This window comes from Jaculus jaculus, chromosome 3, assembly GCF_020740685.1.
Source record: "Jaculus jaculus isolate mJacJac1 chromosome 3, mJacJac1.mat.Y.cur, whole genome shotgun sequence".
NCBI classification, from domain to species: domain Eukaryota; kingdom Metazoa; phylum Chordata; class Mammalia; order Rodentia; family Dipodidae; genus Jaculus; species Jaculus jaculus.
In genome coordinates this window covers 92,063,956-92,136,044 of record NC_059104.1, presented here as the reverse complement: position 1 = coordinate 92,136,044, position 72,089 = coordinate 92,063,956, and positions in this window count along the sequence as shown.

Here is a 72,089-nt window from a genome sequence, read left to right as displayed (position 1 = left end):
TTTTATTCTTTCATGTCACATATACTGTATCATCCTCCCCCTCCCTAAAGATCACTCACATGATCCCCTTTCTGTACTCGTGACCCATGACCTACACACACACACACACACACACACACACACACACACACACACACAATTTAAAAGTCAATACTTCATATGAGAGAAAATCTGCCATATTTATTTTTCTGAGTCTAGTTTATTTCACTTACCATAGTGATCTCTAGCTCTGCCCATGCACTTTACTGAAAATTTTTCATTGTATTTTCTTTATGGCTTAAGAACATTCCACTGTTTATATAGCCTCATTTACTTTATCCAGTCATCTGTTTAGGGACTGGTTCCATTTATTACCTATTGTGAATAACACAGCAATAAACATGGATATGAAAATATCTCTGTTTTTTATTGATTTTAGGTATACAGTGGTATAGTCAGAGTAGTGCAATTTTAGTTTATTTGATGAATTACCACATTGAATTCCACAGTGGTTATAGCAATTTTACATTCTCATCAGCAGTAAAAAAAAAAAAAAAAAAAAAAAGGCTTTCTCTTTCCCCACATCTTCATCAGCATTTATTATTTCTTGTGTTTTGTTTTTTCTTGTTATTTACTTATTTATTTATTTAAACGAGACAGAGGGAGAGATAGAGAGAGAGAGAGGGTTGGTGTGCCAGGGCTTCCTAACTAGTGCAAATGAACTGCAAATTCATGTGCTACTTTGTACATCTTGCTTTACATAGGTACTGGGGAATTGAACCCCAGTCCTTTGACTTTGCAGGTAAGCACCTAAACTACTGATTCAGCCCATTTTTTTATTTTCTTAATAATGGCCATTAAAAATAATGGATTTTTTTTTTTTACTTGGTTGAGGTGGAATCTCAAAGGAGTTTTAATTGGCACTTTACTGATAGCTGAGGATTTTGAACACCTTTGCAAATGTTTAGTCATTATTTGGTGTTCTTCTTTTGAGAACTGCCTGTTCAGTTTGTTAGTTCATTTATTGATTACATAATTTGAGGGTTTGATGTTTAGGCTTTGGAGTTCTTTATACATTCGAGATATGAACTTCCTGCATATCACCTTATTTACAAATTCCTGGGATTATTCCTTGTGCAATTGGAATTATTTAGAGAAAATCCTTGCCAATATCTTTGTTTTTCCTCTAGTAGTTTAATGTTTCAGGTCTTACATTCAGATCTTTGATCAATTTTGAAGTGAGTTTTATAGAGTAAAAGTTATTGATCCAGTTTTATTATTCACATGTTGATATCCAGTTTTCCTAGGAAAACCTAGGACATGTCACTATTTGTCAAGAAAAGGTAATGTAATCCTAAGAAAGATATATATATTATATAATATATATATTTATTTATTTAAGTAACATAAAGTCGAAGTATATTAATATTTCTGTCAATTTAGCCAAGAATGTTATGGCGTATGTGTTGCTTGGGATGACAGAAGCTATTACTGAAATGAGATAAGATTCATTTTGAAATATCAACAGAATCATTAAAGCTGGTAACAGTTTCATCCAAAATAGATGCTGCACCATTCACATAGCTGGGAGAAGAACATGCAGAGTTATACACTGAGTACTTTATCTTGATATTTTTCATCCCTGAGTTTTGTTTGAATTGATGGCGAAAATAAATTGAGGACTTTAATCATGCAAAGCATCTATTTACCACCAAGTTGTGGTCAACCTTCGCTCTAGAGTTTATGATGAGCTATCAAATCAACCAGTGTTCCTGAACCCCAACACAGCACCAAATTTCTCTCTTGAAGAGAAGTGGGATACACCTGGGCTCTCTTCTACTCACTGTGACCACTCTGTTATAAAACAGTGAGCCAAACAAAGCAGACAAAAGAGCTGTCAATCATGACAGGAGTTTTCATAAGGGTATTTTTCCCATAGGCTGGATCAGTATTGCAAAATCTTACAAGCTCTTTAAGAAGCAAGGCACCTCTCCCACTCTCCATTGATTGTATCAGCATCAACGACTTGCTATAGGTGAAGGATGTAGCTTTGTGGCATACTTAGCATGTATGAGGTTATGGGTTCAATCTTCAGCATAAAAAATATTACTAGGGCTATTAGCAAAACGTTAAATTTCTCACTTTGGGACTCATGTCAATTTGGGGCAATTTAAAACTAAGAAAATAATCTTAAAACACCATGTATTTTATTCCAAGAACCAACTACTTGAAATAGAATAAGAACTTTTTCACTTCCTGACTTTGAATGCAGAAGTGCCAAGGCCTAGAAGATTCAAAACATAGCAGAGCAAGAACAGATGGAGAATGTGAGCAGAGCTGGAAGCTTTGAGAGAAGAAGCAAAAGGAAATGCTAGAAATCAGATACTGCAACCAAAATGAAGAATGCCTTTGATGGGCTCATCGGTAGACTGGATACAGCCAAGGAAAGAACCAGTGAGCAGAAGAAATGCCACAATAAATTTTAGGGTTGTAAGACAAAGGGAAAAATTTTGTAAAGGGGTGGAATAGAATATCCAGGAATTGGCAATTATGGAAGATACAACCTATATGTAATGGGAATATCAAAGGAGAAGATACAGAGAAAAGTATAGAAAAATAAATGTTTAACATAATACCATGAGAATTTTCTAAAATTAATGCCAGATGCCATTGATCTAGTAAAATTAAGTAACAACATGATAAACAGACCTCCCCCAATCCTGGGCATCAGCATAAAATATTTAAACTTAAGAAAAATGCAAGCTGGGTGTGGTGGCACACACCTTTAATCCCAGCAATCAGAAGGCAGGGGAAGGAAGATCGCTGTGAGTTCGAGGGCACTCTAAGACTACATAGTGAATTCCAGATCAGCCTGAGCTAGAGTGAGACCCTACCTCCAAAAAAAAAAAAAAAAAAAAAAAAAAAGGTAAACAAAGAAAAAGATCCTCAAAGAAGCTGGGGATTGAAAGAGTAAGAGGACGCCATCTTTGCCCATAGAGAAGTAGACCAGGAACGACAGTAGATTTCTCATATGACATCAAGCTCAAATAAAATGAAATAATATAAACAGTTAAAACACAACAATATCGGGAGCTGGAGAGCTGGCTTAATTTGCCTGTGAAGCCTAAGGACCTTGGTTCGAGGCTTGATTCCCAGGACCCACGTTAGCCAGATGCACAAAGGGGCACACGCATCTGGAGTACGTTTGCAGTGGCTGGAGGTCCTGATGTGCCCATTCTCTCTATCTACCTCTCTCTCTCTCTCTCTGTCACTCTTAAATAAATAAATAAAAATGAACAAAAAATTAAAAAAAAAACACAACAACATCAAAAAACAAAACCAAGAATTGCAATTTTGTATCCAGTAAAAGCATCCTTCCAAAGCAGAGTGAGGGCTAGAGACACAGCTCAATTGGCAAACTCTTTGCCTCAAAAGAATGAGAAACTAAGTTTGATCCCCCAAACCCACATAATACTGCCAGGAATGGTGGTACATGTTTGTAATCCTAGTGCCATGGAGGCAGAGAAAACTAGAACCAAGGCTCTCTAACCAGCCAGCCTAGCCTACTTGGTGAGCTCCAGGCCAATGAGAGACCTTGTCTCAAAAAAAAAAAGATTGCTTTCTTAAAGACCAACATTCCAGCCTCAATCACATGTACATACACATGCATACCCACTCTCACATATATGAATATGCACACACACACAGTCACACACACTTTTTTTAAGTTGAGCAAAAGATTTTCTTTAACAAAACTAAGGGAATTATTTTCTAAATAAATCTGTCTATATGAAATGTTAAAGGAAGTATTTCCAGAGAAGGAAAATGGCAGAGGTCAGAAATGCAACTACATAGAGAAGGTAAAATCCCATCTGCCATATTTGTTATTCTTAATTGCTCTAAGACATAGTCTGTTCAAACTTGTCAGAATAGTAATATGTTCAAACATAGCTTATTTAGTATTTTTTAAATTTTGGTGTGTGTGTACATGTGGTTCATGCATGTGTGTATGCAAATGAACAAGCCCTGTGTGCACAGTACAGAAGCCAGAGGAAAACAGTGTCTTCCTCTATTGTTCACCCACCTTATTTTTCCTGAGATAAAGTCTCTCAGTGAACCTGTGCCCCTAGGTGGTGGAGTTACAGGCATGTGCAGTATACCAGGCTTTTTTTAAAAAAATTCAATTAAATAGTTTTGTATTCAGTAAATACAGTCAGTTTGGTACCATTATTAGGCTCATTTGTGACCTACCCTCTCTCCTTGGTCCCTCCTTGTTGAGGTGTATGGGTCATACATTGTGGAGTTAGCCCACATTTATGGGTAGGATAAATGTCTCTGCATATCATGACCCAACATATGGCTCTGACATTCTTTCCGCCCCCTCTTCCGCAAAATTTCCCTGATCCACATTGGGTTCATTTTTGGTCTGCTTCAGTGATGAGGTGTTGGGGGCCTCTGGGGCTCTGGCTCTCTGATTTGGAAGGAGTTGATTTTTCTCTGTGTTGGTCTCCTTCCCCCTTGTGCTGGTATCCGGTTTATCAGGAAAACAGCACTCTTGCTTGTTTCACCAATTTTTCTTAGTTTCAGCCAGGGCCCTTTTGAGGTATGATGGGGTGGCTCTGTCCTTAGGATCCACATCTATCTGAAAAAGAGAAGCAGATTCTCTGATGGAGAGTAGGTTAGCACCAGGACAAATGAGATGACAATTACATTTTTTATAGAGAATTAATAGGTGTAGACTCTCTTGTAGCCCATGATTGTTGGTAGTTTGATACTAAAGAGTGGGTTTATGTTTGGATATGGTTCTGACTTGTTTCCCAGCTCCAGCTATGGGTCACATTCCACTGAGGGGATTAGTTGGCCAAATTGAGAACAGTTGGTTCCCCACCATGGCTGTGTGCCACTATTGCACTTGTGTGGGCATTACAACAGGTTATTTGCTGCTAAGTAGGTTAGATCATGAGTTGCTTGGACAGATGTTGGTCATTTTCCCCCAGCCGCCCATGTAGCCCCTTCTTGCACTAGACACGCTGACTGTCTAGGGACTGACTCTCTCCTGGCTTCCAGCCATGCCGTTCCATTTTATGTGTCAGCTGCATATGGTGTCTTCAGCAATAGGGTCTTACCACCACACTCTGGTGGGCCATCAAGTACTCTGACAGAAATCTGTCATTCTTTTAGGAAACCTTGTAGGTCTCTCTGATCAAAAGCTCATTGTGGATGATAGCTCCATGCTGGTACTGGGAGTTACAGGTCAGTGCCCACTACGAGAAGGAGGAAAAAGATTAATGCATTTGCTGGAAGCAAACCCATCCTTAGGCAGCAAGTGCTCTTACTAGCTGAGCCATTTCCAAACCAACCAATATAACTTTTAAAATAACAATGTTTATCAGGCATAGGATAGTGCTTTGGGGCTCCTCTCCTATAGGACCCTACCTGTGCTATAATGTAATGTTACTTAAGTACAGACTAGGATTAGTCATTAATTCATATTGTATCTATTAAAAAGCAAACAAAACCCCTGTCCATATCATACACACAAGGGAGGAAGGAAGACCATGTAATAGTGCAAGAATTCAGTAAAAGAGAAAAAAAATTCACAAGTAAAAGTGAAAAAAGTGATTCTGAGGGTGCTTTTGAATGTCTAAGAAGTAGCCAGACCTTGAAGTGGATATGGATAAGAGGGAGAACAGACATCCTGGTAGAAATGCCAGATAAGCTTGGGGCATTTCAAAGCATAATGTACCATTTTCAACTTTTCTCTATATAAATTCTAAGTCCAGGATTGACTTTGGGTGGTAGATTATCAATCATCGGATGGTTGTAAGGGCAGGCACCTTTGGTTGTAAAGTAAGGTCTAGTGGAAGGAAGTTGGATCTATGGCAATGTGCCCTTGAATGACATTTTGGGATGAAGGTCTCCTCTCCTCTTCTTCTCCCTCTCAAGCCACCATGGGATGAACATCTTTATTTGGCCATCCATTTCCTGCCATGATGCTCAGTCATGCATTCCCTGCCATGAAGCTCAGCTTCACCACAGGTCCATCAACAAAAGTGGCAGTGAACTATGGGCTGAAACCTTTAAAACCATAAGCCATGTGTGGTGGTTTGATTCAGGTGCCCCCATAAACTTAGGTGTTCTGAATGCTAGGTTCTCAGCTGTTGGATATTTGGGGATTAATACCTCCTGGAGGGTGTGTATTGTTGGGGCCAGGCTTATGGGTATTATTGCCAGTTTACCCTTGCCAGTATGTGACACACTCCCCTGTTGCTATTGTCTACCTTATGTTGGCCAGATGGTGATGTCCACCCTCTGTTCATGCCATCGTTTTTCCTGCCATCATGGAGCTTCCCCCTCAAGCCTGTAAACCAAAATAAACCTTTTTTTTTTTTTCCCACAAGCTGCTCTTAGTTGGTTGATTACTACTATTGCAAACCTGACTGCAACACCAAGCAAATATTTTCTCCTTTTGCATTGTTTGTCTGGGTATTTTGTCACAAAGAGAGAATTCCAACTAGCCAAGCTAGTTATCTGCCCAGTTCTTAAAGTTAGAATTAAGAGGATTTTATCACCCTAGTTTATTTCAAACATCCCAGAGATTAGAGATTTCTAAGACTGTAGGCTAGCCAAAATGAGGTTAGCCTTAAGTCAGCTCCTCAGCTGTATCCTGATTTGGTTATGGTAGAAGCAGGTCTTCTAGGCTGACAGTGGACAAGTGAGGGGTCTTTCCTTACTTCTTTGTCTACAGCAGGGTGCAGTGTGGCTTTTATGAGAGAAGGTTGTAGTCATGAAAGGATTAATAGTTGACTTTTATTTGACTGATTTGATTGTTTGATCAATGAATATCAAAGAAAAGCTACCCCACATTCAGTAATTTATGATGAGAAGATAGATAATAAATCTAAAAATAATAAAAAAAGGGCAGAGACAATGGTTGTTTTCTTCTTTGTAGTATTCAATAGACATATCATGCCAGTATGAACAACAGTCACTGCTAATGTTTGCTAAAGACCTAATATATGTTATGCATTTTGCTAGATGAAATTAAGTAAGTTAAGGTACTGATATTTATGGTGATATTGATATTTCATACTACTAATAAGGAAATCTGGACTCTGAAAGTTAAGTAACTCATATATATTATTCTTCTGTTAATTAGAAATGACACTGACATACAGAGCTTTCCTTATAAAGTATCCTTGGTTGTGCTTGGGAACAAATTCATTTTTACAGGGCAAAGATAAAATGGTAATTTAAAGATAAGAAGAGAGGAAGAGACTAAGATAAGAGCAGGAAAAGCCTATCACAAAATCCTTCTAGATGTAGCATTCTTATAAAATCAATTAAAATTTGATTGGTTTTGCAGAACAATTAATGAATACTAGGAATTTAATGAAACTTGGACCTGTGTGAGAATTTTATATTCTTAGTTTATAAGAGGAAACAGAAGCTGAGCTTTTGTTTTGTTGCATAGCTTTTTTACTATCTAACTTTCACCAAGTCCTACACATTCCTAACATCACTGTCACCTCCACCAAACACCTCATCTAGTGTTTTTATAACCATGAGTGTAAGATAGCTAGGGACTTGGGGATGCTTTGAATGATCAAGTGAGGTCCTTGAACTAAAGAGTAACCACTGTGCATGTCACATGATAAGGTCACAAAAGTGAGGAATGGTCCCAATGAGTCCTCAAGGAGACCACTGATAGCATAATGGAGATATGAGTAAATGAATGACATGCTGGATAGAATGTCTCAAAAATGCATTACAGAGCAAGACTCATTTCCCTCTCCCGCCTAGCACATTGGTTGATTCTTGCCTAGCATGTACAAAGCCCTAGCACCTGTGTGTGTTTAATGACTAGCACCTGTGTGATAATTTGTCTACTGTTGATAGCCAAGAGCCTAGTGTGGAAACACTTGGACGTTGTTCATATCAAACAGTTAAAAGACCTGTGAGTTATTAAGACTACATGATGACATAAAAATAAGACACTAATTAAAAGGGGAGGGGATTTGATGGAGGGTGCATTTGAGAGAGGGAGAGTGAGGGTGGGGAGGGAATTATCATGGTTTGTCATCTATAATTATAGAAGCTGTCAATAAAATGTTCAAAAAGAATACATCACATGAATGGAAGAGAAAATGGGCAAACATGAGTGTGGTAGAATCCTTGAAACTCAAAAACCCCTTGAAGTCACCAAATAATTGGAAGATTTGCTTTGTCAGTTAAGCATGTAACCATGGAATGTACAACCTCATCCTTTTACTGTACATACCAAATTCTAAGCATATTTTGGGCTGTTATAGGTATGCCCTTAGTAAAGGTCCTTATCTCAGTGCTGGAAAATTGTTATTCAATATAGTTACACATTACATAATGATCTTACATTCAACAATGACCAGATATACGATGATGGTACCATTGGATATGGTCTAATTACACCACATTCATCTTGTCTTGTATAACTGTGCTATGATTGCAAAATGAGGGTCTAACAGTCACATATACGTGAGGACTTTAGATGCCTCTGATGCTTGAAGACATAACCTCAGTCCTTACATTAAATTTTCACAATTTCCTTTGCTGCATCACACTTTAGGTTTATATATTTTTGTAACATTTTCCTCTACTTCTCCTTCCCACAAGTTTCTTCCTCTACTTGGATTTCTCACAGGAGTAACTGGCACCAACCTTCACTCATGCACTCACAAAACCTAGAGATCAAGGATGCCTTCCTAGCTGCCATGTTGATTAAAGAGGATTCTGAGTAGGAAGTTATGAAGGAAAAGTTGCCATGACAAATCACAACTGGAAATGCATTCTGTTCTCTGGATTGGTAGCCCCAGTGATTGAGATAGTTGCACATCTCAGGAGACTGTCTAAGTCTCTAAAGGCCTTAGGATACCCACTTTACAGTTTAGTTTCATTTTGTGACCAATTGAATGGAAATGATCAAAGGATTCTTTCCCTTCATTTGTATATGGGTTGGCCTAGGTCTACTGGCCTCCCCATGCCCTTTGCTGTAGGCACAAAGAGAAACTGCCTCCCAGCCCTGACCTGCATGGGGGTTCCCTGACTAAGGACACCTGAGATCAAGGAATCCTACAGCTGACAGCTCACAGGTACTGTTTGAAGGGAAGAGATGCTCAAGTCCTGGGTTTCAGAATCCCACACCATCAGCCATCTCTTCAGTATTTCAGCCAAACAATTATCACAATTGATATAAGAAAGAACAAAGCAACTTCTCAAACATTCTCTCTCTCTCTCTCTCTCTCTCTCTCTCTCTCTCTCTCTCTCTTTCTCTCCGTCTCTCTCAGTATGCAATACTTCCTGTTTCCCTAGTAATGAAAATGTGTTCATCTGTCAAGTGGAAAGCTGCCCCACTCTCTTAGGTGCAGAGGACTTCAATCACACAATCACAGCAGCTGCTGTGAGCAGACCGAGAGCCAGGCTCCCGTTTGTTTTGGCTAACGCTAAGGAATCGGTTTAGGCATCCCCTAGAACAAAATGGTGCACAGGAACCGAGCCAAGTGAAAGAAGGGAAGCAGCAAAGTTGCAACAGATTATTTGTCTGCTGAAACAGAAGGAGAGAGATAGCAAAACCTGGATCCATTTGAGTCCAGCCTCCCTAACATATTCTCTATTTGCAACACAGACGATTTCCTCTAATATCATTCAACAGGTGCTAAACTGGAGCTTCCCTGAAGGTTCATCATTGCAACCTTGGAAACAGAGAATTAAAAAAGAACAAAGCAGCTCCCAGAATTTAATTTTTTTTAAATGCCAAGAACTAAGCAGAGTAAAATATGTATAAATATATATCATATATTTATGAATATATAACCTATGCATATATGAATATAATATACATTTATGCCATATATATGCATATTGCATATATGTATAATATACCATATATATATATATATATTTTAATGATAATAGTAAGGGAAATATTATTAACACCATATATATATAATATATATATTAACAAATATATACATATTTGTTAATGATAATACTAAGGGAACTATCATTGCTTCTGTGTCTACAAAGCACCCAAACTGACACATAGTAGACACTTGATAAATTGATTAAATGACTTATTTTTGCTAAGCCAAACTGCATAGATGCGTGTCAATTCTTTAAGAAGGCTTAGGTACATATTTTGACAATTTACCAGTATATTTATCAACTTAATATATATATATTAAAAACTTCAATATCTGCTTTCATGCATTTCAAAGAAAACTAAGAATACACAGATAAAAATTATTGAAACAATTTCTTAAGCCAAAAAAGTTTGTGTTGTGATTCATCTGGCCCAACTAGCTGAGAAAAAAGTAGAGCTTGGGACTAAGATATGGCTTAACTTTTTGCCAAATTTTTCAGAGAAAAATGGCTAACCTGAACATCTATTTCAATATTGTAGGTTTGATTAAAGAGACACTAAGGCCAAATTCTAAGCAGGACAGAAACAGGATTCAGTAGATACCTTAGGATCCTTGAGAAACTCAAAAAAATTTGAGGGTATACCTGAAATTTGACTAGATTTTATAGTATTGTCATCTTATTTGCCAATTTATTCCGTGTACATCTATGTATACACATCTGAATTAAGTGTTTCTAAGACAACATAAACCAGTATTCACTAGAAGCAGACATTAGATATTGTGGTCCACTGCCTGGGTTTTCAGGTCTTAAGTCAAGGTTGTGAACTATGATAAATGGATGAGCAACACCACTGGGAGAAGAATCCAAACTGAGCTGAACTACCAGTCTGAGAATTAGAGAGGAAAACCTCTGGGCTGCACCCTTGTGAGTAGGGTCTTCTACTTTGGATAACTCCCTTTCAGAACCATATGGCTTGCCTGCCTGGAGCTACTGCAGAAGCAGGCTCTTCCGGTGAAGCAATATAGGCTGGTGCTTTTGCATGTGACTGGGGACAGCCAGCTCTTCCCAGACCTGCCACAAAACAAGAAGAGAGAACCCTTTTATCTCGACCTTGCTACATATATCTCATGCTTATTTCCTCAGGTCTGGTCTTTCTTCTACATTATTTCAAAAGTAAAATAGTCTATTTTGTTTGGTACATTGTGTTCTATACACAAATTGATCTGATCTCCCATTTGGTTGAGATTAATAACATTAGTAAAATCATTGGAGGAGGATTGCCTAGCTCTGTGGTACTGTGTAACCTGATCAAAATGAGGGCTGGAGGGATGATTTTCATTTCATGTTGTTTATTTCTGGCTTCCTATAATGCCATGGCATCTAGAATAGTATACATGAAAATACTTAAATATCCAGGTAACTTAACACCATCTTCTTAAGTATCAGATTTGGTAATAAGATATTTAAACAACGTTTTGTTATTCCAAGATGAATATTTGGCACAGGATAGTCATAGCCTATCTGGGGTAGCATTTCAAGGATTAACATTATTGGAGCAGAAATAGAAGAATGATAGAGTTATTCAGCATGAATGTGACATTTATGTCAAACAAGCAAGGATTGAAATAAACTAATTTAATTTCCAAAAGCCCATTGCATTTAGCAGAAAATTCTGCATAATGCATGCAAACCTGTGCCATTGCCCCATAAGCCAAACTCTAAATCATTACTGACACTTTCAACCTAACTCACCCAAATGCATTATATATGCATGTGTGCAAAAATATGAAGCCTCTCAGACAAAGGTCTTAAATAACATAGCAGGTGTCAATGTTGCACCAAAATAATTGTGGGAACTCGAAATCAGAATGTTGCATACTTAAAACCAATTTGTTCCAGTGATATACTCAAGTAACAAATGCATGCTCAAAGAGAGACCATATACATCTTGTTTTGCAAAACTGTGCCTATTTATTTTTGTTGGTTTAACTATGTCCTTGTATTGCAAAGAAGTTCTTTAAGGCTGAAGCTTAACATTCTGTGGTGGGGCTAAGAGGGACAGGACTGGGACTTCTGAAAACATATTTAATGTGGCTATGTGGCTATTAAATGGGTGAGAATTCTTGCTTAACATTTGAGATTGAAAGCCTCTGATGGGATCAATTTAATCTTTGAAACCAGAACTTAAAGAGTTTGAACATTAGCGCCTTTTCTTGATCACTAGGCAACACTGAATATGAACTTGGCATTGCAATGATGGACCACTTAGTATAGGACTTAATATGTTAGAAATCATCTATTACATGATTTGAAAAGCATGTTAAGAGGGTGGTCTTGCTAAGAACACATTTTGGAACAGTGCCCTCTAATCATTCTAAATTGTTATGTGAGGGCTGGAGAGATGGCTTAGTGGTTAAGGCCCTTACCTGCAAAGCCAAAGGACCCAGGTTCAATTCCGCAGGACCCATGTAAGCCATATGGTGGCTCATAAATCTGGAGTTTGTATCAGTGTATCAGTGGCTGGATTCCCTGGCACACCCATTCTCTCTCTTTCTGTCTACCTGCTTCTCTCTCTTTCTAATAAATAATAAAATTATTTTTTAAATAATTTTAAAAATATTTTTAATAAAATATTAAAATTGGTACATGGTTGTTGACTTGAAAGCTACAGGGACCACTGGTGCCTTCTCCATGTGAGATGTGCCATGGCTCTTGGGGTAGGTTATAAGAGTACAGTGACCACTAGGCTTCAGGTTCAGGAAGCTTCGGTTGGAACCATGACACTGTCCACATTTGAGTCTCAGCAAATGACCTTGAGGATGTCAACAACTCTGATGTGTAAGTGCAAACATTAGTTTCTGAACTTTCCTGCCTGAGGACCCATGGGTTCATGGGTCCCAGAGCACTTCCTATGTGGATGGTCTCTGATGCATCTACCACATCTGCAATTAAAACTGTTAAAAAGTTGCTTTACAAGGGCTGGAGAGATGGCTTAGTGGGAAAGGTGCTTTCCTGCAAAGCCAAAGAACCCAGAACCCACAGAAGACAGATGCACAAGGGGACACACGAGTGTGGAGTTTCTTTACAGCAGCTGGAGGTCCTGGAGTAACCATTTGCTTGGTCTCTCTCCCTGCCTATTTTTCTCTCTTAAATAAATAAATTAAAATTAAACATTAAAAATATTCCTCAATAAGCCTATTATAAACACACACACACACACACACACAGATAGATAGATAGATAGATAGATAGATAGATAGATAGATAGATAGCTATTTACAGATATATTTAGGTCTTTGAGACAGCAAATTATGTAGACCAGACTAACATCCAACTTTCTATGTGGCTAAGTTGGCTTTGAACTATTCCTGCTGCCTCCAACCCCAAGTGTTGGGACTACAGGTGTGTGCCACCATGCCTGGGTTATATAGTGTATATTTTCATGAAAATAATTCTATTTTGCAAAAAAATATATGGAAGTACATTGTTCCACATTTTAAATCTGTTTAGTATTTAAGAGTTGAGAGCTGAAGAGAGGCAGCACTTGATCTGCAGATACTTTATTTTTCACGATCCTCTGGAAAACTCCCTTGAGCCAGCAAGAGAAGAGAAGAGGCAAGGGCACCCAGCATTGCAGAGTGACTATGAAAATAGTTCTAACCCATGGACTACCTGAGAAAGGGACCACCAGGTGTCCCCACACTACACTTTGAGAACTATGAGACCTGCTTTCCTCAGTCATGAAACAGAGGATAAAAACATCAATTTGATCACAAAGGAGTGCTAGATGTTTGAGGTGATTGATAAGCTATACACCCTCATGTGACTCTGTACACATGTACAAAAACATCACGTTACACCCTGTCAACATGTGACTATGTCACAGTGCACACATGTACTACACATCATATTACACTACACCCCATCAACATTTGACCATGTCCCAGAAGACACATATATGAAAATATTATGCTGCACTCCATAAACATTTGACCATATCACAGTGCACACATATATGAAAACATCATACTACACCCCATAAACATGTAAATGATAAGAATAATTATAGCTAGTATTATGTGAATATTTACTCAGCTTGTCCCTGTTTTAAGTGTACTTTATTATCTCATTAAGATAGGTAGAAGATAGATAGATAGATAGATAGATAGATAGATAGATAGATAGATAGATAGACATGATATCATATGTCATACTTTCTTTTCCAGATGAGAAAACTAGCACAGAAAGAAGTTAAATGACATTCCTAAACTCCTGAAAATGATAAATGGTAGAGGCAGGCTTGGACGCCACATACTGCTCATCAATAGTGTAGACTATGAAAGGCAGTGGTGTGAGCAGAGGTAATGTTGGTGACCATGGTAGCAGGAATGGTATTGAACACTCAGGAGAGCATGGGTCTTATAAAATGCTGGATGTTCTATATACTTAGTCTGATCTTGTCCTTATAATAGTTCTATGATATACTCAATGTCATTATCACCACAAACATCATCACCATCATCATCATTTGACAGACAAGGAATATTACATAAACTCCCAACTATAATTAAATGTGACATTATGTGAACACTAGGTGAGGTGGTCTGATGCTTCATTTACATGCCATTATGCTGAGGTGAATTCTCCAAGGTGGTTCACTTTTACTTCTTTGTGACTCAAGTGTTTAAAGTCTAACTGCACTGAAGGGCAGGAAAACTATGTAGCCTTCCTGCTCTGGGGATGCCCTGGAGGCAGTGGAAGGGAGTAGGCTGTTTCCTCATTAAATAATCCAATGATACTCTGTGAGTCATGAAATTTCTTTTCAGGGTTAGTATATCTTTCCCTTCATATGTTTTTCTCTTCTCCTTCCAAAATTAATAGTTTTTTTATCCTCTCTTTTGGAAGGATCTTTGTACTCTTAGAACATATTTTTCAAATGCTGTCTTCTTCAAGGGTCAAAAAAACACATTCCCATATATTGTGTGTGAAAAAAACAGCAAAACTTAATCTGTTTTGTAAATGGACCCCATCTATATTTCTTGTTCCACACTGATTTCTCTGCTCACTCCACCTGACTGGCCTTGCATGCGTAAGTAAAGTTGCATAAGAACTGATCCTACAAGGAAGACATGACCAAGAGGTCAAAACTTTTGGTTGATGGCTTTAATGCCATTGACTAGGGAGACAACTTGGTTGCAACTTCTTCCACCCCCCCATCTACCCCTATCCACCTCCAGTCTTTTACATTTCATAGTTATGCTCTCTGCTAAGTATACTTTGAAACTCCTTCAGTGGAAACCAAATATGCCTTGTTTCAATTCTTAGAAGATTGCTTTGAATGTGTTGAACTATAGTCATGGTTGGGATGAGCTAATTTAAAACACACTTGAAGCACAACAGAGCTTAAGCAATGTAGGTAGCATCCATGTTTTCTTGAATGAGTTCACTTCCCCATTGTACTTTTTGTCTAAATTCATGCCTACTGTTTATGATTGTTTGTGTCTGAGATAGGGCTTCAAAAACATAGGGAAGCTGCCAAAGTTGTACTTGAAAGAGACCAGATGGTGCTCCATGAACAAGTGGGGGAAAATTACCAACATCTGTCCAAGCAACTCATGGTCTAAGCCACTCAGCAGCAAACAACCTCACATAACGCTCACCCAAGTGCAATAGCGGCACACAGCCATGGGAGGTAACCAACTGCTCTTGAATTGGCTAATCGGGCTGCTCAGTGGAATGGAACCCATAGCTGGAACTTGGAAACAAGTCAGAACTGTATCCAAATCTCAAGTCTGCTCTCCAATATCAAGCTTTCACCATTCTTGGGCTATAAGAGGGCCTACACCTATTAAATTCACTCTAAAGTAATAATGGTTATCCCATTTATCTGGTTCTGACTTCATTCTCCACTGGAGAATCTGCTTTTCTTTTTCAGATGGACATAGAACCTGAGGAAAGAATCAGCCCATCTCACCTCACCAGGGCCCCAGCTGAAACCATAGAGTAATTGGGGAAATGAGCAAGAGTTCTGCTTTCTTGGTGAACCTGGTATATGCACAAAAGTGAAGGAGATAGACATAGAGAACACTCAACACCTACCAAACAAGAGATCCAGAGACACAGAGGCTCCCAAGACCTCATCACTGTAGTAGACCTAAAACAAATCCAACATATCTCAGAGAAATTCATGGGAAAAGGGGGTGGAAAGATTGTTAGAGCCACAAGTTGGGACATTATGCACAGAGACATTGCCTCTTCCCCATAACTGATGGCTACCTCCACTATGCATGACCCACAATCCCCAACAAGGAGGATCCTTTCAGAGGGGGGGAGGACAGGGAGGAGGCTAACTATGATACCAACATGGCTGTTTACACGCTGAGTACGTACATAACTAATAATAAAACAAGGAAACAGAAAGAGATAAAATTTGAGAATGAAAAGAAATAAAGGCATAAATTTATTAGATTTAAATCAATACAAAAATCAATGGTAGGTGCTGACCAAAGGACTTATTAACAAGCAAAGCCTTATAGTCACATTCACAATGATGATCAGGTTCTAAGCTCCAGTTCTTATCTGCCCATGTAGGTTCCTATTCCTTCTGATCTTGCAATATATGCTTCAAGTAAAAATGTTCAGGCTGTACTCAAATATCATGGTGGTTCCTCAGTAAATTAGAAATAAAATTATCCTATGACCCAACAATATCATGTTTGAGTATATGTCCAAGAGAACTGAAAGCAGGGATTTGAACAAACATTTGTACTAGCATTTGGAGCATTACTATTAGAGTAGCCAAGAGGCAGGTAAAGCCAAACATCTATCAACAAGTGAATGGACAGACAAACTATGGCAAACACATGCACACATACAAATACTAGACTCCTAGCCTTAAAAGAGAAGGCAAATTTGAAACTTGCTACAGCATGGATGAATGATGAAGAATTGTGTTAAGTGAAATAAAAGGAAATAAAGGACAAATGCTGTAGGATTTCTTGCAGGTGCAATAAGTAGAATAGCCAAATTCATAGAAACAGAATGTGTCAGGAACTTGGAGGACTAGGGACAAGGGGTATTGTGTAATGGGCACAGAGTTTATAAAGAATTTGAAGATGGATGGTGTATGGTTTCATGACCCTGTTAGTGATTTGTTTATATTTTTAAATTTCATGTGTTATTTATTTCACTTTGCGTATCTAGGTTTATATGGGTACTGGCTATTTGAACTTAGACTATCAGTCTTTGCAAACAAGTGGATTAACTGTTGAGCATTCTCCCTAGCCCACTGTCAATGCTTAATGCATGGCTCTATACACTTAGCAACAGTTAAAACTATACATTTTATACTATACATATATTTTACCACAACTCTAGAAAGTTTAAAAAAAAACAGAAGACATATTGGCAAATTACCATACTTTAGTTTAATTGTATTAAGCAAGGCAGAAAGAGAGGAATCATCTTGCTATCAACATGCCAGAGGTTTACTGAGAAAGTCCAGTGGAGAACCCCAGTGCCCTGGCTCTGGCCTGGTGCAAAACCTTTGTCCTTTGGGGTGAATTCCTTTGGCATGCCCAGGAGAACAAACAGGGCAGACTCAGTGAGGAGCCCAAGCAAGTGACTTTGCTCATTGCCTTCTGACTGTAGAGAGAGGATACCTGGGCAGTGACAGGCCATTGTGGCTCCTCTGCTGACAGCTGAGCTTCTCTACATTTTGTGTTAAGCATTTCTAATTCTACAGATGAGGAAAAGGGAGAGATCCATGTGGCTGTAACTTGGGACTGAGAAGGTACTTCATCTCCACCTTCCTGCCTTCCTCCTCCTCCTGAGAAATAATAGTTAACTACTTTGCTAGAGACACCCTTGCTCCTCATCACCACTTAAACTGGAGTGTGGTTTCCTGAGTGACCCAAAGGGAATCCAAGAGGAGCTGGTATCCAGTGAAGTGAAGAATTTCCTGAGAAATTCAAGTCCTAAAATCTTTTATTTTAATTTGGAGGGAACTTTGGTTATATCATAGAGTAAGTAAAGTTTTTTTTTTTTTTTTTTTGTTTCTGGATGACAAAATTGTCAATGTTTCGGGCTGTGTGGTTCTCACAAACATCCAAATTTGCTCCTGTATAAGACAATAATAATATAAACAATACACAAAGAAACGGAAGTCTTAGGGTTCTGATAAAACATTATTGACAGATACAAAAAATTGAACTCCATATAATCTTCATGCATGACAAAAGTTTTTGAGCTGGAAAGATGGTTTAGTGATTAATAGTACTTGCTGCTTATGCATAACGGCCTCAGACCCAGAGCCCACCAGATTGGCCTCCCCACAATCCATACAAAAAGCAGGGCATGGCTGTGCATATCTGTAATACCAGTCTATAGGGTGTAGAAACCAGAGAATTGCTAAGGTTCTTGGATGGACAGCAGTTGTGGGCTGAGGGAGGGACCCCTGTGTCAAGGATGATAGATAAGGAAAGGAAGGCTGGAGAGATGGCTCAGCTGTCAAGGCTCTTGCCTGCAAAACCTAATGACCCAGGTTTGATTACTTGGTACCCATGTAAATCTGGATACACATTGGTACATGTATCTGGAGTTTGTTTTCAGAGGCTGGAGGCCCTGACACACATCTCTCTCTTTCTCTATCTCTCTCTTTCTTTCTCTCTCCTCTGCTTGTCTGCTTACAAATGAAATAAAAAATTATTTTAAGAAAAGGACACCTGGTATTCTCCTTTTGCTTTCACATGCACCATCATGGATGCACATATCTACACAATCATGTACATACACCACACATCACACTCATAAACACAGACACTCTATACACAGTCATAGAAAATATATAGATGAAATATTAGTTATTATTTTTTCAGACACTTAAAAATGCAGATAGCAGACTTAGCTTGAAGACTAACTAAGAAGTAGGTGCACGGCCTATGCCTTGTTGTCTGCTGATTCCTGGCTCTCCTGTTCTTGAGAGAAAAGAAGCATATTTATGGACAACTTGTTCAAGAAAATTTAGCACTTCCTGGTAGTCAGAGCATAGCTTTGGTGAGTACCACGGCTGGGTTTAAAACTACAGCATCATCACATTTAAGCTGTGTGATCTTGACAAGTGAGTTGAATTCCCTGAGCATGCATCTCTGTATCCACAAATATACTCATTAGAACAGAAACAACCTAATGTGGTTGTTGTGTGGGTTACATGAGCATGCTCAGTGATTATGCCAGAGCCTGGTACAATATAATATTAGCTGTCATTAGGCTCTCCACCATCATCACCTTGAATCCTGCCAAATGTGTCATATTACCACTGATAACTAGAACGAACTTTAGATACGTTAGGCATTTTGATTGACTATGCTCAGAAAATGCTATCCCCAAACTACTTTGGAGTGAAGAATACTGAGAAGGACTCATAAACAAGAAGGTTGTTCTCATCACCCCTGCTCCTCTCAGTATGAGAATTAGATCTACAGGAAGTCTCATTGAGCCTTGCTGCAGCAGTGATCCTTGAGTTTCTGGCGGAAAATACCCAATCAAGAGCAGCTTGTCAGAGGAAAGGGTGCACATTTTGCTTACAGACTAAGGGGGAAGCTCCATAAGCCTGCCCCCAACAATACACTGCCTATAGGAGGACCCAATTCCCAAAGTGCCACCAACTAGGGACCTAGTATTCAGGGCACATAAGTTTATGGGGGACACCTGATTCAAACCACACATTGCCTGAGACTTCTCTCACCCCGGCAAGGTGTTATGTTCTAGAAAACAAGACAACACACAGATGCCAAGGAGAACTGGAGCCTCTAAGTACCCTGCTCCTTTGTGTGTTTCCATCATGCTGTATTCCTTTGTGTCCAATCCCATTTCTCCCCAGCTATCCCCCTTCACCGCCAGACTTCACACAAAAATCCAGGGTCTACTGATCTTCATTCACTTTTGAAGGTTTCTATGTAAAAATTATACACACACACACACAGATTACACACACACACACACATATATATGTATATATACACACACTATCTCTCCTTATCTGTCTTATTTGTGGAAGAGTAAGCCACTGAGACATGATTGTGCTAAAAAGCACTGACATCTCACTTGGGCCTAAAAGGTACTAATGGCAAGGTGAAAGCCTTACACTGATTACACTGATGACTGCATTTTGTACCTATCTTCTTTACTTTGGCTAAAGGTACATTCCTATGTCAGTGTCCTAAATCTTTCTTCCTGAATCCCCATGTATTCCAAACAATAGAACCTCATGGGACAAAACACTGTACATAACCCCAACTCAATGAAGGTCCTTATCCACCATGGTGAGGCTTCAGCGGGAAGCAAAAGTATGATCTCTTGAGAACCATCTTGTCTCCTCACACAATAAGGACTTCTTGGACCACCTTTCAGATAACGATCAGTAATACCACATCTAGACTAGTCTTATTAATTTTGAATATCTCTTTTCTTCTGCCCCAATTCTTCCTCTGTTTAATCCTAAAGTTCTTATCCATGTCCTGAAGGTAGACTTGTGGTCACTTTTATCTCTGATATCATCCACTGGAATCAAACATGTCCTCCTGATGGCACAGCAAGCATTTTATCCACTGAGCTATCTCTGTAGCTCCCCATCCTTTGTGTTTCACAATTTGCCTACAGTGAGTCTGGGATGTGCTAAGTGTTGCTGTATGTGGATGGCATGGCAGAAATGGACGCTTCATCAAGCTCTCTGTACTGGTGAAGAGAACTGCCCCTTTTCTAGCTTTCCCAACCTCACACCTGACTAATACAGATGGAGCCTCATGGGAAGAAACGTTGAAGTTTAGAAAATGTCTGTATGTGTGAGGAAGATGCAAATTTGAGATGATGTTGAGAGCTAATACTATAATGAAGTCCCTGGCAGCTGCTGATACCTCTAGGTGGAATGTCATAGGCATATGAGGAACAGTTTTAGAGCTGATATCATTAGATATAAAAAAATTCACTGAAAATACTCCTGACTTTTAGATGCTTAATTGAATTAAGTAAGAGGGTGGCATTTCATTGATATAAATTGAATTTGAAAAGCAAGGTTGTTCTAGGGGTCTAACAAATAATCTGAGTACTAGATGCTCTTAATTGGAAAACAAACAGGTACTCCACAAAAAAGAGGCCATTGCCTGCCTCATTTCCTACAAGGCAGGGTCAATTTTACCTCATTTCATTTGTGTAGTTGTGTAGTATAGACAAATGTTTTTCATGATTTCTTGAAGCACAGCTTTGAGTGATGTAGCGAAGTATGAAGTCCCGGGGAACAGCAGCTGCAGGCACCAACAGTAACACAGAAGCACAAACAGAGAGCCATAGCTAAGACCAGGAAGGCTGGGCAATAGGAATGACACAGGCTAGAGATTAAAGTGATAAGAAGGGAGCATTAACCTGGCAATATGGGACCACTTTCAAGAGCAGAGGTAAACAAAATCAGGTAACTAAATGGCAGGAGGAATTACTTCAGGTCTTCCAGCATCTTTATTGATGTCTTGGATTGGGATTATCTACCTTTTCTACACCCAGGAAGGTTCGGCTTTCCTAGAATGGTTAAAAAGGTCAGTAGATCTCCCAGACACACTTGAGGTGAAATTCTATATTGTGCTTATGCTCTTAGAAAGTCACTTAACTCCATAGGGCCTAGGACTCCTTATCTGAAAAGAAAGCTAGGATAGTGCGTCCTCCTAGGGCTGTCTCGAGGGCTAAATGAGATAATGCAGGGACAGTTCAGCTTAGCAGAGGACAGTAAATGAAACAAGTGCCCTTCCCTTCTCTTCTCTCAGGAAGTAGCACTTACATAGGCCCAGACAAGCAGAATTCATTCCCAAAATGCACAAGAAGACAGAGCTTTGCCAAGAACTGTGAAGGATTTAAAACATGAAGGTAATAAGACAAACTCATAGTTTCATTGATACTGACAGACACAAGACTCCTGGGTTAGACAATGAACTTACTTATGCATAGCATGGCAAGCAATATTGCATGGCTTCTTGGCCTTAATTCTCATAGGACACGAAGAAATGAGTCAGGTAATACCTGTTCACATTGTGGGGTGTGTTAATAAAGTGGAGCCTAGAGTTAAGGACCCCAAGTCATATATGAGTACACTCAATCTACACTTTAGACTAGGTCTGTTTCCTCAGGCTATCTTCTATAGAAACATTTATTTTTCTTCCTAGAGATGCAAATATGAGACACATGAAGAACTGGCTCCCAAAAGGCATATCAGAAATACTCCCTTTTCTTTCCTACCTTCTTCTCATTAGTGTGGAGCCTTCTGTGCACCATTCTACCCATGTATCACATATCCCTGCATCCTCTTCCTTTTCTCTCCCACCCCATACCAGTGCTTACGCTCCTCCTTGGAACTTTCTATCCTCAGTTACTCTGATCTGTTGAGAGAGGTATCAGAGCCCCACAGCCGTGGCCTCTGCTGGTCTGACCACAGGACAAGTCTTGTCTCTTGGGAATCTAGTTTAAGCTAAGTTTCCATAAAAGCTGTTAGGAAAGGCAGCTTAGGAGGTGGGGAGAGGCTGGTGCAAGAGAGAGGATGAGGCACTTTTTTTCTTCTCTCCTCACTTAGAGAACATTGGGCCCCACCTTGGAAATGAAAATTGAGCCAAAGTGGTGTCGCTTAGATGAAGCGGAAAGAGTGACACCTCCAATATGCACCTTCAGGTATGTGACCCAAGGCCAGCTGGACATTCAAACACTTGCCAGGCATGGTGGTGCATGCCTTTATTCCCAGCACTTAAGAAGCTGACATAGGAGAACTGTCATGACTTTGAAACCAGCATGGTCTAGAGTTCTAGGTCAGCCTGGGCTAAAGTGAGACCGTGCTTCAAAAACCAATAAGCCAAAAACTCATCACCTGACATTTCTGTCATCATTCCTCCTGCAGTAAATGAACACTATTCCAGTATAAATATGCAAACTTGGAGAAACCACCAATGTTATACAGCCTGTAAATGACCAAGTCAAGATACAAACATTATTATACTAGTTTTATAGTGGATTTTCCCATATATCTAATGCTTTAGTCTCTTTAAGCAGGTAAGGTTTTTTATAATCTTATTTTATTTTTTCTCAATTTTTAAAACATTTTCCATGATTATAAAAATATCCCATAGTAATACCTTCCCTCCCCCCAAAGCAGGTAAGGTTTTAGGGGACAGGATCAACAGAATAAATCCCAGTGTTGGTGGGAAGTAGAGGGAGTGGAATATGTTGGAAGACAATTGTCCGTGTGGTGGGATTTTTTTGTTTGTTTGTTTGTTTGTTTTTGTGAGAAAACCAAAGCATGTAACACTAGGTGGGGAAAAAACTGGTCCATAAAAATCTGGGTACTGGGGGACTCCGTAGGAGCCTTAAATGAGGCTTTAAATCAAGAAAGATGGTGCTTCAGATGCTTAGGGGAAAAAAGGGAAGGAGGGGCAAGAAGTAATGGGACTGGGGGGTGTTAGCTAGCTTTCTATTGCTATTATAAAATTTATAAGGAGTAATGACTATTTTGGCTCTTGGTTTCAGAGGCTTCAGCCCCTGGTTAGTTAGCTCTGTTGCTGTTGGTCCCATGGCAGAGAGGACACCATGGTGGGGAATGCATGGTAGAGGCAAGCTGCTCATAGTAACTGGAAAGCAAAAGAGAGATGGAGAGGAAGAGCTAGGTCACAACATCTCCTCTATGAATTGTGCCCAATAACCTAAACCCCCCAACTAGGCTACAGCCCTTAAAGCTTCTACCACCACTGATAGCCTCTCTAGCTAATGACAAAGCCTAGAGCGATGAAGGATAGGAGTGGGATGCAAGAATAATTAAGGAGAACTTTGGAAAGTAAATATGATATGAGCAGCAAAGCCTAACTTTATTCCTTTTATACTTATACCTAAGCCTAGCCACTCCTGAAAACAAGAGGCCAACACCTTCTCTAGACCCGTAAAAGTGAGAGACTTCAACCAGTGTAGCAATCCACAAAGCCCACTGCTTACTTGGTTGTTCATAGGCGCTTGCCCCCAGTCCTTGTCACACAACATTGCTTCTTCCTTGTCAAGGGATTCTGCTCTATGTAGAGGAATTGAAGTCACAGTTAAAGAAACTGACTTCTTCGTTCGACTCTGACCTTACAGGAATCTACAGTTTCCTACAACTGACCCTGACATCTGAAGTAAGCATAGTATACATGCTGGGTAGGTTGCAATTGTGAAGCAACCACCCAAAAAGTAGGAACCGTTTTGAATTGGACCAGGGTTTATATCATATGCTGTGGTTCAAAACTTCTCTCCCAGCCCTAAAGCAAAGCCAAACACGTTTGAGTCTCAAATATCATCATTTTGCAGTTGGTTGGCCTGGGCTCTTCTGACTGAACTTTCAGCCAACCTAGGCAACATTTGGATCCAATTTAATGGAAAAAAATTGGCTGAGCTCCTTGCCAAATTCCTGTGAATCTGTGTCAAACTCAGTGATTTAGGCTAAGATTCAGGGTGGGGCCAAGTCCCCAGAGGAATTCTGTGGTTGGATAATTTGCAGAAAGTAAAGCAAAGGGAATTTTTAAACTACCTCCAAGGAAGCAGAGTGTATGATACTCTCCAGTCTATGGAACTCTGATTGGAACTTTCACCATGGAATTCAAGTGTTTCAAGTGCTCTGTGGTCTTTTAGGAATACTTAATTTCTGTTCATTTTTCTTTCCCATCACTCCTTTATACAAATTATTATTCATCTAAACCAAAGGAGAATAGTACATAGGAATGATAAATTAGTTACTTAAGATCAAGAAGTAATACAATAACACAATAAGGCTATTGACCTGACTCCATGGATTCTATTGTGGTAGATTCTACCAGAATCTGGACATCAGATTCCTTCAAAGTTCTTAGTTTTCTGGGTTTACTACAAGACAGGTTTCTTTAGTAACAACACAGAAGGTGCAATAAATTTTTACAGCAGGGATCCAGCAAGTGGAGCATCAGTCACCATCTTTCTGCCTCATTGCTACAGATACAATACAACCAGCTGCCTCAAGTTCCTTCAGCCATGTATTTCCTGACATGACATATCCTCAAGTTGTGAGCCAAAATAAATCCTTGCTTCTTTCAGTGGCTTTTTTCCAACATTTTGTTACAAAACAAGGAAAGAAACTAATACAACAATTGGTACCAAGAATGGGGCCATTGCACTGATAAATATCATAATGTATTTCATAGGCCTTGAAAATGGTTTTGGGGAGGAAAGTAGAAAGTTGTTGTACTGTGAGTGAGAAATGACCTGGAGTAATGGAGTACTTGAGGACTATGGCTCCATGGGCCATTTTAGTGTAAGTTTGAAAGACCAGAATGTTGAGGAAAAAAAAAAAATGAGAATTGTAGGTCCAGTCCATGAGGTTCCAGAAATGAACAAGGATTCTATTAGAATCATGGCCAAAGGCCATTTGTGTTTACTCACTGAATGGGCTGAAGTCAAAAGTAATGGGTTAATTTATTTGGTGAGGAAATCTCAAGCTAGGATAGCATTCAGGCTGTGTCATGTCCACTACTATTTTGCAGGTCTATAATGAAAGCAACAAGTTGTATCAAAAGATATGAAAAAAAAAAAAAAAGTCCTATTTGGTGGGGAAAGGGAGAAGTGTAAAGTTGCAGACAAGGATGGTGCTAAGAAAACAGCTGTGATTGTTACAGAAATTAGCACCACTAAAGAGCAACCCTATGCTTGGCACTGGAACAATAGCAAAGGTGCTGAGAGAGAAATGTTCCACCTATCACAGGCTACCTCTTGTGATAACCAAAATTCATTTGAAAGGAGAGAGCCTGACCTGGGAATGTCATTTTTTTGTTGTTTTGGTTATTTTACTCATTACTATGACCAAATAACTGACAGGAAGTGGCTTAAGGAAGAAGGGCTCATTCTGATTTACATGAGGATACATTCCATTATGGTGAAGAAGGCATGGCAGTAGGAACAAAGCCAGCCATGTTGCAGTCACAGCAAAGAAACAGAAGACAAATAAGAAGTGGGTCCCCAGTGATTTACTTCCTGTAACAAGGCCCCAACCCCTAAGGAAGCCACCAGCTTCCCAGACACAGCCACCAGCTGAGGACCAAGTGGGGATATTTTACATTCATTCGACAACATTCCACCTGTGTCCCTCATAGACTCATGGTCATCTCATGACACGAAATGCATCTAGTCCAATTTCAAAGGTCCCCATAGTCCTTAAAGTCCCAACATTGTTCAAAACTCTTTTCTGACATTCAAGGCAATCTCTGAACTCTGACCTCCTGTAAAATTAAAATCCAAATTACATATTTCTAACAAATAATGGCACAGGGAGAACACTCCCATTGCCAAAGGGATGGATGAAGGGATAGCAAATAAAGATTGGACCTAAGGAAAACCAAAACCCATCAGGGCAAACACCAAGTTCTGCAGATCCATGGCCCATATCTAACACTCATGATGAAATAATCTGGACTCTAAAAGGCTTGGGTAGCCCCACCCCTCCAGCTCTGCTGCCTGTACACAGATAGCCTCTCTTTTGGACAGGACAGGCTCCATTACAAACCTATAGTTTTTTTTGTTGTTGTTTTGTTTTTTCCAGATGTCCCATGGTCCTGGCATCTCCAACTTTCTAGAGTCTTCATTGCAACTTAGGCTTCATCTTACAGGTTCACACAGTAGCTTCTCAGTGCCTCCTTGCAGGAAATCTGACCCTACCTCAAATTGCTCAGCTGCACTGACTCTTTGAAGACATGGACCAAAATAAAATGACCCCCTCAATAACATTTTTCTTGCCTGTGAAAGCAGTACCACATGGACAATGCAGTCAAATTCTGCTGCCAACTTGAGATGAAGCCTGACCCCTTACAAATTCATTACAGCTGCCTCCTTATGCTGGCAATAGAGAAACCCTTACCTGGGATACTGCTGTCCAGAAGTAGTGAACTCCTTCAGCCTTCTTCCTGCAGGCTTCTTCTTTCAAAAGAATTTGCATTCTCACAAGTAAAAGCCTTTACTGGGTGGGGTCTTGTCCTCAGGGACCCTTTCCTATTATGCCAGTGAAGGAAGTGAAATTTCTCTTTATTTTGTTGATCTCTTAACAATACTTCATTGAATCAGACACATATATGTGATTTACTTATTGAGTCTCTTACACACTACTTCCACCAGCACACAGTAGGTTTTAATAAGGGCTTCTAGTCCCTTTCTTTTCCCTGCATCTTCAGAGTTCACGTTAATGATTTGTGTTTACCCAAATATCTCTCCTTCACACAGCAAGCTTTAATCATCAGGCACAATAAATGCTACAGGTACTCTTTCAGATGTGATCTTCTTGTCTGTATACTTGCTCACCTTCACAGTGCCATCACCTCCATGTACCCATGTTCTGCCCAGCCACTTTGAAGCAAGTGACACACACTCAAGTTCAGACACAGATTCAAGTTTCTAGTCCCCTCTCCCTTGCCTATCTCAGGACTGCTGACATTCTTGCATTAGAGTCAGAGTCCTGTGCCTGAGTTTGGGCATAGCTGCAGCCAAACTGAGATCACAAGACTTACAACAACCACAAGGCAGCACCACGTAGCTCCACAACTGAACTCCAGATTAACGCACAGCACAGCAAAGGCAAGTGAACTAAACAAAAAACAGCAAATGATATTTCAAATACTCACTTAATATAGAAAAGGCCAGAAAGACCTGACCAATACATCCCCTCCAGGTGGATTAGTACAGCTGAAAGACTTGATCACAAAAGTTTCTTTCTGCAATGGCCAGAGGCTAATGTAGAGGCATATAGCTGGAAAAAGTGCTGAGAATAAGTAACAGTGTTTGTTCAGCCCTAAACAGGCTATCAAAACCACTTCCTCCAAGGCCCAGGGAATCTCAAGAAAGGGTAGCTAAAAGAATGTAAAAGCAGGAGGGAGGAAGGAGGGCTGCAGAATGTTGTCTACCAGGTAAGGCATGGCCAATATACTCATGAACTCATAGCAACTGTGGTTTCCTGAACAAGAGTGAGCCTACCAGTATTTCATCATGAATGAGAGAAAGATTCATATCACACTTTCCAAAATAGCTAGTAGTTGCTAATAATCTTCACTGTGAGGAAAATCATGTTCTTCAGTGGTGTAGCCACTGGCAAGATGCCCACACTCTAGTCATAACCTACCGCCCACAAGCATGCAAGCAACCATAACTTAACTCAGTGAATCAAAAAGAAAAGCAAAAGTCCGGGGACAGTGAGATGGCTCAGTGGCAAGGGCATTTGTTTGCAAAGCCTGATGGTCCAGGATAAATTTCCCAGCCACCCATGTAAAGCCAGAAGCACAAAGTTGTGCATGTGTGTGGAGTTCATTTGCAACAGCAAGAGGACCTAGCATGCTTAGTCTCTTTCTTTCTTTCTCATACTTTAGTGATGGGCACTTAGGAGCATCTGGATTTCTGGTTTGGTAGGTGTTGAGTATCCTCAGTATCTATCTCCTTCATCCTTGTGCTGATATCAGATTCACTAAGAAAGCAGCACTTTGAAAATTTTCCCAATTCCTCTGTGGTTTCAGCTGGGGCCTGGGGTGGGGTGTACTGGGTCATTTATTTCCTCAGGTCCAGTTCCTATGGGGAATATTTTACATTAAAACCACAATAGCCTGTTGGAAAACAACTACCTAAGGAAGTGTTTTACCACAGTTAGCACACAGAACCTGCCAGCAGAACTGGGCAGCATCAGACATGTGGTTCTCATTTTGCAAGCCTGGTATGTGCAAGAGTGAGAGGGTCATGAACACTTGTGCCAAAGTTCCAGAAGGGTGCTTATGTTTGGATGAGATGCAATGAAAGGAGGCCATGAGAAGCCAGCGCAGGAAGCTGTGACCATGAAGCCCAAGTTCAAACGGAGACCCTGGGATGTTGGAGATAACAGACATCCTTGGACATCCCTGAGGAAAGCTGCCAATATTGAGGGAGAGCTGGCCCACGAGAAAGGCAATGCGTGTTATAGGTAGAAGAGATGTACGGACAGGACTACCAAGTCCTTGGATTCCCAGATGATTGTGTTACAAGCCCCACATGCTTGATATGGAGCTACAGGATTTGGTGTTTGCCCCTCTTGGGTTCAGTCTTGCTTTGGCCCAAGCTTTCCTTGCTGCATCTTCTTTTCTCTCTTTTGGAATGAGAACATTTATGCTATGCCATTGTATGTATGAAATATGTTTTGTATGTATGGGTGTCTATATTATGTTGTGCTTGTATGTGTGGGTGCATACATACCACAACACATGTGTGGAGGTCAGAGTTTGACTTTGGGTGTCAATTTCACCTTCCACCTTGTCTGAGAAAGGCTCTCTCTTGTTGGCTGCTAAAAGACCAGCTGGCCTATGTGCTTCTGTGTCCATCACCTATTGCCATAGGCAAATGGTGAAATTATAGATACATGTGCTACTATGTCTGTACTCTGTTGAGTTTGTTCAGCAAGCACTTCTTGTCAGGGAGTCATCCCCTGCCCACATATCTGTTTCAGGGTTCGCTGTAAAGAGATCACCTGAGTCCTCAGAAGAAGCTCTATTTAATGTTTTTGTATGTATTAGAACTGCTGACAGGGACACTGTGTTTTGCCTGGGCATGTATGTGTGGGATACATTCATGTATGTATGCATGTTCCTATGTGTGTGGCTATATGTCTGTGCATGAGTGAGGAGGCCAAAAGGATGACTTCAAGTGTTTTCCTTGGAGATTTTTCCACCTTATTTAATTAGAAAATGCCTCTCATTTAAACCCAAGTTAACCAATTTGGCTAGTCTAGCTACCAGTTAACCTTCATGATTCTATTTATGCCTTTTCAGTGCTATATCACAAGTGGGATACCAGACCTATGCAGCATATACATGGGTGCAAGGGTATCTGAATGCAGGTCCTCATATATGCACAACAAATACTTTACAGACTGAGCCATCTACCCTGCCAATTAGAAGAACTTTATATATTGGACTGAATGCCTTTTACATTATGCTATAAACCTAATGGAAGGGTTCACAAGGGATGGAATTTTGTTGGTGTTGTTTTCAACTTGACAGGATTAGTATCATCTAAGAGACAAACAACTAGGCATGTCGGTGAGGAAGTTTCTAGATTGGGTTAATTGAGGAGAAGACTCACCATAACTATGGTGGTTGGAATATAATGTCCTAATAGCCTTAGATGTTTGTAATTAAGTTTCCTACATAGTCTTCAGTTTAGAACATTTGGGAGGTGGAGCCCAGCTAAAGGAGGTGTGTCACCAGGGGAGGAGCTGGAGGTGGAGTCAAGCCCTGTATTTTCACAGTCAGCTCTGCTTTCTCTCTCTCTCTCTCTGCTATGGATGTGTGATAAAGTGAGCCAGCTTCTTCTGACATGATGAAACTTCCCCTGGAAACTGGAACCCTGCAATAAACCCTTTCCTCCCATAAGCTATACTTTTGGTTCAGTGTTTGTCCCAGCAGTGGGAAGGTAACTGCAACACTAACTATGGCTGACCGTGCTGCATGGGCTGGGGTGCTGAACTGAATAAAAAGGAGAAATTGAGCTGAGAACCAGCCTTCATTTGCTTTCTGCTTCCAGACAGTGAATGCAGTGTGACCATGACTTCTCTGCCATGATAGACTGTACTCTGGAACTTGAGCCCAAAATAAATCCTTCCGGTCTTACATTGTTTCTACCAGGTATTATGTTGCAACAATAGGGAAAGTAATTAAGATAAGGACTCTCTCTTTCTCTCAGCAACCTACTATTTAAGCACATAAAAATTTGCTTAATTGGGACTGGAGGAATGGTTTAGTGGTAAAGGCATTAGACTGCAAAGCCAAAGAACCCAAGTTCAGTTCCCCAGGACCCATGTAAGCCAGATGCACATGGTGGCACATGCTTCTGGAGTTTGTTTGCAGTTGCTGAAAGTCCTGGCATGCCCATTCTTTCTGTGTATGTCTGCCTTTCTTTGTCTCTATAATAAGTAATATAAATTAATATTTAAAAACCCTAAACTCACTGAAAAGAAAACCAGGTAAACATCAAAAACAATTACACTTCTAATTAAAGTTTGATTCAAATACAAACAATGGAAATTCTTAACTTTAGATTCTTAACTTAGTTGCCCAAACTGGAAAAATAGTCCTAAGCTCAAGGTCAGTGTCTCTAATTGACTAGCTTTGTGAGACTAAATCAGTACTGAGCCTACCTGATCCTTAGTTTTCTCATCTGTAAATAGGAACAACCAATCATTAATAGGGCATTGGTACCGGCTATTATTCGAACTGTAGAAACCTGTACAATGGAGGACAGATTCCAAGACTTGAGATGGGTGTTATTTTTTCAAACAGCACCAGGGTCAATGGACTATGAGAAGTAAACTGCTTTCAGGTTTTGTTCTTTCAAAAATTAGTAAAATGCTCTAAAGAAGATAACTCAATATTTAAGTATTGTGGGCTAGAATATTGCCCTTTCTAATTTACCAGGCTGAATGACATTCCAGTCAGCACTTACTTATCCATATGGGCATTTTCCAAGTCTACAGTATCAGTGGCATTCTTTCCCTCAGATTTCTCCCTGCCACCCAGCATGTGGCTACGCCACATCCCCCCTCAGCTATTTGGTGTGGGCTTAGGGAATGCAAACTCATTTTAACTTTTTCCTGAGCACAAAATCACTGGGAAGGAAAATCAGAGTTCTCCACAGCCATGCAAAGCATTCCAAATTAAAATATAAGAAACATTGTGATGGCTTTTCTGTTTTGGATTATCTGTGCCACTATTCATTTCCTTTTCTTTTTTTTTTTTTTTTTTTGTAGATAATCAAGAAGTTGCTGCATTATGGTTCTCAAGACTTTAAAAATCACTAAAAACCCTCTGCATAGCATTGTAATATTTTCAGCTTAAAATTCATAACCCCCAACATTTTCACCTGATAGCACAGACTGTCTAGGAGGAGAAGCATAGAAAAGGTAAGCAGCTCCAAAAGCTGCAATTCAAGATAGTATTTTTAAGGAAATTTTAGCCTCAGCTGTTTTGAATCATATCAGGCCAGTCCTGATTAAAATCAGACAGAGCTTCCAACACCAGAGGAAATAGAAATTCTATCTTGTATCATAGATTTTCTTTTAGATCAACTTATACAAATTTAAAAGAAGAAAATACAGAAAGAAACAAATGAAAGAAGAAAAGGAAGGAAAAATGTAAGAGAAAAGAAAGGAAGGGAGGGAAGGAGAGGAGAGAGAGGGAAGGAAAGAGAAAGGGGAAAGATTGTCTTGTTTATTAGCCAAGGAATTGCTTAATTCTATTTAGCCAAATGTAGGCACCACACCCTTTTCTCCCTGTAACTCCAGCCATCTGAATAAGCACATTGTCCTGATATGCCCATTACAGAAGTATGCTAAATGAAATATTCTCTTGCTTCACAATCTCTAGAGGTCATGTCTTGATGGCATCTTTAGATCCAGACTTGAAAGGACCAAGGGACATCTTGTCAGTAATGTTGGGCCTCTGATATCTAGAGGCAGCCTAAGATGGAGGTAGAGTTCTACTGAAGCAAGAGCCCTGGTACCACTTCTTAATTGAAGATTCTAGGATTCTAGGTCAGCTTCCATTATGCCTTGAAGGACTTTTAGGACCATTGCTTTTTTTTTTTTTTTTTTTTGTTTTGTTTTTAGTTTTTTGTACAAGGTAGGGTTTCACTCTACCTCAGGCTGACCTGGAATTCACTATGTAGTCTCAGGGTAGCCTTGAACTCATAGAGATCCTCCTACCTCTGCCTCCCAAGTGCAGGGATTAAAGTCTTGTGCCACCATGCCCAGATTCTTCAAGCCCATTGCTTTTTCCTTCACTCAATTGAATTCCATTTATTGCAAGCAATTCAATTTCACTCATCTCATTCTATGATATACTAGGCATAGATAATTAAGATATAGAGTGTGAAAGTAAATGTCCCCCATAAACTTAGATGTTCTGAATGCCAGGTTCCCAGTGATGAAGATTTAGAAATTAACACCTCCTAAAAGGAGTATATTGTTGGGGGCGGGCTTATGGGTATTAAAGGCAGTTTCCCCTTGCCTGTTTTTGGAACACTTTCTTGTAGCTATGGTCAACCTTATGTTGGGCAGGGGCTGATGTCCATCCTCTGCTCGTGCCATCATTTTCCCTATCATCATAGAGTTTCTCCCTCAAGCCTCTAAACCAAAATAAATCTCTTTTTTTCCCCCTACAAGCTGCTCTTGGTTGGGTGATTTCTACCAGCAATGTGAACTGGACTGCAAAGTAAAGTGATAGCAAGGAGAGGGATTGCTGCTAGACACCTGACTGCGTGGCTTTGGCCTTTTGGAGCTGACTTTTAACAGAATGTGGAAGGATTTGAAACCTTGGCCTAAGAGATGCCTTACAGCACTGTAAGTACAGCTTGATGTTGAAAGACCTGAACACAGTAAGAACTATGGACTATGAGGTTTGGCTTATGAGAGTGAGATAAAGCTTTGCTTGGACTTGGCTAGCATTTTGTGTGAGAAGCTTGCTGTTATGCTGAGAAGGCATCCAAATGGTGTTTTGAGATAGACCAGGAAGGCTGCTGAAGGGAAACAACATTTTAATCATGCCTTGAAGACTGAGTAGAACATTGACAGACACAGGATCAGCTGTTCTTTCTCAGAGGAATCTCTGGTTCAGTGACAGAAAAAGAAAATGATAGTAGACCAGCTTCATAAAGAACAAATGTAGGGTTAGAGAGATGGCTTAGAGGTTAAGCACTTGCCTGTGAAACCTAAGGACCCGGGTTCAAGGCTCGATTCACCAGGACCCACGTTAACCAGATGCACAAGGGGCCGCATGCATCTGGAATTCATTTGCAGTGGCTGGAAGCCCTAGCATGCCTATTCTCTCTCTCTCTCTCTCTCTATCTGCCTCTTTGTCTCTCTGTCTGTTGCTCTCAAATAAATAAATAAAAATGAATAAAAGAAAGTTAAATAAGGAACAAATGTAATCAAGGAGAAGCAGGTAATCAAAAGGGATCATGCTTACAAGCAGCCTTCTTGGGACCCTTCTTATTCAAAAATTCCTCCTTCAGAGCAAATGATCTCCCCTGTGCATCCTCCAGTAGTTGCTCCCCTCAAGATGGTATTAACTTTAACTCACCAAAATGGCAACAATGTGAGAAGCTTTCTTTGCCTGACATGATGATAATTTGTTGAGAATGTGTTGTCTGCTGGCATTTTTGCTTAGTATCTTATATACATGATCTTACTCGGTCTTTACAACAGCTCTTTGAAGGTTTTGCTTTATCAACATGCTGTATTTTATAGATGAGGAAACGCTAGACTTGGGTACTTTAAATAATGTATTCATCATCACTCAACTAATAGAATTGAATCTCAAATTTTCCAATCTCACATCTTAAGCTCTTAAACTCAACATTATTTGGTCTGCCCAGTAAAGTCATACTCCCATATGATGTCATAAGTTTCTATAATGTTGTACAACATATATAAAAGTCCATTCTTATTTAGTTGACACTTTTTGTGTGGTTCCTAGTTGCAATGGACTTTCTTGATAAGACCTTTTTTTCAGATTCTTCTTGGACTCTGTGTAATATTAATATCCTTTTTTGCTTGTTTGTTTGTTTTTTGCTTTTAAAGGTAGGGTTACTGTAGCTCAGGCTGACCTGGAATTCACTTTATAGTCTCAGGTTGGCCTCAAACTTATGGTGATCTTCCTATGTCTCCCGAGTGCTGGGATTAAAGGCATGTACCACCATGTTCAGCTCTTGCTAAGTATTTTTTTTCTGAGGTAGGGTCTCAGGGTGGCCTTGAACTCTTGGTGATGCTCCTATCTTTGTCTCCCAAGTTCTGGGATTAAAGGCATGTGCCACCACACCCAGCTTGCTAAATATTTTGTTGTTGTTATTATTATTATTATTATTATTATTATTATTTGAGAGAGAAAGAGGTCCTTTGTGCATCTGGCTTACATGGGTCCTGGGGAATCGAATCTGGGTCCTTAGGCTTCACCGGCATATGCATAAACCACTAAGCAATCTCTCCAGCCCTCTGTAATATTTACATCTTAATGTAGGACCAGGATACTTGCCACATGAGGGTCTTTAAGAGAAATTCAAGATGTTTCTGCTTCTGGCTTTTGCTCAATTTGCTTCAGCTTAAAATACTATGCCAAGGTGCCATGTTCAAGGGTATAATTTCCTTTATCCCATCAAAAGGAAGAAAGAAAGGAGATAGGATAGAGTAGGGAAGGAAAATATAAGGGAAGAGTAGGAAAGAGGAAGAAGGGGAAGTAAGAAGGAAGGGAAGGAGGAAAAGAAAGAAGGAAGAGGGAGGACAGAAGTGTGCCAGGAGTGTAGGGACTTGGATAAGGCTACATCAAGATCAGCATATGAACGAAGGTAATGGTGATTGGAAAACAAGAAACTTTCTCAATGCTGGCTAATGTAACAACAGAACATGCACACATAGAAAGAATCACCTGAGAGACTGGAGCTCCATGTAGATAACCTACACAGGGCCGTGACATTTTGTAGTCCTGCACATTTTGGGAATTAGTCTTTCTAACTTACTGACCCTCTCCCATTATTTGCAATGCCTTTCTCCTTATTAATAAGCTGTCTCTAATTTCTATTGCTTACTTGTTACAATTTCACCTTCCTGGGACACAAAACCCTGGAAACTCCCATGGGCAGCATGTAGCTTCCAAACTTGTCCATTTTCCCAATTCAGAAAATTAAGTAACTAGTCTTGAGTTGTAATGGGTTATTTATAGTGCCATTATTAAAATCCATCTTGTCACTAGTAGATTTGGGTAATACCTGTTTTAGATATCAATATAGGATAAAGAAACACATTATAAGTTTAGCTTTTCTTTTTCCTTATGAGAAACCACATCATATTTAAATAGACAGTTAGCTTTAGAGCAACAACTAATTCCAGGAAAAAAAAAAAGTGTCCCATAAGATACATTGAAGTCACACAGTCACAGACCACATATTTCAGGGTGGAGGATGCTGGGAGTGAGGTGAGGTTCCATGAGTAACGCATGAGAGAAGAGAGAAGGGCATGAAGAAGAGTATTAAACACTGAGGACAGCAGCTAGGTCAACGCTGCCATGTGTTGCAGTAAAGTAGGGCCAGCTAATAAGGATCAAGGATCAAGGATGAAAACCTCATTATTCACAGCCTGGGACAGAAACTTAACAGTTGTTCTTACCAGCCTGAGTTTTCTCAAAAAGTGTTTTTACTATACAAATACCTATTTCATAAAATTCACTGGTTGTGAAATCATCTTAACATCAAGTGTGTAATGATCAAAAGGAAATTGTGGCTTGAATTTCAAGAAAAGACAATTCACCATGACTAGCAGGAAGCTAAAGTAGAAGTTATACTGAGAACAGTTTGGGAGAAACAGAAGCAGGACGCTAAGAAGGCAAGGGCACAAGTGTGGTGCTATGCTTGTGCTTGGAACCTGTATCTTCCTTCACACCTTAATCAAAGCAGCAGTTCTAATACTGCCCCATCCTCAATGTCCACAGGTCCAGGATTGCTTTCTTCAGTGCAAAACTCTTACAGATACCCTTGTACGTGGTCTTCACTCTGAAAATCCACTTGTTCAGAAATAATAGGAAGATTGACACTATGGGAAATTTCCCTAAGCACAATCTACTTTCCCTTCCTTCTTTTCATGTAGGCTGACTCCACTGTTGTCTGTTTCAGATGATAAGATCATTGAGTGGAACAACTTCATAACTTGTTCATTCTGAGCAAGTCCCAGCTTAGAAGTAGAAGGTTTGGGATGGCTCCTCATGAGAATGAAAAGGGAGATGACAGTGCCCCAGGAGTGCAGACTACAATATTACATGGATTACATGAGCTTTGGGGAGGATGGCTGAAAGGCAGATACCTCCTGTAGTTTAAGTTAGGCATGAAATAGAGGAAAAGACTGGGCTTTGGGGTGACATGAATTCTAGCTTGCTCCTACCACAGTGAGCGGTTTATATCAGGGATTTATAACAAAATTGAGATGCTTTCCTGGTACATACGTGAATTCAGAATGGATTTATAAATGTCACCTTGATTTTTTTTTTAAATTTCACTTTAGTGAATAAAGCCAGAAGCCAATGCAGCTGACTAAAGAGGAAAATGAAACCACAACAAAACAATCTATAGATATGTCTAAGAGAAAAATTCCAAGAGAGACTTTCTGTATTTTCCCACCTGGCTCAGGAGGCAGTGATGGGCACTCACAGGAAGACATCACTTTAATAAGCAAGACACAAAAACCAGGCTTCTATTATAACGTGTGAGTTCTTAACAAAAGTTTTCCGGGCAGGCCCTATTCGTGGCACATTTTCTGAAAATCAATCAGTTCCTCTCATTCGACTGAAGTCCAATGGCATTGTCCACCCTTCCTCCAGAAGCTGATCTCTGCCAGGTAGAAAATTAAGTCTCCTTCACTGGTCTTTTCCAACACAATGCTTCAGCATCTTGGGATTGTTGCTCTGTGTGGGAAACTGACTTCCTGTCTCAATAAACAAGCACACCCAGTCCTTTCTGGACACATAATGGAGGCTTTTTTTTTTTTTATTTTATACAAAAAAATCATTCCACACTTAACACATCAATGAAGCCACTTAAGCTCTACTGAGTCTGAATTAAGGAGGACTTGTGTGATCAAAGGGTGTGAAAAGAGCCACACAGGGCGCTCTTCAGATCCTCTGCTTTTGTTACATGTGATACATAACAAGCCCAATAAATATGCTTATCCCAGGGGCTGCTTCATTAGCTCATACCCGCAAGCCTGGTCAAAGTTTGCTTAAATTGCTCTGTGTTCCAGTGTCCTTTTACCTCTGATGATTTGGGTGAAGAAGTGGAAAATATTGGCATGTTTGAAGAGGCTGTGGGTGAGGGTGGGGGATGAGGTCATTTTCTCTTGGGAGTTTAGTTCTTGTTTTATTACATACAAATGCATATTTATAGGTACATACATGTGTGTAAACATGCGACTCTACCTCCATCGATTGAATTTACATATAAGTATATAATATACACACTTCAGACATGCATTTCTAAAGTGACTAGTATATGTGCACACACACACAAAGAGTAACTTGCAGAATTAGCCTTTCTCTTGAAGTAATGGAATATAAAGCAAAAAGGATGTGAAAATTGTTGGTTTTTTAAAACTGAATAGGTGGACAGGCTTTGGTATAGCCATTTTACAGCTTTTTGTGTTATGAAACAAAAATAAGTTTTTGTGAATGTTGCTAAGTATTCCACATTTGCTGCTGTCTTTTTGGTATGTTGCATTCTAGGAAATTTTCTGAAGAGAGTTCAGGCATCCTCACAAGTCAGATATCATAGCTATATTTTGTGAATAATAATCCAAGTATTATGAAAATTTATATTTTATGCAGTTGCATAAAAACGAAATGTAAAACTCCCAATGAACTAAAGTTGATTAAACACATTGTTTTTTTAAGTAATTTTATTTATTTATTTGACAGAGAAAGATGGAGAGAGAGAGCAGAGAGAGAGAGAATGGGCATGCCAGGGCCTCCAGCCATTGCAAATGAACTCCAGACGCATATGCCCCTTTGTGTCCTGGGGAATCAAACCTGGGTCCTTTAGCTTTGCAGGCAAACACCTTAACCGCTAAGGCATCCCTCCAGCCCCACATTGTTATTTTGGTTTATGTAATCCAGTCAATATCTGGTGAGATAAATTCTCTAATTTATCATATATATATATATACATATATGGGGAGGTGAGGGAAGATTTTATCTGGCGCCTGACAGTGGGGTTTACTGACATAGTGCAGGTAAGGTGGAAGGACTTCTTCAAAGAGCTTATTTTGGTTTTCAAGGAAGAACAGGAGGCTTAGAAGTTTATAAAACATAAAAACTTGGAGCTGGGGAGATGGCTCAATTGTAAAACCCTGACAGCCTGGGTTTGATTCCCTAGTACCCATGAAAAGCCAGATCCTCAGCATGCATCTGGAGTTGTTCTGCAGTGGCAAAAGGACTTAGAATGCCTATTTCCTCCCATTCCTTTCTGTCTCTGACATTGTTTCTCTCTCTCCTTGAAAATAAATAATAAAAATATTTTTAAAATGCAGTAAAAATGCGAAGAGAACCAAATCAAGTAAAATGGATATAAGCAAAAGCATGGCTAACAGTGTGAGGAGACACCAAGTGCTTCTATCGGTTTGATGTGAGTAGATTATAGAGTTTGCTGAGGGAAGGGAGGAGTAGCAGAGACATTTGTAAACAAGGAACCAAGTAGGGCTTTAGTAGAGCAGAATGACTTAAATTAGTTTTCTGTTTTGTCCCACTGAGTGGTCTGTACTAATGAATGCTCTGAATAATCACTCAGAACTGGTGACTTTTCTAGCTTCAAAAACTTATTCAGGTGCGTTTTTATTTCCCCAAATTTGATTGCTCAGTATTGGGTGTGTCAACTTTATGTATGATGGATTGAAGGGTTTATTTTATATTCAGATGTTTTCTTTGCTGTGTAGACAATCACAAACATTGAAAAGAAAAAAAGTCTATAGGGTGAAAGTCCCTTCACCATGCTTCCCAAATAAATCACTGTTGATGGTATCACTAATGGCAGTCTGGCTCTGTTTAAACACAGTTATTAAAATCAGATGACCATCTGTTTTCTGCTACAGTTTAGGTCATGCCAGTCTTTCCCATGGAGCCCATGACTACTCTCTGTGGCACAGATGAATAACACTCGATAAATAACCATAAAAATAACAACATGTGATACAGCTGTATGTTCTCTTTTTGATTAATTCTGGGTGCATATATACTCAACTTCCAGACATACCGTGTTTCTATTCAATTTGGCTTTCTCTTTGGAAAAAAAATAAACAAAACAAAACAAAAAGCTTTATATCCATTTACTAATCCTACCCCAAATTTCCTGTCAACTTCCACACATATAAAACAATGTTTCCTTCTCTTTTGAATGATGTGCAGTCGCTTTCTTCCACATTTTCATTTGTGGTTGACTTGTCCTTGAGCTATATGGCTGTCCTTCATGTTATGATTTAAACGGGGTCTGAGGCAGTATCTTTCACTCAGCGGTCCAGAAGAATTTGATAATAATGAGAAGGGAATTTTCTAGTAAGCAAGTGCCTATGAGTGTGTTATTAAGATTGGATAAGCATAAGAAAATAAAGCAAAAAGAGAAAGAAAGAAAGGAATGAGACAGAAAGAAACAGACAAACAAAAAGGAAAAAAGAAATATAGAGAAAAGAAAGAAGAAAGAGAGTATTGAGAGAATGTTCATGAAATAAAATGTACTTAATGTTCACTTTAAAGATAATATGATTCCACCATAGATTTTTTTTTAAGTTCTTTAGCATGAAGAAGTCTATGCATTCATTCTAACCAGAGCATCTGAAGGATAAAGTCACAAAAATAATTTTCAGAGGGAAGTAGCCAAGGAAACAGAGGAATTGAGGTCATGTCAGTCTTGATGAAAAGGACAAAGATGTAGGAAGTTTCCATGTAGAGAAGAGAATTTGGAACTCTAAACAAATAGTTCTTAAAACTCACTAAGTGCTAGGAGATAAAAGAATTCAACTTAGTGTGTGTGGTGGTTTGATTCAGGTGTACCTCATAAATTTAGGTGTTCTGAATGCTTAGTCCCTAGTTGATGGCAATTTGGGAATTAAAGCCACTTGGAGGCAGTGTATTTTTTTTGGGGGGGGGGTCAGGGCATGGGCTTATAGGTGTTATAGCCAGCTTCTCCTTGTCAGTGTTTGACACACTCTCCTGTTGTTCTTTTGATGTTGGCCAGGAGGCGATATCTATGCTCTGCTCATGTCATCATTTTCCCCTGCCATCATGGAGCTTTCCCTCAAAGACAAAATAAACCTTCTTTCTCCCACAGCTGCTCTTGGTTGGGTGTTTTCTGCTGGCAATGTGAACCGGACTACAATTCTGTGAGCACCTCTAAAAGGAAGGTGGGAGAGCTTCAGAGAAAATATCAACTGAGTGTGGGAAAGAAATCTTCCAACAGTCAGTGTTGTCTGTACCCACAATAGCTGCCTGAGGAAGGTGAGGCAGATGTTGGAGTGCCACCGGGGTACTGATTTGAGAGTTTGATGGAGCCTCAACATTCCAGTGATCTCATGACATAATCTGAACTCGTTTCAGTCTGCTGATCTTCCTTTGGGTAAACACAAGACTACAAAGTGCAGGGCTGTCTCTAAGGGTGTGCTCTGAATCCATGTCCATTCCACAACTCATGTGCTGGAACTTCAAGCCTAAAGTGATAATATTACAGGTGGGATGGGTCATAGGTGTTCCACACTCGTGAATGAGATTGTCAACCTTATAAAAGGCTTGAGGGAACTACGAAGACCCTTTTTGTCTTCCTCTCCCCTCAGCCATGCAAGGACACAACATCAAAGCACCATCCTAGACACAGTGGCCAGACCTTCACCAGTCAACAGACCTATAGAGCATTGCAGCCTCCAGGAAATATGAGAAGGGCATTTGTTCACTAAGTAGTCAGCCTCATATATTTTGTTGTAGCAGAGCAAGTGGACTAAGCCATCTCCTTAGCATGAATCTGGTCCTTCCTACTCATGATTTCATCAGTCCTGGGAGTCAGAACACAGTTATGGCAGGGGCATTCATTCTGGAGCTTCAGCTCTGTCATCGGTTCTTGCGTCTGGTTGTTTCTTGCTGTGTTTTGCTTTTCTAGTCATAACTAGTAATCTGAAACCAACTTGTTGACTTTCTCATTTGAATATTAAACTTTAGCATTCTTGACCTTGAACTGGGTCATGCAGAGTACAAAGAGAAAGTCCGTAGCCATTCACTGTTGTGGGCTCACTTCAGGGCATTAAAAACGCAGTGGTGAAGAGCTGTGCAGGTGAATGATGGGATGCTGTACCTCATGATGGGTGTTCTCAACATTGCTGACTGCGACATAAGAGAACAAATGTGCTAAAGCTTTGTTATGTATTTACCAGAAGTTTTCAATTTTAATTGTGTTTTTATTTATTTATTTATTTATTTTCTTTTTAAAAATTATTTATTTATTCATTTATTTGGAAGCAGAGAGAGATAGAGAAAATAGTTACAGAGAGAATAGGCATGCCAGGGCCTTTAGCTGCTACAAATGAACTCCAGATGCACATGCCACTTTGTGCATCTAGCTTCATAAGGTCATGAGGGGCACCAAACCCAGGTTGTTAGGCTTTGTAGGGAAGTGCCTTAACTGCTGAGTATCTGTTCAACACCCGCCCCCCACTTTTTTTTGAATTGGGTCTCACTGTAGCCCAGGCTGACCTGGCTGCCAATTAACAGCAGTCCTCCTACCTCTGCCTCTTGAGTTCTAGGATTAAAAGCATGATGCCACTGCACCCAGATTTCCTAAGAATCTTTTTTTTTTTTAATTTTTATTAACATTTTCCATGATTATAAAATATATCCCATGGTAATTCCCTCCCTCCCCACCCCCACACTTTCCCATTTGAAATTCCATTCTCCATCATATTACCTCCCCATTACAATCATTGTAATTACATATATACAATATCAACCTATTAAGTATCCTCCCCTCTTCCTTTCTCTACCCTTACTGGCCTCTGCAACTAAGTATTTTCATTCTCACGCAGAAGCCCAGTCATCTGTAGCTAGGATCCACATATGAGAGAGAACATGTGGCGCTTGGCTTTCTGGGCCTGGGTTACCTCACTTAGTATAATACTTTCCAGGTCCATCGATTTTCTGCAAATTTCATAACTTCATTTTTCTTTACCGCTGAGTAGAACTCCATTGTATTAATGTGCCACATCTTCATTATCCACTCATCTGTTGATGGACATCTATGCTGGTTCCATTTCCCAGCTATTATAAATTGAGCAGCAATAAACATGGTTGAGCATGTACTTCTAAGGAAATGTGATGAGTCTTTTGGATATATGCCTAGGAGTGCTATAGCTGGGTCATATGGTAGATCAATCTCTAGCTGTTTTAGGAACCTCCACACTGTTTGCCACAATGGCTGGACCAGATTGCATTCCCACCAGCAGTGCAGAAGGGTTCCTTTTTTTTCCACATCCCCGCCAACATTTATGATCATTTGTTTTCATGATGGTGGCCAATCTGACAGGAGTGAGATGGAATAAAGTACCTTGGAATAAACCTAACCAAGGAAGTAAAGAATCTCTACAATGAGAACTTTAAAACACTCAAGCGAGAAATTGCAGAAGACACTAGAAAGTGGAGAACATCCCTTGTTCCTGGATTGGAAGAATCAATATTGTGAAAATGGCAATCTTACCTAAAGCAATCTACACATTTAATGCAATCCCTATCAAAATTCCAAAGGCCTTCTTCATGGAAATAGAAAAAACAATCCAAAAATTCATTTAGAATCACAAAAAAACCTCAAATATCTAAAATAATACTGAGCAACAAAAAAGAGGCTGGTGGTATCACCATACCTGATTTTAACCAATACTACAGAGCCATAGTAACAAAAACAGCATGGCACTGGCACAAAAACAGACATGTAGATCAGTGGAACAGAATAGAGGATCCAGATGTAAGCCCAAGTAGCTATAGATATTTGATAAAAATGCCAAAAATACTCATTAGAGAAGAGACAGCCTCTTCAGCAAATGGTGTTTTGAAAAGTGGATATATATCTGCAGAAGGATGAAAATAGATTCTTCTCTATCGCCATGCACAAGAATTAAGTCCAAATGGATTAAAGACCTTAACATCAGACCGGAAACTCTGAAACTGCTAGAGGAAAAAGTAGGGGAAACCCTTCAACATATTGGTCTTGGCAAAGACTTTCTGAATACAACCCCAATTGCTCAGGCAATAAAACCACAGATTAACCACTGGGACCTAATGAAATTACAAAGATTTTGCACTGCAAAGGATACAGTGAAAAAAGCAAAGAGGCAACCTACAGAATGGGAAAAAAATCTTCACCAGCTATATATCTGATAAAGGATTAATATCTAGGATATACAAAGAACTCAAAAAGTTAAATAATAAGGAATCAAACAAGCCAATCAAAAAATGGGCTATGGAGCTAAATAGAGAGTTCTCAAAGGAAGAAATACGAATGGCATATAAGCATCTAAAAAAATGTTCTACGTCACTAGTCATCAGGGAAATGCAGATTAAAACTGCATTGAGATTCCATCTCAATTTTAATTGTGTTTTATTGTGTTTTTTAATTTTATAATTTTACTTTAAGCTATTTTATTTTATTTTGCAGCCCTGAGTCTCATGCATGCTAAGCCAGTGCTCAACCACTAAAGTATAATGCCTAGTCTTTCACAAGTTTTATTAAAAATGGAAGAGAAAAAGTTGAGCTTGATAATTTTCTATAATAATGCTACCCAGGATTTGAATTCATCTATGCTTAGTTTTCAAAATGGCCATTATGATAATTGCTATTCTTTCTAATGGTCTTTGGCCATTTTTACACATTTTAGCCTTCATTGAAACCAATGAAGATCATATGGCAAAATGAGAAGAGCTTCAACATTCTTCTGATGGGCACTGGCTTCTTTTTATTATTATTTATTTATTTAACTCTTTAACGACAAACTTCATAGCAAACCCAATGCATCTGGGTCATAAATCCCCTTCGATAACTTCCTTTGCCCTCTTTTCCCACCCTGCTTCCCTGAACCCCTGCTCTTCTTTTTTTTTTTTTTTAAATTTATTTATTTATTTGGGAGCAACAGACACAGAGAGAAAGACAGATAGAGGGAGAGAGAGAGAATGGGCGCGCCAGGGCTTCCAACCTCTGCAAACGAATTCCAGATGCGTGCGCCCCCTTGTGCATCTGGTTAACGTGGGACCTGGGGAACCGAGCCTCGAACCGGGGTCCTTAGGCTTCACAGGCAAGCACTTAACCGCTAAGCCATCTCTCCAGCCCGCCCCTGCTCTTCTTTACAAGTATTTCCTCTTCTATTTTGATGTCAGTTTTTTTTTTGTCCTCATGTAGGTAGCAATAGCCACTGTGAAGTCTAAAATGAAATCATCAATTTTTGCTTGGTAGACAGCATTCAAACACTCTTCCCCATCCTTTGTATCTTACATTTTTACTGCCATCTCTTCTGCAAAGTTGCCTAAGGCTTGGGAGATATTATCACTGATTTCTTGAGAAACTGAGTCAATTATCTAGTGACTTATTTCATCCATAGTCATGATTACATTCCCCCAGAACCTCAGTTTATGAATCTGCACTGGGAAAAAGTTGGGGAACCAGTTTACAAGTTCAAGCTTCTTTAGCTTAACTCATTTGAAATTTTCCTGCATGTCCTCAAATTTCAGAAGTAAATTAGTTTCTCCCCAAACAAACTTACTTATAAAGAAATCTTTTGTATGTATGTGTATATATATATATATATATATATATATATATATATATATATATATATATTTAACAGAGAGAGAAAGTGGTAGATAGATGGAGAGAAAGAAAATGGGCATGTCAGAGCTTCTAACCACTGAAAATGAACTCCAGTTGCATGAACCACCTTATGTATCTGGCCTTTGAGGATACTGGGGAATTGAACCCGGGTCCCTAGGCTTTTTTTGGCAAGTGCCTTAACTGCTGAGCCATCTCTCCAGTCCTAGAAAAGAAATCTCAACTACTGAAAAGATTGAATTTTCTTAGTAAAAGATAGTTTGCAAAGGAACACCCTGTATGAGTGGAGAAAATTTCATTCTAAAACCATAGGACCTTGCTGGTAAAACCCCGGGCTAGAATTGCATTATCCCACACCCCCACATCACAGTGAGCTATTGGTTAGGGAGGCCCATGAGGCCTCCAAAACAATTCAGATCTTTACCAAAACACTTAGTTACCTACAAGATCTAAATGGAAGACCCTACTACTAAAGACACCGCAGGAAGCAGTGGCAGGACAGGAACAAATGATGCTAGAATGGAGATGAAGCCAACTCTCTGCTGGCTAGTCATCATAAGTTTTTTAAGTGCTATGTGAGCTGCTGGAGGATAGTTGTCACCAATAGCATGAACAAGCAGGGGTCCTGCAAGCTATAAAATCGACCATCCGGGCAAGATGTACACACTGTTACAATAGCAGCACACAGGCTATGTGAGTAATCAACTGCTCTCTGATTGGATATGAAGCCCATTAGTTGGGAGAGAATTCAAGCTTGGTACTGAGAACCAAGTCAGTAGTATATGGCTTAGAAACCCACAGACTCTACAGGGAAGCTCCCACTGTTCTTTGGCTAAAAGGAGAGATTATAACCATCAAGAAGTTTTTGAAATGTCTGTTTCTTCCCTTTTATTCATGCTGCTTTCACTTTTGGCTACAGGATCTGCTTTTTACAAATAGCAGTGAATACCAGGGAAACCAAAAACCCATCAGCATAAGAAAAGAAAGTCCAGTCCCTGTCTGACATAAGACAAGTCATCTCTATCATATCTGCCAGGGCCCAGAAACATTACAGGGGAAGTGGTGGATTAACATGAGTGTTGCTCTCACTCCTCTCCTGAGAACCTTCTCCAGGGAGCATAGATACTGAGGAGACTCAGCAAAGGAAAAATCAGAGTCTGTTGGGACCTCCACACTCAAGGTGGCTTATACCATGCCTTCTGAGGCTCAGAGAACATTGAGGAAGAGAAGATAGAAAGAATGAAAGAGTCATAGGGGTGAGAAGACATAATTTGCACCATTGCTCCGCCCAAGAGACTCACTGGCACTTTCATAACCCCATAGTAAATATTTATAGCACCACTGAGGAGAGTTTTCAGTGGAACTGGGGTGGGAGAGAGGAAACCTAAGAGTGCAACATAGTAGAAATATGACCAATTTACAATATGTTCATAAGTAAAGTTCTCAGTTACAAAAAGAATGAAAATAAAGCTTAAGCAAGCATCAAGAATATTCACGAATCTTTGTGGTTTGAAGAATGAAGAGTAAATGATGTACAGACATCTGATTTATACTTCTTGATATTCACTTACATTTCTCAACATGAAGAGTTATGGGCAACAGTAGCAAGCTCTCTTTATTCATGATATCCAAACTGATTTGAACATTTCATGGCTTTTCATTACTAAAATGTTTTCAAATTTCAAAGAAACTTACACTGGTGCTGACAGAAATGGATCAAGAAACTTATTTTTGTATCATGACCCAACGTGTGGCTCTAACATTGTTTCCGCCCACCTCTCTCTCTCTCTCGCCTCTCTAACTCTTGTATATTAGTTATCTTTTTCCTCATTTTCTTAGTGGACACTGACCTATAACTTCCAGTACCAGCATTGGGCTATCATCCACAATGAGCTTTTGATCACAGAAACCTACAAGGCTTCCTAAAAGAATGACATATTTCTGTCAGAGTACTTGATGACCCATCAAAGGTTAGTGGTAAGACCCTATTGCTAAAGACACCATACGTAGCTGACACGTAAAATGGAACAGCATGGCAGGAAGCCAGTCCCCAGACAGTTAGTGTGTCTAGTACAAGAAGGTGCTACATGGGTGACTGGGGGAAAATGACCAATATCTGTCCAAGCAACTCATGATCTAACCTACTTAGCAGCAAATAACCTGCTGTGATGCCCACACAAGTGCAATAGTGGCACACAGCCATGGTGGAGAACCAACTGCTCTCTATTTGGCTAACTGATCCCCTCAGTGGTACAAGACCAATAGCTGGAGCTGGGAAACAAGTCAGAATCATATCCAAATATTAGCCCACTCTCCAATATCAAGCTACTGTCAATCATGGGCTACAAGAGGGCCTACATCTATTAAACTGTCTATAAAAAAGGTAAGGGTTATCTCATTTGTCCTGGTGCTAACTTACTCTCTATTGGAGAATCTGCTTCTCTTTACAGATAGGTGAAGATCCTAAGAAGAAAGCCACCCCATCATACCTCAGAAGGGTCCTGGCTGAAACTAAGGAAAATTGGTGAAACAAGAAAGGATGCTGTTTTCCTGATGAACCAGATACCAGCACAAGGGGGAAGGAGACCAACACAGAGAAAAATCAATTCCTACCAAACCAGAGAGCCAGACCCTCAGAAACCCCCAACACCTCATCACTGAAGCAGACCAAAAATTAACCCAACATGGCTCAGGGAAATTTTGCGGAAGAGGGGGAGGAAAGAATGTCATAGCCACATGTTGGATCATGATATGCAGAGACATTTATCATACCAATAGCTGTGGGCTAACTCCACAATGCACGACCCATATACCTCAACAAGGAGGGGCAAATGGGGAGGGGTAGGACATGGATGAACCTAACAATGGTACCAAACTGCTTGTATTTGCTGAATACAAAACTAATAAAGAAAAAGAGATAAGACAAAGTGAAGAGTGAGGGAGTCAATGGTGGAAATATGGGGTATTGGAAAGTTTAGTAAAAATAAAAACAAAATTTTTTGTTTCCAGTTGGGGAGTATATGGGCAAGGTGAACCTGGCAATTCAGATGGAGACTGGGTCATGAATGCCAGGTGCATGCCAGGTGTTGCACTCAGGTTGGCATTGCTGGTAGAAATCACCCAACCAAGAGCAGCTTGTGGGAAAAAGAGGTTTATTTTGGTTTACAGGCTGGAGGGGGAAGCTCCATGATGATAGGGCAGACAATGGCATGAGCAGAGGGTGAACATCACTCCCTGGCCAACATCAGGTGGACAATGGCAACAGGTGAGTTTGTCAAATACTGGCAAGAGGAAGCTGGCTGTAACACCCATAAGCCCGCCCCCAACAATACACTGCCTCCAGCAAGCATTAATTCCCAAACCTCCATCAGCTGGGAACCTAGCATTCAGAACACCTAAGTTTATGGGGGACAGCTGAATCAAAGCACCACACCAGGTTAAGAAGCACAGGATGGGTATGGCCCTCACACTTTGCTTTCTCTTATTATTGCTGCGAATGAAGTAGCACCTGTGTTACCCACATGTCTTCATATGGTATGTGCACATGGTTTAAAACATAAACCCACTTATCCTAAAGTAAGTAAGGGCAGGAAAGTAAGTGGGTGAGGATTTACTACTTAGTCTTGTGTCCTGATGGAAACATTTAATGTTGTACTCGGCATTTGTTACAGAATGCTAGTTCAGTCCTTGGGTTTTCCTGGGCCCCAGTTCCCCATCTGGGAATAAAGGGAGAACACCATGATTCATTTCAGATGTTCATAACCATCATTGGGAGAAAAGCTATTTGACTACAAATGCTCTCAAAATCTTCATTGGATTGATGAATAATTCATGACCAACATCACCTATGACTGGATTATATTTGGAAGTTTATGTTGACCATTCTTCAGTCAGGCTGCTATGATTCATCACAACTTTGGACATTTTTAAAGCTGAGTTAAAAAAAAAAAAAAAAAGACCAGATAGAGCAAAAACACACTGGTCAATTCCATATGTGTTTAAGGATCATTAGATTCAAAAAAGAAGAGTCTGGAAGCAATATAATAATATTTTTAATCCCCCACCATCAGCCCTTACTCACCACCATTCTTTGCTTGTATATGTTCAACTTTTAGATTTAACATACAGATGAGAACACACAGAATTTGCTTTCCTATGTGTGGCTCATTTCACCTAGTATAACATCCTCTAGGCTCATTATATTGTCAATGATGTTGGGATCTCCTTTATTAAGGTTGAGTATTCACTGTGTGTGTGAACCACATTTTCTGTGGTTCAACCACTGACAGACACTCAAGTTGACTCTGCATCTGAGCTGTGATGAGTAGAGTAACTGCAAACCCCGGAGTGCAGATATCTCCTTGTGGTACTGGTTTTACTTCCTCTGGATTTTCATCCAATAGTGAGATCGATGGATCAGATGATAGATCTGCTTTTAAATTCGCAAGACACCCTCATGCTCTTTTCCATAATGGCTATACTTATTTACCAATGATCCCTACCTGCAGGTACCTCACATGATCTGTCCTTGCCACAGGGGAAGACTGACCTGATGGTATCATCACTTGTACCACGTTCTGCCCTTGTGACCAAGCTTTTCTGATTTTAGCTTTTGAGATTGGAATAGCAGATAAAGAAAAGATGAATCATCTTCATTTGAGAGAAAGCATAATTATACTTTAGAAGAAGAACTTGCATGATATGAACATACCTACTCCACTCCCCACCATTTCACAGGTGAGAAATCTGAAAGACAGTCAACTCAGGGACTTGCCTAACTGGTTAATAAGATGTTATCAGAAGCAAAACTACAGGGCTATCTGAGGTAGGGCTGGAAATCTTGGAGCAATACACATAATATAAAAATTTACATTTTAACAATTTAAAGTGCAATATCAGTGGTTTTCAGTACATTCAATACATCTCCACTGCCATGCTTTCACTGTCACCATCTGTCTCGAATATTCTTTCCATCTTAAATTTTTTTGTTTCATGTTTATTTATTTATTTGAGAGCAAGAGATAGAGAGAAAGAGGCAGTTAGAGAGAGGTAGACAGAGAATGGGGGCACCAGGGCTTCCCCCACTGCAAACGAACTCCAGACGCATGCACCCCCTTGTGCATCTGGCTATCAGGGGTCCTGGAGAATTGAGCCTCGAACCCGGGTCCTTAGGTTTTACAGGCAAGAGCTTAACCTCTAAGCCATCTCTCCAGCCCCATTCTTTCCATCTTATGCAGCTGAAGCTCCATAATCAGAAATCAATAATGCCCTATGTTCTCCTTCTCCAGCTGCTGGTTTCCACTATTTGACTCTCTGTCTCAGTGCATTTATCCATACAAGACCTCACAGGTGGAACCACACACTATTTGCTTCTTTTTGACTAGCTTATTTTGCTTAAAACAGTGTCCTCCAGTTTCATCCATGTTGTATGCATCTGAATTTCCTTCTTTTGTGCTGAATAATATTCCATTGTGTCTGTCCAAGCTATGAAATTAGCCTATGTGTCCAACAGATGAATGGATAAAGTAGGGTGTGGTAGACATACACAATATAGTTTTATCTGAGCACAAAACTTAGTGCCATTTACAGGAAAATGGATGGAACTGGAGATTATCATCTTACGTAAACCAAGCCTGACTCAGAAATACAAATACACTTTCTCTTATATGTAAATATTTATATGCAAATATATATATATCTATATTATATATATCTATATATCTATGTATATGTGTGTGTATATGTGTATGTATATATATATATATGTATAATGTATGTATATATATATATATATATATATATATATATAAATGAAAATAGAAGGGGGATTCTTTGGGAAAGGAGACTAATGGCAGAGGTAGAAGAGAATACAAAAGAGGTAAATAGGGATTTAAATGGAATATTATCTAAGAACATGATATACTTGAATGAAGATATCTGTGAAACCCTATGTGCAATGAGTATACATTAATAAAATTATCTTAGCACATATATGCATCACATTTTTTTTTATATATTGATAACTTTCTCCTTTGTCATCATCTAGTAATTTGAATTGCTTTTGTATACAACATCCATGGACATAGAGCCAAACCCCATACAAGTATGTGGTCCGACTTTCTATCAGGCCTGAGGCAGGCCATATAAGGGGCTTCAAAACTTTTCTCAACCTTTCTACTCCATTAAGTATTCTTTTGGGACCAACAAGCAACTCTAGAGCATTAATACCTTTAGATGTCAAAGTGAAGTATCCGATTCTGGCAGGCCTAGGGGAAGGTGGAACCGAAGAGGCACCAGCACTTGGCTTCAGGAAGCCCACAGCACTGGGCCTATGAAAAGCTCCCTTTATATCAGTCCACACTGTTTCCGACTACCATTTTCCTCTTCAGACTTTCATTGTAGTTCAGAATCTTAATATTCCCCTCAATTTTGTGCCCCACTAAAATTATAGCCTAATATCTAGAATCTACAAAGAGCTAAAAATCCTAAAAAATAAAAATACCAAATAATCCACTCAAAAAGGAGCATAGAACTGAATATGGAATTCACAAAGGAAGAATTACAAATGGCTAATACTCACCTAGGAAAATGTTCAACATCCTTGATCATTAGAGAAATGCAAATTAAAACAACTATGAGATTCTACCTTACTCTGGAAAGGATGGCAATCATTCAAAAAATCAAATGAGGGCTGAAGAGATGGTCCAGCAGTTTAGGAGCTTGCCTGCAAAGCCAAGGAACCCAGTTTCGATTCTCCAGGACCCATGTAAGCTATGCATCTGGAGTTCCTTTGCAGCAGCTGGAGGCTCTGGCATGCCAATTCTCTCTCTCTCTCACTCTCTCCCTCCCTGCTTACTTCTGTCTATTAAATAAATAAATAAATAAAAATTAAAAAAATCAAATGATAATAAACATTGGTGAGGATGTGGGTGAACCTTATTCACTGGTGGTGGGAGTGCAAACATGTAGAACCACTGTGGAAATGAATATGGAAACTCCTGAAAAAGATGAAGATAGAACTACCAACAGACCCAGACATTCCTCTCCTGGGCATCTACCATAAAAGCCCCACTCTTCACTGCAGTAATATATGCTCAACCATGTTTTTAGCTCCTCAATTCATAATAGTTATGAACTAGAATAAACCCAGATATTTGTTTAATGAATGGAAAATGAAGATGTGGAATATACACACAATGGAATTGTATTCAGCAGTAAGGAAAATGGACAGACTTAGAACAAATCATACTAAGTGCACTCACATAAGCACAGAAAGACAAACACCACATGTTCTCACTCATCTCTTGTTCCTAAACTGGAATAGCTTGAGTTCCAGGCATATCTGACAAGCAACCCAAGGGACAAATGAGAGGAATGAAAGGGTTTGTGGGGAGAAGGTAACAGGAGAGTGGGGTGGGGGAAGATATGAATAAAACTAAAGGCAAAACAAATTGGTACCATTGAAACCTTCCTTCTGGATAGCAGACTAAATGATATAACCCTCAACAAGAGTAAGGAGAGATCATCTGAAAAGAAGAGCCCTAGAGAGGATGAGATGAAACCTCACTCTATACCATTTGGCTTTAGCTTGTAACTCCTAGGATCAGAAGTTGTTTACAATCCACACTGAACTGTGTATCAGAGAGCCCTATGAGGTCCGCTAAACAATATGCTACTGTCAAAGTACTTGATTACACACCTCAGGTAAAAAGTAAGACCCTATTGCTGAAGATAACCACATGCTGCCAATGTAGAACATTAAGAGTTCTAAATGAATCTGGAAGAAAGCCACTTCCCAGAAGATTAGCCTGAATAGTTCTGAAAAGTGCTACATGAGTTTCTGGGGGGAAAATGGACAAGAACTTTATGAGCAAGCAGGGAACACTGCTATATGAAAGCAACCAGGGTGACAAGATGTACACACCTGTGCAATAGTGGCACACAGCTGAGGTGGGTAACCAATGGCTTTCTCATTGACTAAGAGATCATCTCAGTGGAAAGTAACCCATAGCTGGAAGTGGGAACCAAGCTAGAATCCTACAGAGACCAAGATTCTGAACTCCAAAGAAGCTCCCACTAGTCTTTGGCCAAAAATGAGTCTACACCTATCAAAATCTCTCTAAATTAACAATGCTTATCCCTTTTACCTTATCCTAACCTCAGTCTTCACTGGAGAAGCTGTTTTTCTTTTTCAGAAAGCATCATGAACAGAGTACAACAAAAATCTATCAACAAGACAAGAATAGATAGCTGACTCACTGGCAGGAGATAAACCACATCTCACATGGCAATTATGGCCCAGGAGAAAGCACAGAGGTGCTGGTAAGATGAGCAAGAGTCCTTATTCCACACAAGCCTGACAACCTCCATAAGGATGATGGAAACACACACTGAGGATACTCAAAATCACCAAAGTCAAAATCCAGAAGCTGCTGAAAGCTCAACACTAAAGTACACATAAAGCACACTCACCAAGACTCAGGGAATTTTGCAGAAGAGCAACAGGATGGGAGGAAATATCCAGAGGCATTGTTCCCCAAACAGTGACTAACTGCTGCTCTCACAACTCATAACCCACAGCTCCATGGTGAATACTGGCAATCCCACTAAGGAGGAGGGCCCTCAGTGAAGTGCAGGTAAGGAAGAGGGAAATGATGGTACCAACACATGATACATCCATCCAAAGTTTCTACTTAATAAAAAAATAACATGATGTCTGGGGGGATGGTCTAGTGGTTAATGCATTTGTCTGCAAAGCCAAAGGACCCAGGTTCAATTCCCCAGGACCCATGTTAGCCAGATGCACAAGGGTGCACACATGTCTGGAGTCTGTTTGCAATGGTTGCAGGCCCTGACGTGCTCATCCTCTCTTTCTCTCTCTCTCTCTCTGCCTCCTTCTTTTTCTGTCCAATAAATGAATAATTAAATATTTAAAAAAATAACATTAAAATTGGAAAAAAAATAAAAACAAAAGGCAATAAACCTTATGGTTTAAATTTTTGCCTTTCTTGTATATTAAGTGAACCTTATAAATTCCTACCCTTCTATGCCAATGTGAATAGACTGAAGTTCTTAAAAATTGATGTTGACTTCACCTTTACTCATCTCAATTTTATGAGAACATTTAATTCCACTGGAATTCAAGACCTTTATTAAAAAGATCCTTCTATAAGGTGAAACAATTATTTTTATTTTACTCACTCATAGAAACCATGATATAAAATAATATTATATAGTTTATACAAAAATAAGGGCCCAAGACACAGCATGAAAAGATGGAGTAAAGGGGGTTATATTCTGGCTTATTTAACTGGCATGCATTTGCTAAACCTGTGTGTTACATTAAACAGGTCTCAATTTTATTATCTTGAAAATGGAGATAAAATATAGCACCTCCCAACAAGGACTGTCATGATGATTAAATGAAAGGGAAAGGTTAAGTACTTAGCAAAACACCTGACATTGAAGCCCTCAGTAATTATTAGCTATACATGGGTTACCCACTCTGGTCATTATTCAGAGTGCATTTGGAGCAGATACCGTTCCTGATTTGTCTAAGAATCTCCCAGCTTCCACACTCTAAGTCTAACATGCAAGAAATTTTCTTAGACCCAGGCCAATCAGAACAACTGGTCACCCAACATTCTGCATGAATGCTTACAAATCCTGAAGACATTACATTCTTAGCACCATGGGACACCTCCTAAAAGCAAGAAGATGGAGGTTGACAGCAACCACCTAGCTGCGCTGCAGATCCCGGGGAAAGAAAGGCAAGATATTAAGGGTTCACTGGGTCTTTTAGGGGAGAGAAATCTCCAATAGATTGCCAGTGGAAGGGCACAGAGGGGGAAAAACAGGGAATCACTGATTCCCTCATAGGCAGGTAACCCACCCCTCCCTGCAAGTAGCTGCTGTATCCAGGGTACTGCTGGGTGCCAATTGATCCCTGCATGCAGAAGCTTACACTGTTCCGCCCACTTGCCCACTTACTGCTGCTGCCTTCACACGTTCAGCAAGTCTAGGCCCACAGCAAGTGCCACACAAGCTGAGACTGTCTGTTGCTTGTGCCAGCTCAGGTGCCATCCCCTACCTGTCTGACCCACTGGCCCACAGCCATTGTCCTGTGGCAGGGGAGCGCAGACTGCTTCTGGATCCCAGTGTTCCCACGCAAGAGTTTGGGCTGCTTTAGTGCTTGGTACCTCAGTGTCCCTCCTAGCTCAAACACAGGTAGCTTTGGTAGATTACCATTCCAGAGATTGGGCAACTTTGGCACCCCGGTCAGGCAGTAGAACAGGTGGCTTTGGCAAGTGAAAGCCAAAGCCCAGGATGTTTGGCAACTTCTTTAGGCTGCCTCAGATTCCCATTGTTCTTGAGCACAGGCTGATCCACCCACCTAATTACCCATAAACTGTGATGGGCAGACCACAGCACAAAAGAAATAACATGAAAAATCAAGTGCAAGAAAATCCTGTTAGATCACCCAGTCCTACAATGAAGATCTCTAATCAAAACATAGAAGAGTCACCAGGATAAAAACATCAAAATGAAGCTATGAGTAATGCAACTTTGACCAAGCTACTGGTAGAACATGCAGAAAAGCAACAAAGGACCGATAATCTTGTGGATGCTGCCATCACTGAACTAGACCTAACAGATAAGAAAATGGAAGGCATTCAAAGAGAGTTAATAAATTTGAGGGAGAGTGAAAAAAAGAAGACCTTGAAAATCAGCTGGCCATGCTAAGTGAAGACATAAAGAAATGCAAGGATGAATTCCAGGAAAAAGAAAATCAGAAAATGATGTGAAAAGGGAGATTGACAGAGGGATGGAAATTATACATAGAAAAGTACTAGAAACTGCAAACCTAATTGAATAACTCCAAAACACTCTAGAAGCTCTCAAGAATACAGTCTTCTGATCTGGAACACAAGATGGAAGAAAAAGATCGAGAGTTCAAAATTTCAGTAAGTTCAAAAGTTTCTGTGAATAGAACATGAGAGAATTGTGGGATACAATTAAATGTCCTAATAACAGGATCATTGGAATACCAGAAGGATAAGAAATTCAGACCAAAGGCATGGAGAACTTATTTAACAAAGTAATTGAAGAAAACTTCCCCAGTCTCTTAAAAGAAAGGCCCATCAAGGTACAAGAAGCCAACAGAATGCCAAACAGACTAGATCAAAGGAGAAACTCTCCAAGACATATTGTCATTAAAACTCTAAGCATTGACACCAAAGATAAAACCCTAAAAGCAGCTAGGGAACAACAACACACCACTTTCAAAGGTAACCCCATCAGAATGATTTCAGACTTCTCAATGGGAACCCTGAAAGCTAGAAGGGCCTGGAAAGAAACACTGCAAAGTCTAAGAAACTATTGCTTCCAACCCAAACTACTCTACCAAGCAAAAGTATCACTCATAATAGATGGTGAAAGAAAAACTTTCCATGACAAAACTCAGCTTTAAAATTATATGAACACAAAACCAAACCTACAGAGAGTATTGCAGGAAATTTTCAACAGAGAAGAAACAAATAATCAATCTCAAAAATGCCTACAAGAAGGAGATCATAATAACCAAAATCAGAGTAGGCACAAAAAACATCAAAGTCCATGAAACCACCAACCCACATATACCATCACAATATGGCAGGGATCAAATCAAATCTCACAGTCATAACCATAAATATTAATGGCCTTAATTCCCACATCAAGGGACACAAGCTAACAGGATGGATCAAAAAATTAGACCCTTCAATCTGTTGTCTTCAAGAAACTCACCTCACCACTAAAGACAGACACCTCCTCAGGGTAAAAGGGTGGAAAACAATATTCCAAGCAAATGGGAATAAGAAACAAGCAGGCATAGCTATATTAATATTGGATAAAATATATTTCAAACCAAAACTAATCAAAAAAGTCAAAGAAGGCCACTTCCTACTTATCAAGGGAACAATCCATCAAGAGGATATTACAATCATAAATCTGTATGCACCAAACATAGGGGCACCACAGTTCATAAAATAAAACCTATTTGACAATAAAACAGAAATAACTACCAACACCATCATAGCTGGGGACTTCAATACACCATTATCAGTAATAAACAGATCATCCAAACAGAAACTCAACAGGGAAGTAAGAGACAAAACCATAGATCACTTAGACCTAATGGACATCTACAGAACTTTCCATCCCAAATCCACAGACTACACATTCTTCTTGGCAGCCCAAGGAAAATTCTCTAAAACAGACCATATACTGGGTCACAAAGACTGCCACCACATATTTAGGAAGATTGACATAATTCCCTGCATGATATTAGATCACAATGCTATATTGCTAGAAATCAACAACAAAAGACTGACCAAGAATCCCAATGGCACCTGGAAACTGAATAGCACACTTTTAAATAATAAATGGATAGTGGACGAAATAAAAAATGAAATTGCAAACTTTCTAGAATGGAATGATGATGAGAACACATCGTGCTAAAACTTATGGGACACAATGAAGGCAGTCCTCAGGGGAAATTTTGTAGCAAACAATGGCTTCTTAAAAAAGACAAAAAGATCCCAAAACAATAACTTAATCATCCACATAAAGGCACTGGAAAAGCAACAAATATCCAACCCAAAGAGTTCCAGAAGGAAAGAAATAATTAAAATCAGAGCAGCAATTAGTGAATTGGAAACCAAGGAAACAATTAAGACAACTGACCAAACAAATAGCTGGTTCTTTGAAAAAATAAACAAGACTGACAAACCCCTGGCCAGTTTGATAAAGAAAAAAAAAAAAGAAGAAGCTTCAAATTAAGAAAATACAAAATGAAAAAGGAGAGATCACAACAGACATAAATGAAATTGGGTGAATTATCAGGAGTTATTTCAAAAACCTCTACTCCACAAAACTGGATAATGTGGAGGAGATGGATAAATTCCTGGACGCATACCATCTATCAAAGCTAAACTAAGAGCAGATTAATCTCCTCAATGAACCCATCACACTCATGGAGATTGAAAAGGTAATAACAAACCTCCCCAAAAAGAAGAGACCAGGACCAGATGGCTTCTCAGCTGAATTCTATCAAACCTTCATGGAAGAACTCAAACCAATCTTCCTCAAACTGTGCCACACAATTGGAAAACAGGGAAAACTACCCAACTCCTTTTATGAAGCTAGTATCACCCTAATTCCAAAACCAGGAAGATATGCCACAAGAAAAGAAAACTACAGGCCTATTTCCCTGATGAGCTTAGATGTAAAGATGCTGAACAAAATCCTCGCAAACCAAATCCAAGAACACCTCAAAAGCATTATCCACCTTGACCAAGTGGGATTCATCCCAGGAACACAGGGTTGGTTCATCATATGGAAATATGTCAATGTAATACACCACATAAAGAAGATTAAACATAAAAACCACATGATCATTTCGATAGATGCAGAGAAGGCCTTTGACAAGATACAGTATCACTTCATGGTCAAAACATTAGAGAGAATTGGCATGTTTGGTTCCTATCTTAACATAATAAAAGCAATACACAAAGCTCCTATGGCCCAAATAATTCTTAATGGAGAGAGACTGGAGGAATTCCCATTAAGATCAGGAACAAAACAGGGTTGTCCACTCTCACCTCTGCTTTTCAATATAGTACTGGAAGTCCTAGCTCAAGCAATAAGATAGGAGAAGGAAATAAAAGGGATACAATTTGGAAAGGAAGAAATTAAGTTAGCTCTATTCATCGATGACATGATTGTATATGAAAGAGACTCAAGGGACTCCATCCCCAAACTCCTGAAGGTGATTAACTCTTACAGCTAAGTAGTAGGATACAAAATCAATGCACAAAAATCAATAGCCTTTCTATATGCAAATGACAAATATACAGACAAAGAAATAAGGGACATAGTCCCATTTTCAATAGCAACAACAATGACAACAACAAAAAATGCCTTGGAATAACATTAACCAAGGAAGTGAAAGATCCATACAACAAAAACATAAAAACACTCAAAAAAAATTGAGAAGGACTTGAGAAAATGGAAAGATCTCCCATGCTCCTGGATAGGCAGAATTAACATTGTGAAGATGGCAATCCTACAAAAGGCAATATATACATTTAATGCAATTCCAATTAAAATCTCTGCAATGTGCTTCACAGAGATAAAAAAAAATGATCTCAAATTTCATATGGAAAGGCAGAAGGCCTCGCATATCCAAACATATCCTCAGCAAAAGAAATACCACTGGAGGCATCACCATACCTGATCTAAAGCTACATTACAAAGCCATAGTAATAAGATCAGCATGGTACTGGCATAAAAAAAGGAGTAAAGACCAATGGAATAGACTTGAGGACCCAGACTTTGGGCCAAGCAACTATAGCTACTTGATATTCTGCAAAGGCCCGAATAATACAGGCTGGAAAAAAGACAGCATCTTCAACAAATGGTGCTAGACAAACTGGATAACCATGTGGAGGAAACTGAAACTTGATCCACACATTTCACCATGCACTACTCTCAAGTCCAAATGGATCACAGACCTCAATATAAGAACAGAAACTCGACTAGTTCTGGAAAAAAATCTAGGAAGTACCTTCCATGATATAGGAATAGAAAAAGACTGCCTGAACAAAACCCCAGTAGCTGACGATCTTAAACAGTAACTCAACCAATGGGATCTCATGAAGCTGAAGAGTTTCTTTACAGACAAGCATACAATAAACAAAGCCAATAGATGACCCAAAGAATGGGAGAAAATATTTGAGGATTATCCAACTGACAGAGACCTAATGCCTACAATCTACAAAGAACTCAAAATTCTAAACAGTGAGAAGTCAAACACCCCACTCACACAATGGGGCAAAGAGCTGAACAGGCAGTTCACAGAGGATGAAATACAAATGGAAAACACACACTTAAGAAAATGTTCATCATCTCTAATTATCAGAGAAATGCAAATTAAAACAACTATGAGCTTCTACCTTACCCCAATAAGGATAGCAAACATCAAAAAATGAAATGAAAATAAATGCTGGTGAGGATGTGGAGAAGAAGGAACACTCATCCACTGTTGGTGGGAATGTAAGATGGTACAACCACTTTGGAAAACAATATGGAGACTCCTTAAAAAGCTGAGTATAGAGATACCAACAGACTCAGTTATTCCCTTACTTGGCATCTACCCTAAAACCTTCAAACCACAGGCCAGAGAGATTTACTCAAACATGTTTGTAGTGGCTCAATTAGTAATAGCTAAGAGCTGGAATCAACCCAGATGTCCATCACTAGAATGGATAACTAAGATGTGGTATATCTACACAATTGAATTCTATACAGAAGTAAGAAAAAAATGACACAATGAAATTTGAGGAAAAATGGTTGAACCTGGAACAGATCATTCTCAGTGATCGTACCCAATCACAAAAAAAAAAAAAAAAAAAAACATAGTCTCAGTCATCTACAGCACCTAACCTGAATCAACCCAAGATGCCTTACATACCCAGCAAGCATCTCGTGGACTAGACAATAGGGTGGATGGGGAAGGAGGGGTAGGCAATGGAGGGGTGGGAAACACAAATCTAGACCCAAAGGGCAATGGTACCATAAAAATTCTACTCCCTAAAAGGCAGACCAAAGGGCTGAACCTTCACCAGGCCCTTAGAGGGAACACCCGAGCCACAAGAGACTGGAGAGTGTATGATGAAGACCAACCTGAATCTTCTACAGCTTCCTGCTCTCCCTCTCCCTACACCCCTCTTTCTTTCTTTCTCTCTTCTTGCTAATTCTTATATATTAGTTATCTTTTTCTTCCTTTTCTTAGTGGGCACTGACCTGTAACTCCCAGTACCAGCATGTGGCTATCATCCACAATGAGCGTTTGATCAAAGACACCTACAAGATTTCCTAAAAGAAAGACAGATTTCTGTCTGAGTAATTGATGATCCACCAAAGGTTAGTGGTAAGACCCTATTGCTGAAGACACCTTATATAAAATGGAATGGCATGGCTGGAAGCTGAAGTCAGTCTCCTGACAGTCAGCGTGTCTACTGCCAGAAGGTGCTACATGGGAGACTGGGGGAAATTACCAATATCTGCTCAAGAATCTAACCTATTTTTCAGCAAAAAATCTGTTGTGATGCCCACACAAGTGCAATAGTGGCACACAGCCATGGTGGGGAGCCAACTGCTCTTGTTTGGCTAACTGATCCCCTCAGTGGTACCAGATTCATAGCTGGAGCTGGGAAACAAGTCAGAACAATATCCAAACATAAGCCCACTATCTATTATCAAGCTACCATCAATCGTGGGCTACAAGAGGGCCTACACCTATTAAATTATCTATAAAAAGGTAAGGTTTATCTCATTTGTCCTGGTGCTAACTTACTCTCTGTTGGAGAATCTGCTTCTCTTTTTCAGACAGATGTAATCCTAAGGAGAGAGCCACCCCATCCTACCTCAAAATGGCCCCAGCTGAAACTAAGAAAAATTGGCAAAACAAGCAAGGGTGCTGTTTCCCTGGTTTACAGGATAACAGCAGAAGGGTGAAGGAGATCAACACACAGAAAATTCAACTCCTACCAAATCAGAGAGCCAGAGACCCAGAGGCACCCCCACACCTCATCACTGAAGCAGACCAAAAATGAACCCAACATGGCTCTGGGAAATTTTGCAGAAGAGGGGGAAGAAATAATGTCAGAGCCACATGTTGGGTCATGATATGCAGAGACATTCTTCCTACCCTTAAATGAGGGCTAACTTCACAATGCATGACCCATATACCTCAACAAGGAGGGGCCAAGGGAAGGGGGTAAGTCACAGATGAACCTAATAATGGTATGAAACTGACTGTATTTGCTGAATACAAAACTAATTAACAAAAAAAGAAAAAAAAAGTAAAACTTGAAAAAATAAAGAAGATGGAGACTGGCCATGGTGGCACGCACCTTTAATCCCAGCACTCGGGAGGCAGAGGTAGGAGGATCACCATGAGTTTGAGGACACCCAGAGACTACATAGTAAATTCCAGGTCAGCCTGAGCTAGAGTAAAACCCTACTTTGGGAAAAACAAAAAATAGCAAGAAGAAGGAAGTCAATCGAGAACTATTCCTTAGATGTACTTTCTGGGAGACATTTTTTAAATTTTTAAAAAGTTGACTAAACTTGATCTATATTCAAAATGGGTTTTGAAGACAAAGTAAAAGGACCCTGTCAATATTCACATTTCCTTAATAACTTCTAAAGAATTTAAGAATATAAAAGAAGTTTAAATTAAGCAGATAATATGTCTCCTGTGCACTTATGAATAACTTTACTGCACATTGTTACAAAAACATTTCAGATGGTGTTTAAATAATGCATGGTCAGTAATTCATGTTTGTTTTCTCACCTGATTTTTCCCTGGTTTGTTAGGAATTTACTTTCTTTTTTCTGGTATTTTGAATAAAATACCTTTAAGTGAAAGTATCCCACATACTGTTTTTATTTTAAAATTCCTATGTGATCTTACCTACTGATAGTATCTATGGAACTGTTGTGACTTTGAGATGTTGTGTGCTGATAGTTGTCCTAAGAAGACTAAGGGTCTGTGATTGTATCAGTCTGTCTTAGCTTATATTGAAGTCCTTATGCCAGTGCAAAATGAATAATTTAAAAACTTGTCTTTTAAGAATCCAGGATTGTTAAAATATAAGTTAGCACATGTTACATACAAAGTTAATCACTTAATAAGTGAAAACATTTCTTCAAAATGTCCATATTTTGTCAAAACAATTGGTCAATTTCATTAAAACATATTAGTGAAATAAAACCACAAATAAAAGTGACTCTGAAATATCTACATTTCAATTTTTCTTTCATATTGCTTTGAAAAATCTTAGAAATTTGGAGAGTCAAGGAAAATAAAAATTTTAAATTACACACATTTATAGTGTGTATATGTATGTACCTATATTTAGTCACACACACATGTTCAGGTACCAATGGCTTATCTCAGAAATACATGGTATATTACAGGCATAGTTGTTATATTTAATACACCTATAGTTATGTAGCAGCTATCATCTCATTGCAGGGACAGAGGACCCAAGTAAAAGCAGCTCATAGGAGAAAAGGGTTTATTTAGCTTACAGTTTCAAGGGGTACCCACCATGGTGGGGAAAATCATGGCAATAGCAGGGAGCTGTCTCTTATCATCACTTTGCAGCAGCCAAGAGGGAGCAGAAGGAGTGCACTAGCTCTGAATACCAAGTAGGCTGGTCTAATAAACCTCAAGGCCTTCCCCAATGACACACTTCCTCCAGCAAAGCTCCACATCCCAAAGGTTCCACAACTTTCCCAGTTGCCACCAGCTGGGACCCAAGTAACCAAAACTCATGGGGCTGTCATGAACATTTGATTCCAAGCATCACAGGTTGTGTTTCAGAATTCAGATGTAATTACCCATAAAGAAAGTGTTAGATGCCAAAGACATACCTGTTTTTTTTTTCCTGTAATATGCTAATATGCCGTCTGTTAAAAGAATCATTCAGGCTATATGTCCAAAGAAGTACAGCTATGTCTAATTGTAGTTCTATTTTCGGCTTTTTGTGGAGTCTCCATACTGATTTCCATAATGGCTGTATAAGTTTGCACTCCAACCAGAAGTCAATGAGGGTTCCTCTTTCCTTATGCCCCTGCCAGTGTGTACTGTCCTGTTATTTGCATTTTTAACTAGTTATGCACTTACTCAGTATGTAAACAGCCTATGTTTGTACCATCCTTACACTCACCTCTGTCCTCCCCACCTCCAAAGGGACACTCCTTGTCGGGGTGCCAGTTATCACCATGGGGACTGTGGGTCGTGCACTTTGGGGGTAGCCATCAGTTGTGGGAAAGAGGCAATGTCTCTGTGCATAATGTACCAACTTGTGCCTCTAACAATCTTTCTGTCCCTTCTTCCATGAATTTCCCTGAGCCATGTTGGGTTCCTTTTAGGTCTACATCCCTGATGAGCACTTAGGAGCCTCTGTGTCTCTGGATCTTTGGTTTGGTAGAAGTTGAATGTCCTCTGTGTCTATCTCCTTCACCCATGTGCTGATACCAGGTTCTTGCAGGTTCACTAAGAAAGCAGCACTCTTGCTTATTTCTCCAGTTACTCTATGGTTTCAGCTGGGGCTCTGGTGAGGCAAGATGGGCTGATTCTCTCCTTAGGTTCTGCATCCATATGAAAAAGATAAGCAGATTCTTCAATGGAGAGTGAAGTCAGCACTAGATAAATGGAATAACCATTATTAGTTTAGAGAGAATTTAATAGGTGTAGGCCCTCTTGTATCCCGAGATGGGTGGGAACTTGATATTGGAGAGCGAACTTGTTATTTCAATATGATTCTAACTTTTTTCCCACTTTCAGCTATGGGTTCCATTAAACTGAGAAGATCTACTAGCCAATACAAGAGCAGTTGGTTATGCATCATGGCTGTGTGCCACTATTGCACTTGGGTGAACATCACATAAGAGATTATATCCTTTGAGATTGGGCCAGCTAACCTGAACTGGATAGGAAGAATGTAGACTCTTTCAAAGGGGCCTGAGTGCTCAATGAGTGACCTGTTCTTTAAAGTCTACTTTATTCCCCCCCCCCCGGATTAACAAATTGGCATCCTACCTACTATTGTGGAGTATGAAAAATGCAGGAAAGAGAGGATCATTAAGTTTGCAATGTGGTTTTGTGTTTGGGATATGTCCATGGGCAGTGAGAAGCAGGATTGCCTGCATGGAGACCCAATGGAGCCATGAGGATGAACTGTGGATTGCAATGGAGAGCCAATGGAGATGCCAGGACCATGAGATGGCTGCTAAGGAAAGCTGCCAGTCCCCAATGAAGTTTTCTAGGACTGTGAATAGTCTAGCTGGAAGAGTGGAATTGAAACTCTAAAGACTTGTTGCTGGTTAGAATTATTAGACTTGGAGATTTGTCATCATTGACTAGAATTGTTGGTCTTGGAGCTACAGAGTTTGTTTGCCCTGGTTGTTTTAAGTCTTGTATAGGATGAATATTTCTTTACTATGCCCATTGCTATATTTCGCAGTGTGAATGTTTATTCTGTGCCATTACTGGTTTTGTTGGGATTTTTTTTTTTTTTGATGTTATGGTTCAGTTAAAAGACCTTGGGCTATGGGGATGTTTGAACATCATTAGGACTGTTTAAAAAATATGGGGACTTTTAAAGTTGGACTGAATGTATTGCATTTTACATCATGTATGATTTTCATTTTATGGAAGCCAGGGGCAGAATGTGGTAGATTGATTCAGGTGTCCCCCATAAACTTAGGTGTTCTTAATGCTATGTTACCAGATGATGGAGTTTTGGGAATTAACACCTCCAGGAGACAGTGTTATTGTTGGGACTGGGCTTGTGGGCATTATGACTAGTGTCATCTTGTCAGTGTTTTGCACACTCTCCTGTTGCCATTGTCCACATGACGTTGGCCAGGGGGTGATGTTCACCCTCTGCTCATGCCATCATTTCCCCCTGCCCTCATGGATATTCCCCTCAAGCCTGTCAGCCAAAGTAAACCTCATTTTCCCACAAGCTGCTCTAAATTGGGTGATTTCTACCAGCAATGTGAACCTGACTGTAACACATTTCCCGGATGGCTAGGGATGTTATTTCTTTTTCTGAGAAGGAACTAACCACCTTTAAGAGTTTTGAAATGAATGTTCTTGGGTCACTTATGTATAGAATCATGTGAGAATAAGGCTAACTTAATTTCTTCCTTTCCAATTTGTATCCCTTTTATTTATTTCTCCTGTTTTATAGCTTGAGCTAGCACTTCTAGTACTATGTTGAAGAACAGAGGTGAGAGTGGAACCCTGTCTTGTTCCTGATCTTAATGGGACTTCCTTTAGTCTCTCCCCATTAAGTATTATTAGGGCTTTAGGTACTTTGTATATAGCCTTTATTATGTTGAGATATGTACATTCCATGCCTATTCTCTCCAACATTTTTATGATGAAGTGATGTTGCATTTTGTTGAAGGCCTTATCTGCATCTCTTGAAATGATCGTGTGGTTTTTGTGTGCAAGCTTATTTATGTGGTGTATTATATTGACAGATTTCCATATGTTGATCTAACCCTGCATTCCTGAGAGAAAGCCTACTTGAACGAGGTAGATAATGCTTTTGATGAATTGTCGAACTCAGTTTGTGAGGATTTTGTTCAGGATATTTGCATCTAAGTTCATCAAGGAAATAGGCCTATAGTTTTCTTTTTTTGCTGCATCTCTGCATGCTTTTGATATTAGGGTGATACTAGCTTCATGAAAGGAGTTGGGGAGCTTTTCCTATTCTCTGATTATGTGGGACAGATTGAGAAAAATTGGTTTCAGTTCTTCCATGAAGGTTTGATATGATTCAGCTGAGAGGCCATCAAGTCCTGGACTCTTCATTAGGGGGAGGTTTTAATTACCTTTTCATGTTTTTTAATTAATTAGTTTTGTATTCAGCAAATACAGTCAGTTTGGTACCATTATTAGGCTCATCCATGACCTACCACCTCCCCATTGCCCCTCCTTGTTGAGGTAAATGGGTCATTCATTGTGGAGTTAGCGCACAGTTATGGGTAAGATAAATACCTCTGCATATCATGACCCAACATGTGGCTCTGACATTATTTCTTCCCCCTCTTCTGCAAAATTTCCCAGAGCCATGTTGGGTTCATTTTTGGTCTGCTTCAGTGATGAGGTGTTGGGAGCCTCTGAGGCTCTGGCTCTCTGACTTGATAGGAGTTGATTTTTCTTTGTGCTGGTCTCCTTCCCCCTTGTGCTGGTATCCAGTTCATCAGGAAAACAGCACCCTAGCTTGTTTTGCCAATTTTTCTTAGTTTCAGCAGGGGCCCTTCTGGGGTATAATGGGGTGGCTCTCTCCTTAGGATCTACATCTATCTGAAAAAGAGAAGCAGATTCTCCAATAGAGAGTAAGTTAACACCAGGACAAATGAGATGACCCTTACTTTTTTTTATAGACAGTTTAATAGGTGTAGGCTCTCTTGTATCCCATGATGGTAGCTTGACATTGGGGATTGGGCTAATGTTTGGATATGGTTCTGACTGGTTTCCCAGCTCCAGCTATGGGTCCCATACCACTGAGGGGATCAGTTAGCCAAATCAAGAGCAGTTGGTTCCCCACCATGGCTGTGTGCCACTATTGCACTTGTGTGGGCATCACAATAGGTTATTTGCTGCTAAGTAGGTTAAACCATGAGTTGCATGGACAGATTTTGGTCATTTTCCCCCAGTTGCCCATTTAGCATCTTCTGGAACTAGACTGTTTGGGGACTGATTCTCTTCTAGCTTCCAGCCATGTCATTCCATTTTACGTGTCAAATGCATATGGAGTCGTCAGCAGTAGGGTCTTACCACTAGCCTTTGGTGGGTCATCAAGTACTCTGATAGAAATCTGTCTGTATTTTAGGAAACCTTGTATTTCTCTCTGATCAAATGCTCATTGTGGATGATATCCCCATGCTGGTACTGGGAGTTACAGGTCAGTGGCCACTAAGAAATTGAGGAAAAACATAACTAATATACAAGAGTTAGAGAGGAGAGAGAGAGGGGGGGGGGGACGGGGAGAGGGAGGGAGGGAGAGGGAGGGCGGGAAGATGTAGAAGATTAAGGTTAGCCTTGATCCTACCCTCTCCAGTGTCTTGTGGTTCAGGTGTTACCTGTAAGGGCCTGGTGAAGGTTAAGCCATTTGGCCTGACTTTTAAGAAGTAGAATTTAATGATACCATTGCTGTTTGAGACTAGGTTTGTGTTTCCCACCCCGTCAATGACCTCCCCTCCCTCCCGATCTAACCTAGTGTCTGTTCCATGAGATGCTTGCTGGATATGTAAGGTATCTTGGGTAGATTTAGGTTATGTGTTGTAGGTGAGTGAGACTATGTGGTGGTTTTGTTTCTGTGATTGGGTAAGTTCACTGAGAATGATCTGTTCCAGGTTCAAACATTTTTCCTCAAATTTCATTGTGTCATTTTTTTCTTACTTCTATATAGAATTCAATTGTGTAGATATACCACATCTTAGTTGTCCATTCTTCTAGTGATGGACATCTGGGTTGATTCCAGCTCTTAGCTATTATGAATTGAGACACTAAAACATGTTTGAGTAAAACTCTCTGGCCTGTGGTTTGAAGGTTTTAGGGTAGATACCCAGTAAGGGAATAACTGGGTCTGTTGGTATCTCTATACTCAACTTTTTCAAGAGTCTCCATATTGCTTTCCAAAGTGGTTGTACCATCTTACATTCCCACCAACAGTGTATAAGTGTTCCTTCTTCTCCACATCCTCTCCAACATTTATTTTCATTTCATTTTTTGATGTTTGCTATCCTTATTGGGATAAGGTAGAAGCTCATAGTTGTTTTAATTTGCATTTCTCTGATAATTAGAGATGATGAACATTGTCTTAAGTATGTGTTTTCCATTTGTATTTCATCCTCTGTGAACTGCCTGTTCAGCTCTTTGCCCCATTTTGTGAGGGGGTGTTTGACTTCGTACTGTTTAGGTTTTTGAGTTCTTTGTAGATTCTAGGGATTAGGCATCTATCATTTGGATATTTTCTCCCATTCTGTGGGTCATCTATTGGCTTTGCTTATTGTATGCTCATCTGTAAAGAAACTCTTGAGCTTCATGAGATCCCATTGGTCGAGTGACTGTTTAAGATTGTGAGCTACTGGGGTTTTGTTCAGGAAGTCTTTTTCCTTTCCTATATCATGGAAAATGCTTCCGAAATTTTCTTCTGGTAGTATTCGAGTTTCTGGTCTTATGTTGAGGTCTTGGATCCATTTGGATTTGATAGTAGTGCATGGTGAAATGTGTGGATCAAGTTTCAGTTTCCTCCATATGGTTATCCAGTTTGTCTAGCACCATTTGTTGAAGATGCTGTCTCTTTTCCAGCCTGTGTTGTTCGGGCCTTTGCCGAATATCAAGTAGCTATAGTTGCTTGGCCCAAAGTCTGGGTCCTCAAGTCTATTCCATTGGTCTTTACTCCTTTTTTTATGCCAGTATCATGCTGGTTTTATTACTATGGCTTTGTAATATAGCTTTAGATCAGGTATGGTGATGCCTCCAGTGGTATTTCTTTTGCTGAGGATATGTTTGGATATGCGAGGCCTTCTGCCTTTCCGTATGAAATTTGAGATCATTTTTTCTATCTCTGTGAAGACCACTGTAGGGACTTTTATTGGAATTGCATTAAATCTGTATATTCCCTTTGGTAGGATTGTCATCTTCACAATGTCAATTATGCCTATCCAGGAGCATGGGAGTTCTTTCCATTTTCTCAAGGCCTCCTCAATTTATTTTTGAGTGTTTTTATGTTTTTGTTGTATGGATCTTTCACTTCCTTGGTTAACGTTATTCCAAGGAATTTTTTTTTGTTGTTGTTGTTGCTATTGAAAATGGGACTCTGTCTCTTATTTCTTTCTCTGTATCTTTGTCACTTGCTTATAGAAAGGCTACTGATTTTTGTGCATTGAGTTTGTATCCTGCTACTTTGCTGTAGGAGTTAATCACCCTCAGGAGTTTTGGGATGGGGTCTCTTGGGTCTCTTACATATATAATCATGTCATCAGATAATAGAGCTAACATAACTTCTTCCTTTCCAAATTGTATCCCTTTTATTTCCTTCTCCTATCTTATTGCTTGAGCTAGGACTTCCAGTACTATATTGAAAAGCAGAGGTGAGGGTGGACAACCCTGTCTTGTTCCTGATCTTAATGGGAATTCCTCCAGTCTCTCTTCATTAAGAATTATTTGGGCCTTAAGTTTTGCAGCAAGTGCCTTAACCACTAAGCCATCTCTCCAGTCAGCCAGCCAGCTATCTCTCTCTGTAATTTTTATTTAGTTTTTAATTTTTTTCACAATTTTTATTAACATTTTCGATGGTTATAAAAAATATCCCATGGTAATACCCTCCCTCCCCACCTTGCACTTTCCCTTTTGAAATTCCTTCCTCTCTCTCTGTCTTACATAAATAAATAAGTAAATTTTTCTGGAACTAAGCTGATAACCTCCTCCATGTAGTCCAGCTGACAGTAAGCTGGAAGAAGCCACTCTGCATGCAGTTCAATGGGAGAGAAAGAAATCACCAGTGCAGATACTCAACTGTGGACACTGCAATCCTTATATTTTTGCCATCTGGGCCAAATGAGCCAACTGGTGATATAGTAGCATGTCTGTCATGGTGGAAACCAACTGTCCTCCCCAGTACCCACATAAAGCCAGATGGTGTGCCCATTCTCCCTCTATCTCTCCCTCTCTCAAATTATTTTATTTAAGAGAGAGAGGGAGAAAGAGAGAGAAAGAGGCAGTTAGGGTGGGGAGAATGGGCATTTCAGGGCCTCCAAACACTGAAAATAAACTCCAGATGTATGTGCCATCTTGAGCATCTGGTTTTACTTAGGTACTGAGGAATCAAACCTGGGTCCTTTGGCTTTTCAAGCAACTGCCGTAAGCACTAAGCCATCTCTCACACTTTCAAATAAATAAATAAATAAATACAATATATTTTTTAAAAAAGAAAGACATTTAAAGTCATCTTCTGGCCTCTACACAAAAGCACATGCACACCTGCACATACACATGTATCCACAAAAATGCACATACACACATATACATCCAGAAATGATTAAATATGATATATAAAATGTGTGTAGTTTGGGCTGGTGAGATTGCTTAGTGGTTAAGGCATTTGCCTGCAAAGCCAAAGGATCCCAGTTCGACTTTCCAAGACCCATGTAAGCCAGATGCACAAGAAGGCACATGTGTCTGGAGTTCGTTTGCAGTGGCTGGAGGCCCTAGTGTGCCCATTCTTTCTCTCTCTCTCAAATAAATAAACAAAAATTTAAAAATGTGAGTAGTTTTTGTAATTAAAAAATATTTTATTTATTTATTCACAAGTAGAGAGAGAGAAAGAGAACATGGGTACACCAGGGCCTCTCACCACTGCAAACAAACTCCAGATGAATGTACCACTTTGTGTATCTGGTTCCACATGGGCACTGGGGAACCAAACCCAGGTCACCAGGCCTTGCTGGTTAAATGCCTTAACCACTGAGAAATCCCTCCCTCCCCTGTTTTCTTTATGAGAGAATGAGAGAGAGAGAGGGAGAATTGGCCCTCCAGGGCCTCAATCACTGCAATCTAATGCAATTTAACTCCAGACACTTACACAACCTAGTAAGATGTGTGATCTTGCACTTGCGTCAACCTGCTCATCTGGCTTATGTGGGACCTGAGAATAGAACATGGGTCCTTAGGCTTTACAGGAAAGCACCTTAACCACTAAGCGATCTCTCCAGCCCCTGTATTTTTATTTATTTGTTAATTTGTTTGCAAGCGGAGAGAGGGGACACACAGAGAGAGAGACAGAGAGAGAGAGAGAGAAAAATAGTAGGCACGCAAGGGCCTCTTGCCATTGCATAGAAACTCCAGATGCATGTGCCACTTTTACATGGGCACTGGGGAATTGAACCCTAGTTGTCAGGTTTACCAAGCAAGTGCCTTTAACCACTGATCCATCTATACAGCCCAAATGTGTGTTTTGCTGTATTTAAATTTTGCTAAGGACAAGACACTTATGTACTTGATACCTTGTTATGAAATGTGATGCTGATATGTTGGGAAAGAAATGATATTCTCAAATTGCTTTACAAGGAACTTTTTCAAGAAAATGTGTCCATGTATGGGAACTCTTTATTTTCTATTTAAT